We start from the raw sequence: 71,356 nt of genomic DNA, 5'->3' as shown, positions 1-71,356 counted from the left end.
ACGCTGGATCCATAAACACCCGAGAAAAGCCAGAACGGCCACGAATTCACCGACCCGCGACCATGCGAGCTCGGCAGATAGGCCGAGCAGGCACTCCGACTCCGGCGCAGCGTTGCTTCGACGGTACTTGGCCAAGACCGTCTGCCCACGACCGACTGGCGCGCTGAATGGAACATGCCCGCGCGACCCTTGTGGACAGGTAAATCTCTTCCCCTTATTTTCCGAGGCAGTGTTGACGAACACTGTCGTCGAAAAGGGACTGTCGTCGATTCTATCTTCTTGTTTTGTGTGATATAGAGCTCAAATAAACGCCGTATGGATTACCTTCGTCACACGGTATGTACACTTTGTTATTGGTATGCCATTTTTATTCTGACACGACTGCACGTCACTGTCGAGCTATAACAGTTCGTGGGAGCTGCGTGCAATGCCGGTCCAACCTTCCCTTGCCGAGTGTCGCGTCAGTATCGAGTTGCAATCGTAAAAGATCGGTCCCGAAGCGCTTACCAACAGCGCGAATAGAGCACTTCCATCAAACGCGCGTGTCCGCTCCGAGTGTGAACAGCTATTTACGTGGCTCTTGCTGTCACTCTCATAGTTCAAACGTATCTTTTTTAACGTCGGCTCGCTCTTGCATCTCCGAGGCCGCGAAAAACGCCGCGGTCATTTGTCTTTATCTACGTCACTTTGCAAACGACTTACACGGGCCGCCTTTTACCAACAATGACAGCTGGGTTGACTTCTGGAGTCTTCACCGGGAGACTCGCCACACTTCCCAACAGGCATACCGGCGTATGGGACTAGTCCCATGCTGTGGCTGTAGTGCAACATATCTAATCGAATCTCGCTCAGCTGCGATGTGTCCATGGCTATCGTGGCGATGAGAGGCGCCGATTCAGAAAATACATCGGTGACATCAGCGCACTAAAACCTACCGGCACACAGCCAAATCGCCACCGCCAACTGCCGCTAACGCTCCCATTCTCCTACTGCCGAGAGAAGTTCCGGTTCCGAAAAACAGGGCACGTCACGACCGTAAAAATTATGCCGCAGCTTGTTTTGCGGTCAATTGGAGAGAAAGAAAAAGTCGATATTTCATTTTTTTTGTGTGTAGAAGTTAATAAACCGAGACGAAAACGGATGTCTGTTCGGCATTCAGTGAACATTGACGGTTTAATGTAAAAGTTATCTAGCAAAAGTAAAAAAGTCATTTCATGGTCCCTTTATGGTGTATTCACACGAAGGACTTCGTCCGCGGAGAAGTTCCTACAAAAGGCGTGACGTCACCTTTTCCGGGGTATAAAATCGGCCATTCTTCTTGCGAAAACAGCAGGCAAAACCAAGGGACATGTCCACGGACCTGAAAAACGTGTCCTCGGACCTGATATATCTTGCGTATCACGTGGGCGAACGTCACAGAATATGTCCGCGGACCTGCCGGACCATGATTATAGAAGTATTGAAAGCGATCCAATTCTGCCTTTTTTCGAGTCCGCTGTGGTCCTCGGACAAGCCCGGGAACCGATTGCGTGAAAGTGCTCGTGGTACACTTCGTTGCACGAGCGGTTTTCTTTTTTTTTTTTTTTTTTTTTTTATATGCCTCTCACGGTTCTCGTGCACGGATAGGCCTTTGCTCATTTTCCAGTACGATTAGTACGCACGAGCTACAGCTGTGGAAGATGCTCGAGGATTCCTGCGCTTAGTGAAAAGAGGAGCCGAAAAGAAAAAGAAAGAAAACGACGGGAAATTGTTTTCGATTCGAACATGGAGGCCAACAAGGCTTCACGAGTTGTTGTGGCTTGTGCCCTCATGATGGCGGATGAGGAAGTCGCGGAAGCACCTAATACCGACGCAAAAAAACCATGGATTAAGACATGGATGTCCAAGAAGGAACTCGGTATACAGAATCTACTCTATCAAGAACTTCTGGAGAGCGACCCCGTGGAGTACCGCCGCTTGCTGAGCGTTGACTCCAACCAGTTTGCTGACATTCTCTCGTCAATTGCATCGTGCATCCAAAAACTCGACACTGAAATGCGTCCAGCCATTCCAGCCAAAGACAAACTTCAACTGACGTTGCGGTTTCTTGCTTCAGGTGTGTGGTTATTCTTCTGACTTTTGTCCTTGTTTCAGCATATTTGAGAGCTACGCGCGACTTAGCCGTTTTTCTTGTTTTCTTGCGAATTTTCAGGCGAAAGTCAACATTCCTTAAGCAGGCAGTTCCGCATTAGCCACAGCGCCGTCAACGGGTTCCTCGTTGAAACTTGTGACGCCATTTACAAAATGCTGGGACCAAAATATCTGGTGTCCCCGCGGACGAAAGATGAGTGGCTTGCAGTAATGAAGAACTTTTACGAAAGATGGCAGTTTCCGCAATGCATTGGAGCGCTGGACGGAAAACATGTCACAATTATCAAACCTCCGAACTCTGGATCTGTTTATTTTAATTACAAGAAGACCTTCAGTATCGTGCTTTTTGCTCTTGTGGACGCAGACAACAGGTTTTTGTACATTGATGTTGGCGCACCTGGGTCTGATGGAGATGGAGGCATTTGGAGGACGACACCACTGCGGAATGCCATCGAGAACGGAACAGCCGGGCTGCCGATCTCAGGACCTGGACCGGTCGGCGTCCCACCCGTCATCGTGGGAGACGACGCCTTCCCCTTGTCTGTAAACTTAATGAAGCCGTACACTGGTACAAATTTGGATGAAGAAAAGGTTATATTTAACTACAGGTGTGTTGCCTACATCATGCCATTTCTAAACACCGTATTTCTTATCGTTTTATTTATCTTTTTTTTATTTCAGATTAAGCCGAGCCAGACGGGTAGCAGAAAATGCGTTTGGCATTCTGGCAAACCGTTTTAGGTTTTTGCACACGACCATCGATGCCGAACCAGGAAGGGTCACCTCATTCGTCAAGGCGGCGTGTGTGCTGCACAACTATTTGCGAGCTGCACCTGTGCTTTTTAAAGCGTCGAGGGAGGACCACCAGCGAAAAAGGGCAATCTACTTCGGGCTACGAAGTTGCAAAGGGCGCTCCGGGGCAAGAGCTCTAGATGTGCGTGAGCGTCTACTGAGATACTTTAATGACGACGGCGCCGTCGCGTGGCAGAGGGAACAGGCGGGCCTTAATCTGCGGATAAATAACAAAATGTAACCTTATCTGCATGTTCAGACAAGTGCAGTAGCAAATATACCATTTCATGAGCTGTATATTGCTACTTCCTTTACTTAACAACCGTTCATGCATGTGCTGGCACTCTGACCACCAAAAACTTTTTGTGTTATGCTCTAATTGTTCAATTTTATGTAAATAAACTTGAAAGAATCTTTAATGTTTTCTTATTTTTTATTTCGTCATGCTATAATATTGGTTCGCTATCTAACACACCCGCCCCAGTTTAACAAAAACAGCCACCAGGTCCGAATGGAATAAGTACAAACGGCAAAGGATACAAGCATTTGTTTGTTTTCAAGTATTCCCTTTACTTATGAGTGCGGAATGCTAATTTTGGATTAACATTTTTTAGTTTAAATTGGGTTCGTTGAATTACATTTATTATTGCTGTCGGTCTAGGTAACGCTTGACTAGTTCCAATACCTCTATCTGACGCCCAATAAAATTGGTTACGTTTAGGTTTTTCCTGAGGCCCGCCACTACTCTTCCGAAATTATCAGCGCTGTCGCAATTTTTTTCAGTTGCAATACTTTCCGCAGTTTTAGTGAAAGCAACCGTGCGCTCCTTCCACCCAGAGATGGAGCAGTCATCTGTTTCTTTTTTTTTTTTCGTCATCGCACTTTGAGCGCTTCACAGGAGTGCCAGACGCTTCCCCACTGGGACTCGTTGTTCCGCGCAGTGTGTGTGTGGAAGGTGTGCCAAGGACAGGTTCCTTCATCTCGGTCATAACAGACGCCAATTCTGTCTCACTGTCCATCTGGAAAGGTAAAAGAAATACGAATGCATTACTGTAGAGGAACTGTATGTAAAGCCCCCGCTTGCACGGCAGAATATCGCAAGTGCCTGCCATTTACTGTTCATAGCAATGAGGGAGAGATAAAAAGAGAGAGAAATAGAGAGAGAGAAAGAGAGATAGTTTTAGTAGTGAAGGGAGGACGGGCGATGGGTTACGTGACCAAGAGTAGATGTCACAACCGTAGTATTGTGGAAGAAGCGAGAGTTGTTTTTTATAAAAACGCAGCAGGTCGGACCCATCGAAGGCTCACCGGCGGTTGGCAATTTCACTTACAAAATTTAATTAAAAAAAAGTTTACTCAATAAATTTGAATGAAACTGCATTGCGGCCAGGACCCGGCCCGCGGGCCGCCGGTTGTCAAATCCTAAGATAGTGTCTCGCAGCTTCATCCAGAGACTACCAGCACTTCAAGAAACCGTGATCAACACGAGTGAACGAAACAAAATGCTGAAGCCCGAACAAAACAAATTGCTGAAGCGTGTAGAGCAAAGCCAGAACTCGAACGTCAGCCAAGCTAATAGGATTCAGTGACCTCCATCAACGAACGCTCGTCAACGTTTCGCTCGATAGGTATAAAAATCAAGTTAAACAAATGCCGAAAAAATCAAGTTAAACGAACCCGCCAAACGTTACTCACTCCACTGGGATCCTTGTGTTGGTAACATTCGTTGCACTCCCGGGAAAGGACAAGTTTGCTCCAATCCAAGAACAGGAGACTGCGGTAGAACCTCCATCTACCGTTGTACGTGTACTCCGCAGCTTGGCCGCTCTTCGTCTTCGTAATTTTTTCCTTCTCCCGTCTGAAGATGCGTCGCTTATTTTTTAAAAAAAGCCCCTCACTCCCTCTAAAGTATTAGACAACAATAAGCGGTCAAATACAACACGGAATCGACACTAATTAGTCCGCCTTCAATGAACCCACTCTCCGTGTAAGGCCCATACTGGGAGTAGCGCCGTTCCATTTCATTGACAATTTGTTTCTAGAGCCCTGATTTTATACCGTTGTTGCGGTACTGGTCGTTTTAAAGGCACCAAAGCTGTGGAAACTCTTCTACGAGTGTGATTAAGCACAGCGTCGCTTCATCGCTGAGATCCTTCATCGTTGTCGTCTTCAATGCCAGGTTCATCAGACGCTGGCGGGATGGGAATCGACCGTCACGTGCGTTGCGTGGAAGTTTTCTTGTAGCTACCTCACTTGTAGCTACCTACCTCGCATATTTTTGCGGCTCCCGTCCCGTTGAAATCTTTTCGACCGATTCGGTGAAGAAAGATCTTCTTCCGAGGTTTATTTTCCGTTTCAGAGGAAACACTGAAAAGCTTTCCGGCCGATTTTCCTGCAGACACAGCAGCCCGTCAGCTGCGGCCTAGTAACTTCTTGGGAAATTCATGGCGACCGGAAGTCCAAAAACAAAAACCAGATGTCACGTGACGACCATGGGTAATGGTGTGCGCGGCGGCTAGTTCAAAGAATGGCACCACTTTTCCCAGGATAGAGGAGCTTCAGCCCTCAGCAGGGTGCAGGCTCTTCCATAGGGAATGCTCGGGTGGAGTGGTCGTTAGTATAGAGTTGGTCGCGATTTCTGCGCCCCAACTGCGTAGACACGTCGTTGCGACGTAGGGGTATCTCGAGATTCTAGCTGACCGCGTGTGTGAACCCGAACGTCGGGGCGGAGCCTCAAACAAGAATCATTCTAGCTTGAGGCTCCGCTCCAACGTTCTCGTTACGTCACTTTCTTGTTTACGACCGGGATAGCACCCCAGGCAGCCACACCTACAGCAGGGAACGGTTCTTGCATTCACACCTGTAGTTTCGTCGTTCCCTTGATCTGAAACTTGAACGCTCAATTTTCGAAGCGTTCTTCAATAGACCAATCTCACTAAAGGCCGGTTCTCACATGCAGCGAAGCGCTGATGTAGCGCTCCTCACGTGCCGTCAGCTACTTATCGTCTGCCACGAGCAACAGTTTTGGCGGTGCGATACAAAGCTGGTGAACGCTGCCGTCAGCACGCGCTTAGCGCAAGGTCATCGCTATGCTTGGAGCGCTCCGCTGCATGTGTGAACAGGCCTTTGCTGTTCTACGCATGTGTGACGCCGCCATAACTGTAGTTCATAGGAGGCTGGCGCCAGTTCACGACTAAGCTCGTGCCACCTCGTGCTCTGCTCGCGCAGACCCTCAGCGACGTTCTCACGCGCAGAAAGACTACAGCTCCCATGATGCGTGGCGGCAGCGGCAGCGTAGTGAAACTGGCTGTGGAGATCGGTCTATTAACACAGGAACTCCCAGTTTGTGTTCAATAAAATTGTTTAACAGGTTTGCGAAAGGCTCTCTACATAATACACCCTCATTGGTTCAACAACGCTAGGGAATTTTCGTCCGGTGTGTTACTCGGTTCGTACGAAACGCGTACACAGACTTTTTGGTGTGCACCCGCACTTTTACCGTTTCTTTAGTCCATCTGCTCTGAAGTTACACTCAGTGGCTCCGGCATCGCACCTCAGCAGACGCTGTGTTTCACTTCCCGGGTAAAGTAAGTGTTTACGAGCTAGCTGTATTTTGTACTAAATACATTTTTATTTATTTTTTACTATATATATTTGCAGGTGGTTTGTACAGTCCTGTCCCCTTCGTTCAAAATTTTATTGTGTGTGTAAGCGTTCATAGTTTCACAATGACTATAGGTAGAAAGCGCGTGGTGTGTAAGCGAGAATTTGCATTTTATTGGGTCTATATAAAAATTGTCTAAAGGGCCCGCTACAGCATATCTTGTCACGAGACCTGCTCCTGAATCCGTCGCTGTAGCAGCCGTATCTCAATACGAAACGTGTCGAGGCCACTGAAATCGTCGTTTTCACCCGCTTGTCCATCGCCCAAACCTATGAACGGAACACAAAAGTTAGAACGCAAGATTCTCCACACTCATCACTTAAAACGACATCCATTAGACAGTCAACGGTTATGACAGATGTCAAATTTGTTATAAAAGTCATAACAAAGACTTCTAAAGACAAACGTTATTTTCGGTTAAACATAGAATAGGGGGGGGGGGGGGGATACAGGAACACGAAGCAAACCGACCACGCACTATAAGCGCTTGCCCTGTTTTCTTTGTGTCCCTGTCTTTTGTTGCGGTATTTTATATGTTTAACTAAGATGAACCAAGTAGCCCAGCAACGAACCTTACTAGGTTATAGTCAGGGTTGATAATGCTTCGTAAACGGCATAACGGGGAGCCGTCTTTCGAGACACCACAGTGCAGAGCGTCGCTTGAGTGAAGCAAACCAAACGGCGAAGTGAACCAACCTTTGAAAGCAGACCTGAAGAAAAGTTTCAACCGCGGGATCTCAGGCAGTAGGGCTTTCCACAGCCGTCCTCGCAACAGGGGCCAGGGCAGCGGACGTTGGCGCACGTGATGCGTGGTCGGCCACCCCTGCAACCGCCGATGGGTGGAAGCGGTCGGGGGCAAGGACGAGACACACTCGCTCGACGCTCACGGTCTCCGACACCTGCCGAAGGAAAGAGCATCAACATTTTGTGAGATCCCATGTTGCGTCGGAGGCGGAGGAGAGGGCGACAGCATAGTCCGATCGAAGCGAAGGAAGGAAAATTGAATCAAAAGGATGACCAAACGTTTCAGCCCTGCGTATTGAGTGCACAAAGGGGAGATTGATACTTAGAGCGGACCCGAGGAACGTTTTCGAAACAATTACGAGAGTTCCACCTTAAATCTTGGACTTACCTGGAGACAAAAAGTTTCGTCACATATTCGGCGCATCAAAGGGCGCGATTAATTTGGATACTGTTTTAAAAATAAAGAGACGTCCATAAAAATAAGCAAACCCATCTGACCTGCGCAGAGAAGCGCAGATGCTTTCTTTTAAATATTGATCTCGGTGCTAAAGGCCAACGAACATTGACACCGTACACAAGGTAAGAACAGATATGAGGGAACAAACTAGCGATTTCTTTGGCATTTTCCAAAAGTGTAGCATTTAGATCGCCTATGCTCACGTCCACTCGAAACCAAAATTACACATTACGCACCACACCGAACAGATTTTCCGTAAACTGTGCCACGAACTGCGGGTGGGTTGCTGCTTAATGGCAACTTGCTTCCCGTCGCGGTGGGCTCGGCGCTCCCCTTTTGCAATCGCGTCCTTTCCTCATCTCTCTTCACTTTGCCGCGCCTGCAGTTGTTGCCGGTGCTTCGCCTTGCACTCGCATCCAATCCCCCCTCCCCCCTCCCCCCTCCCCCCCCCCCCCCCCCTTTGCGTGTCCCGCATTTCGCTAGCAGGAACGTGGTCACCCTAGGCAGGGGTGGCGATTTCACGCTTTAACCTAGAATCCCTGGGCGGCGTGATATTTTAGCTCCACGCACTCCGAGCTGCGTTGCGCTAACACACTCGGACAGCAATCCGGCACGCACACGCAGCAAAGTCCCCGCTTCAGGAATGGCGGCCGATTGCACCCTCCGCGATAAGTGAGCGACAATGCGCTTCGCGCTGCATGCTCCACGCTGCACGATTTACCGAGGTCAGGCTTCGAGGTCAGGCTACATCCGCGGACACTAGGGTGCCACCATGTGCGCGGACACAAAAGCGCTATACTTCGTCTCACCTTAGCATGAACTATTGCTAGCCGCGCATGCTAAAAGCGCGAGCTAGTTGCTTCGGATGAAGCCTCGGCGGCTACACGACCGCGCATGCAGCAAGTGCTCCAGTCAAGGCAGCCACGGCTAGCCACTTGCGTTTGCACTACCTTCGCATTTAGCGCGTGCCAACGTTACTATACTCCGTTTCACCTTATGATGTACCGCAGGGAAGGCTACAAGCGCGAGCTCCTTGCTCTAGGGCACATCTTGGCGGCACAAGCTCTTGTGTACTAAGGGCTGCTGCCAACGCTGAGCTCGCGCTTTTGGCCATCGCTGCGGTACAACGTAAGGTGAAACGAAGCATAGAACAAATGAGTTGGGGAGACTGCCATAGAGCGTGGTTTGAGAGAGTGGCTTCGTTTTGGTACCGGAGAACCGACTCTAACCGACAGGGTTGCCACTGGGTTTGGAGTCAAAGTAGCCAAATCACGCGCAGAAAGTAGCCAAAAGTAGCCATCTTATTCGAGATTTCGCCAAGAAGTCGCCACACCAAATATGTACAATACAAAGGTACTAAAGACAAGAAAGAAATAGCGAACACTATAGGAGCAGTCTTGAGTTTACTGCACACACGTGCCGGCCGTACTCGGACGTCATTGCATAAATTTTCAGAAGTTCACAAGGGTGAGGGTGAAGTGCTTCAAACGCTTCAAACTAATATCAAACACTGAGGCGAAGTTCTAGTAGATTCTGCTGGCCCCAGAAGAGTTTGCAGTCATTTTCTGGAGCACTTCATCTGGGACCATTTATCAAGATGATGTTTTCTGATGCAGTCGGAGGCCAAACTTTATTCTTGGGGTGGACTCCAGAAGGTCAAGCTTCATCTTATTGCGAAGTTCCGTTTTGGTCAGTGGCGTGGGGGGCATTTGAGACTGGAAGCGTCAGAATCCTAACGGCGCCCGCAATTACTCTGGGAAAGGAAATATAGCGGCAGCATCCCTGGAAACCAGCGCCTAGTACCAAAAGCTTAAGGCAGAGCTCCCCAGCTAAAAATTCTCATTAGATCAAATTGGAATTCTTACTGGTTTTAATTGGACAACTGGTTTTAGTGGGTTTCAATTGGAAGCAGACTGGCAAATGGGTCTCAACAATTGGAAAAACTTTTCCAGTTGGAAACTTAATGGGTTCCCATTGGTTCCCATTGCATTGGTTGTCCGAAAACCTAACTGGTATCAATTGGAAATTCCAGTTGGAATCTAATAAAAATTTTCAACTGGGTCGTCTCGTTCATGGTGAAAACAAACCACAGTAGTCGGATCTCCCCTTCCAGCTCATTCCTAGAAGTGCTCAAAAGGCGAGAAGACAAACTGAAAATTTCCCGGCAAGCATTGGGACCCATTACAACCTCCGGGCTGATTGCTTGAAGCCTGCGGAGTGCAGATGTTGCGTTAGGAATGCGCGTTTGCAGTTGACTAGCCATTTTCTACAAAAACGGAAGCATCGTACTCGAATGCAAAGTTGGTCCCTGCACAAGGTCAGCTTGTGCAGGGTCCAGGTAAATGCTCTCAATGTTTCTTTATTTTTTTCAGTCAGCCTACTCATTTCCAGCATTGAAAGATACATGAACACAGCTTGCAGAACGAGCACGCATTGGCCCGGAAACATGTCTGTGCGATACTACTGAGAGCCGCAAAGGGCCGCAGAAAGTAGCCAAAAATTCGCCAAATCGCCATGCGTAATTTTCGGTAGCCAAGTGCCCCCAAAAGTAGCCAATTTGGCGAAAAGTAGCCACCAGTGGCAACCCTGCTAACCGAACTAAAGGGGACCGGGGTGTCGCAACGCCGCCATTTCTCCCGCAGCGGCGACTCCGGGAACTGCTCGGCTACGAGTATTAATGCAGGTCAAGTAGCGCTAGGGCCGGTGGCGCCACCTCGCAGAACCATTTTGAAGTAGCTATATAAATACACTATTTGTTTTGTTTTGACTCTTCGCTAAAGGGCAGCGCTGTTATTGTCCAGTTTAAAGCCCCTTTATGATTTAAAAGTAGCGCATTGTGCATCGATGCACGAGGCACGTGCAACGTGCAGCCCTTGGGAAGATCAGGTAGGCACAGCGCAGCACTGAGCTAGACTTCAGACGCCATGTTCTTCCCAGAAGTGGCGCGCGGCACGTGTCTCGAGCATTTCCACAACAACGAATGGCGCCACTTTTCCCAGGATAGAGGGGCTTTAATTCAGTTTGGTCTCGGTCGACGCGAGCGGTCCGGTTTGAAGGGCGAGTTTGTCTACTAAGTGTTTTAGTAACGTTGGTCCATACTAAGGAGGAATGAACTGTAAACCAACTCATGTTTACAAACAAACCGGAGCACCCCTACCAGACGCCGCCGGCGCCGCCGGCGCCGCGCATGCGCGATGGAGTGTGGGCAAGAAGCTTGCCGTTGGATGGCGATGTCCGCGCCGGTGTGAGTCCCTGTGCTCTTTTTCGCGTAAGAATTGCTGATTCTATGTCTTCCTAATAATGTCTGACTACTTGAGCGGCTTCAGTAAAATTATCGAGGCTCGTTACAACGCAAGACTTCCCGTGGATAATGTGACATGCGGCGATTCATTCCTCGTGAAGGTCGCAGAATGGTCTGACTCGCACGATGAGATTATATTCGATATTTTCAGTCGCGACGTCGCTCGGGCTGCAAAAGCTTGGACCGAGATGGTCGACGTCGATGCTGAAAATTGCATTTAAAATAAGGCATTGCAAGTCACTGACGGCCACTGGTAACAATGATCAACATCTTGTATCTACTGTTTACACCGAGCCTATACTCACCTTAACCTTCCTTCAAACTTAAAAGTCTTTTGAGGCCTCCACTTACTTCTTATCGCAATTACCGGATCAACGTTCGGTCTACGGGCCGCTGTCATTTGAATGAGCAGACGACAAAATACAGACAAGTTTGAAAGAGGAGACGACAGTTCGAACGTATACGCAATGGAGTGTGGGCAAAAAGCAGTGCGTCCCGCGTCAACAAACCATTGAAATATCACGTTGTCGGCGCCTGTGTGAGTCACCGTACCCCTTTCCGCGTTGGAATTGTCGATTGTACGTCCTCATAGCAATGTCTTAGCACTTAAGTCGCTTGAGCGAAATTATTACCGCAAAACTTTGCGTAAATAATCTGACTTGCGGCGATGCATTCGCGTGAACCCCGCAGAAGGAATGCCAAAGCCATGATGAGATTTTTCTCGCTCTTTTCGGTCGCGACGTCGCTCGTGCTGCAAAAGTGTAGACGGTAGCCGCTACCGTCTACACTTTTGATGATCGACGTCGATATTGAAAAGGGGAAGCGGAACCAGACGAAGTGAATCAGGCGCGAAAAGTCGGTGATTGCCAATGGTACCATCTTGTATTTACTGTTTACACCGAGCCTACTTAAAAGTCTTTTGAGGCCTGCAATTACTTCTTGTCGCAATCACTTGGTCCACGTTTGGTCTACGGGGCGCTTTTGTTTGAATGAGCAGAAGACAAAAAGCAGACAATTTCAAAAGAGCAGACGACGGTTCGAACGATCAGGTGGCCGTTTGAAGTTTAATCCGCGGGTGGTCCGGAACCCGCGGGTGGTCCGAACCCGCGGGTGGTCCGGACAACGTGGCGGTTTTTCATCGTTCATGCTGGAACAAAACAAATAAATCTGACGACTATCCGTGAATTCAACCCGAAGTGTTCCCTGCACAAGAAATCGTAGTTCGACAGCATCTGGTTTGCCCTTTTCAAGGCTACTATCCGCGCTCTCGGATGAACGGAGGAGGAAAAAAACACACATGAAAACTGATCTCCAAACCTTTCCAGACTGTTTTGGTACAGCCCCTATCGCGGCGCATTGACGAGAAGGGAGGTTTTTTGTCTGGTTTCTTCCAAAAGAACACAGGAATGCATATTTCGCGCTGGAATTTCCACCCACAGCCCCAGACCCGAAGTGCGCGCGACGCGCCACCACCGCGGCGTGACGTAACAGAGTTGAGTTCGTGCACAAGTGCTGGTCCTATAAATGCTATGGGGGGATCGGTGGCCGAGTGGGCTAAAGCGCACACCCAGCTCGACGCGCGTGGAGCGAAATCTCGCGCTGCAGAACCCAGGGATCCTGGGTTCGAGCCCCACCCCTGCCCGTTTCGATCTGGATGAGCATCGTACCGGCGTGCGGTCGTGTATCACTACTGCGTGGTGCACGTTAAGAACCCCAGGCTAGCGGTTGTACTGCAGTGGCTAAATTGCTCATCTACAGCGAGGGACTCGTCGCAACTTTAAATGGCAGACTAACTACACGCTGTATAAATATCCCACAACCCCAAATAAATGCTATGCTTTGCAAAATAAACCGCACACAAGGAAAGTCATGTGTGTGCATATAAACTCACCGCAAAGCTGGAAATATTGAAATCAGCCTATACACCAACTCATGTTTACAAACAAACCGGAGCGCCCCTAGAGGACGCCACCGGCGCCGCGCATGCGCGATGGGGGTGTGGGAGAGAAGCTCGCCGTCACGGCGTCCCCTATAAAGAAACCACTGAAATGCGATGTTGTCGGCGTCGGTGTGAGTCCCCCTGCTCTTTTTCGCGTTCGAATTGTTGATTCTATGCCTTCCTGGCGATGTCTGACTACTTGAGGAGCGGCGTCAGCGAAATTACCGAGGCTCGTTACACCGCGAAACTCCGCGTGAATAATGTAACATGTGGCGATTCATTCCGCGTGGACGCCGCAGTATGTACGCTCAAACCTGATTCGAATGATGAGATTTCGCTCGCAATTTTCAGTCGCGACACCGCTCGGGCTGCAAAAGTGTGAACTGTAGCTGAGATGGTCGACGTCAATATTGAAAATCGCAAGCAAAATCGGACCAAGCCAATTAGGCATAGCAAGTCAGTGATGGTCACTGGTAACAATGATCACCATCTCTTGTATCTACTGTTTACATCGAGCCTGCTTACCAACCTTCAAACTTAAGACTTTTGAGACCTGCACTTACTTCCAGACTTGTACACGTTACTGAAAAATAGTAAGGAATTACATTTACAATTACTCAAGGTGAAATTGTAATTTATTACAATTACAATTACCCTCCCATGAAAGTGACTGACCGTTACCCCAAAAAGTAATCCGTTACTTTCGTGGCGTTACTTCGAACATTATTGTCCTCAAGTAAGAAACAAAGGGAAGAGGGTTATTCAAGTTCTTATTCTTGACACCTGTTCCATTTAATGACCTTGAGTATTTTGAGCAACAACTGGCTCTCGAATGTGTCGTCAAACATTTTGCATTATCTCTTACTCAATATGTCGACCGTTACGCTGAACACCATTTGAGCTGAGGCACTGGATGGGGGTGCCATATTGTTCCTCTCGAATGCTTCATGCTCTGCATTGAGCTTTTTCAGCGAAGCAGAGGAAGTACTATTTACCTCGAATGTAGAGCAAAGCTTCGTCGTTGCAGCCGTTGCCTGCTATTCGAGAGGTTTACTATATCCTTCCGATACCTTCGATACCCGCGATAGCGGTACCCGATAACGATATGAAGCATACGCAAAGACGGCGACGAAGTATCGGATACCGTTATCGGAGTCATCAGACCGATCTACTAAACTTCTCCATTCTCTAAATCACGAAGCTGTAAAAGACATCAATAGAAAAACATAGTTGTAACAGTAAGGTGATAATTCAATAATAAATAATGTTTGGCTCGATATTTTTCTTCCTTTGGTTCTGAACAGGTCGAGCCTCACTTGAGACGTTGGTGAATAAAAAAAAAGTTTCCAGTGTATAAATATAAGTAATAAAAGAAAAAGAAGGACACTCATAACAACAATTAATTAGAACGTCAGTTAAAACGGGGAAATGTCAACGCACGTTCGCCGTGTGTACCTTTCTTGGTGCCGTTCAAAAACGCACGGAGCACGAACCGACTGCAGTTTACTCCGGTGTTCTCCAGATAGACGTCCACTGGCAGCAAAGTGTAGAGTGCTAAGTAAGCCGTGCTATGGCCTCACTCACGAATTTCACTCTCTCCTCAAGCCCAGAATATCAAGTCTAAGTCAGCCATCATTATGTTTTATTTGCAAAAATATCTGCTTGAGATAAGATGCGTCCTGCTGGGGCAAAACAGGAAGAGGAAGAAAGGAAGACTATTACCATTTTCTAAATGCTCGCAAAAACCTGACTCACAAAAAGGGTAGGGTAGACCGTAGACGGAGCGTTGTCTCCCGTTGTGTTATTATGAAAATGGTCGTAGTCACTATATCCGAGAAGGAAATTGTTAATTCTTTTCAGTGCACTTACCGCCTCGAGCTTCTCGAAGAGGCGCACAATCACTTGGTGTTCTCCTCTCCCGGTCTTCGATCGCAAAGAAAAAACAAACGGACTAAAAAAAAGCGGAAATAACTTGCCCCCCCCCCCTTTTTTTTTTTTCGTGAATTGTTCATTTGGATCTTTTTGACATTGATGTTAGGGTCTAAAAAAATGATAGATTCAGGGGCTTGGTGTTGGAAAGAAAGGCTTTGCGGAACTGAAGAGTGTCAAGCCTCCCTTTGCGCTGGTCGATTCGCGTGACAGTGTCACTGCGCTCGACTTTACAAAAATGAAAGAAAAAAAAAGAAAAAACCTTTACTTAGAATGGGGAGGGGGGGGAGGGTTCGTTCTGACAAAAAAAAATGTAACGGATTACAAGGATTCCGTTACGACAAAAATGTAAGGGAATTACTTTAAAATTACTCTAGAAAAAAATGTAATTATTCCGTTACAAAATTACTGATAAATGTAAGGGATTACAAGTAATTTCGTTACTTGTAACGGATTACGTACAAGTCTGCTTACTTCTTATAGCAAGTACCGGGCCAACACTTGGTCTACGGGCCGGCGTCGTCTAAGAGAGCAGACGACAAGCAGAAACATTTGAAAGAGCAGAGGACAGTTCGAACGATCAGGCGGCCGTTTGAACTTGGAGACGCACTGAACGTAGTCCGCAGGTGGTCTGCACAACTTGATGGTTTTCTGACGTTCATGTTGGAACAAAACAAATAAATCTGATGACCACAAGTATCCGTGAATTCAACCTAAAGTGCTTCCCGCCCAAACAATCGTTGTCCGACGGCGTCTGCTTTTCCCTTTTCACGGCACATATCCAGATTCTCGGACGAACCGAGCACGTGAAAACGGACCTTCAAACCTTTCTCGGCTCTTTTGGTACGGCCCCAGTCCCGGCGTTTTGACGAGAAGGCCGGTTTTCGTCTGGTTCCTTCCAAAACAACGCAGCAATACACGTCTGGCATGGGGACTTCTGCCCACAGCCCCAGACCGGAAGTGCGACCGACGTGCCACCACCGCGCCGTGACGTCACAGAGTTGAGTTGGTGTATATGTGCAGGGACTTAGCAAAAAAAAAAAAAAAGTGAGTGCAAATAGATATACATTTACGTAAATTAAGAAGGTGAGTGTCGCAAGCACCATAGGTGATACTATACATAGTATTCCGGGCACACACACAAAAATAAAGACAGGTACCCCTTTGCCACCCCACTCTGAGTAACCGTAACTGCCAAGAAACACTCGGAAACAGCAGCAAGAGTAACAGCAGAAAGGCCGCGAATAAGCCTCACCCTTGACACACCAAGTCCCACCGCAGGGCTTGGGGCAGCACTCCAGGCCTTTGGCCGCGCATTCGTCCGCTGAGCAGGAGGACGCAGAGCAGTCGCTGACGATCCCCTCGTTGCTTGGGCACCGTGCCTCCGCTCGAGAGAAGAGGAGCCCCAAGAGCGCCACTCCGGCAAAGAAGAACACGCAGCCCTTCATGGCGATGCAGATCGGCAGACACAGTACGACGTCCCGATGGTCGGCTTTTATTACTCGTATATTCGAAAGGAAGTCGGGAATAATATGGCGACAGGACCGGTTGGACGACGTGTTGGCTTACCGGTCGTTATCAGGAGGAACTCGCGTCATCCGCAGCCAATCGGCAGCTTCCTTTTCCGAGATCGACGTACTCGTTCCGTGTTGGCCTTGAGGGTGCATACGTATACATTTCCTGGAAGTGCGAAATCTGGCAAGAATAACGTGAAGTGGGCGGAGAAAAACATACCGTAATTTCCATGTGCGTTGTGTTACCCGTCGCGTCATTGTTTTTCTTTCTTTTTACGGTGGTTGTTGTTATAGTTCGATATGTGGCAGTGGATCCGGTATGTGTTTATTTTACGTGGGCTTGCTAAATTTAGTGGGGAATCACAGTATCGTGTTTTTGTGACTACTAGTCTAACGTGACTTCATGCCAAGTTTATTTTACTTTATGTCATATCATTTATTTCACCCTCAAACGCCCTGATAGAGGCGTTATATGGCATAACAATTTTTTCGCTGAATATAGCGGAAAACTTTCTGCACCAAACTTAGCAGGAGATTTGTCGGCTAAATATAGCGCAAAATTATTCCTCTCCCGGAAATTTGGTGTCTTGTGACGTCATGGTTGCACGTGACACTGCAGTGTCACCAACGGGACTAGATTACCTCAGTTGAAAAGCTCCTGGCGGAAAAGGGGAAGGGGGGAGGAGTTCTTCACTTCAGTCCCCCTCGTAAATTCCTAGATACGGGCTTCCTACAAGTAGCGACAATCTTTGAAGCGCCGACTACGTGTCAGTGCAGCTTTTTTGAAGCGAACGGCGGCGTACAGCAGAAGAGTGAACTGAGTGACGCCATTCCGTTCCTACAGAATATGCATCGGTATGTGTTTTGTTGTCGTTACTTATAAAAAGAAGCATCGAGGAATTTTAGCCTCTCCTTGTTTGAAGCGCCATTTAGATTTTCGTTCCAAAACTATGTGTTCTATTGAGGGAGAGAGAGAAAACTTTCTTTATTTATACGCCAAGGTCCGGCGCTCAGTTGTATTTAGTCACCTACCAGTCCTCACCCAACACGTTTTTCACGTGCTGAATGAGCGCCGGCAGGAGAATATGGGCATCGGTTGGTGGACTAAGCCAGTCCGTCCATGAGTGAGGTTGGAGACTGTGAGATAGGGAGGAAAGAGAGGATAGGAGGGTAGGTTGAATGTAGGAGCATTGCCACAGGCAGTGTTCTAGAGAGGGGTATTCGCCGCAGTTGGGGCATTTCGGGCGTCCGGCAAGGCCCTGGATATAGTGGCGAAAAAGGGGAGTCACGACCGAATTGGTCTGAAGTCTGCGGAGAATGGCGCTGTCCTCCCGCGAGAGGGATTGGGGGGGAGCGATAATTGTGGCGGTGTTAGCGCGTAGTTCTCTTAAGAGGGATGTACGCTTCTTGTGCAAGAGTTTTCGGTGTTCCTTGGGGTCATAGTCGGACGGCCAGAGGCACGGAGGACCCGGAAAATTCGTAACGCGGGTGAGCTCATGAGCTCGGTTGTGTTCCTCTACGCCTTGATGTCCGGGGATCCACTGCAAGGTAACATGGAGGGAGGGATGCGTGTCAAGGTGATGTTGCAAAAGGCTGTGGATATGTCCGGGTAGCGCACCGTCACGAAAACTGCGGCATGTTTCCTGGCTATCTGTTCGAATGCAAATGTGGTGAGTAGGATGATGAGGTCGAGTGATGGCTTCAAGAACCGCTAAGGTCTCCGCGGCGGATGCGGTCGGGACATTGCTGTGTTCATTAATATGCTCATAGCCAGGCCCAACTACAGCCGTTATGCTTCTGCTGGGACTGTGACTGGCATCTGTGTAGTAATATGTGGTATCCGCTCTTGGTGTCTCGCGGTCTATCCGTTGGACTAGTTGTGTGCGTCGGGCAGCATTTTTGTCCGGATGCATATGCTGAGGTATGGGCATGACTGTGACGCGGGGTAGGGACTCCCACGGTGGGGGTGGGGGTGGTGGAAAAGGAGGCAAGGTGGTTGTGTCGTAGCCTTGATGCTCGAGGAGCTTGCGGCCTTGGGGGGATGTTCGAAGCCTTGCAATATGTGCTTGGCGGCAAATAGTGGTACGTTCTTCAAGTGTGTTAAAAAGACCAGTCGAGGCCACTAGAAAATTTGCGGCAAATCGTGGTACTCCCAGGGCTAGTCTGGTGTATCTTCGGAGCGCTGCTTCCAATTTGGAAAGCTGAGTCTTGGTGATGGATAGATATGGAAGCTGGTACAGTACACGGGAGTACACAAGGGCCTCGATAATCCTGCGAAGCTCCTGTTCCTTGAGTCCTCTTTGCCTGCGCGTTACTCTACTTAGCATGTGGTAAATCTGATTGAGCTGCCGGAGAATCGTGTCCTTCCATACGTGGGCCTTGCCATTGTCCTGTAGGAGGAATCCCAGTATTCGGATGTGAGAGCGGCGAGGAATAGGGGTGTGGTCAATGTGGAGCTTGATGCTGTCGCGTTGCTCTTCTGCTTTACGACCTGTTTGATTGGTAACTACAATGAATTCAGATTTGGTGGGAGAGCATTTGAGGCCAATACTGCTCAGGTGGTTCTGAATGACATTCAGACCTGACGGGATCGTGTATTCCTGTTGTCCAAGGGATCCTTTACAACACCAGATTGTAATGTCATCTGCATAAATGTTGTGTTGCAGGTGTGATATAGAACTGAGCTGGGCAGGTAGGTGAAGTAGGGCAATATTAAAGAGAGTGGGGGAAAGAATGGAACCTTGAGGGACGCCGGTATTTAGTGCTCGAGGTGTCGAAAGCTCTCCATTGATTTGGATTTGTACAGAACGACCAGTTAAGAAAGCTTTTATATAGTTGTAGAGGCGAGCACCCGGTTGTAGTGTCAGAAGGTTGGTAAGGATGGCTGAATGTGGTACGTTATCGAACGCTTTGAGTATGTCTACACCCGCGATTGTTCGGGTTTGGACTAGGCTAAGATTTTGGTACACGTCCTCCGAGATTCGGAGCATGGTGTCCTGAGCGCTGACGTGTGATCGGAAGCCTGTCATTGTGTAGGGCAGAGCGTCACTACTTTCTATGTGCCAATTGAGACGGTTGAGGGCCATGCGTTCCATTAATTTGCCTACACATGATGTGAGGGATATCGGACGAAGGTTGGTAATAGAGTTGGGGGGCTTGCCGGGTTTAGGGATTGGGATTATCACTGCCGCTTTCCATTCTTGTGGAAGGGTGCCAGATTCCCATGCAGTGTTTATGTATTCAAGAAGCTGTTCTAATTGTGGAAGTGGGAGGTTACGGAGGGTAGTGTAAGTAATACCGTCTTTGCCTGGAGCCGTGTTTCGTTTGAGCGAAGATAGGGCCGCATGTAGCTCACCTACCGTAAAGTTGCTGTTGATGCCTGTGTCCATTTGGTCGAGTGATTCGGGTGGATAGCTAGGAAGTTGCTCTGTACTCGGGCCGATGGGATAGAACGTTCGGTAAATTTCTTCTGCTGTCTGTTCTCGCGTCTTGCCAGAGTGCATCATAATTTTGTCCATTGTGTGTCGTGTGTAGCCCTGTCCTAGAAGCGTACGTAAAATTTTCCACACCTTAGGAGTGTGCAGTTGACCATTTAGCTGGTCACACGTTTCAAGCCAGTTTTCAGTACAAAGTTGTGCGTATTCTTCAGCTTCTAGCGTGATTTGTCGGATGGCCTTGCGAAGGCCACGATTTCCTTTTTGTTTCTTCCATTTTTGGACTAGTCTGTGTCGCTTGTTCCAAAGGTTAAGCAGATGAGAGTCTATTTGCGGGTGTTCAGGGGTGCGTGTGATATTTTTAGTGTGCTTAGATTTCGTTTCACATATGGCGTTGACCCAGGACTGTAGATCTGTCGGCCCGTGTACCTGGTCTAGGTCTAATCGAAACCGGTGCCAGTCAGTGAGGTGCGTTTTTGGGCCTGAGTGAGTGGGACGGGGCTTGATGCGAGGATCAGCTAGCTTGATTTCGATGATGTGATGATCACTGCCTAGGTTTTCGTGAAGATTCGTCCACGTGACGTTTCCCACACCGCGGTGCCAGCTGAGGTCTGGGTTAGTATCTCGCTCAACGCTGTTGCCCTGTCGCGTGGGGTCCGTTGTGTCGTTAAGGAGCGTATATCTGTTGTCCTGAGTTTTGCGTTCGAGACGCATCCCGGTTTTGGTGGTGCGCGTATAGCCCCAGGATGTGTTATGCGCATTAAAATCACCAGCTAGGATGATGTCCATGTGCTTGTGTTGCTGTGTATACGCGTCTATCCACCTCACAGATGGCCAATCGAGTCCTGGAGACCAGTACACGTTGGCGATGATAACATCTCGATTGTTGAGGCGACATTGTACTGTAACCTGCTCCTGAGTTGAGTTGTTTATAGAGGCGGTGTCGATTTGAATAGCTGGGATATGCCTAGCTACGTACGTGATGGTAGTAACCGGTATGTGGGTTCCTTGTGGGGTTTGTTTATCTTTTTTGGTGATGCTGCCTTGCATAAAGTGATCGTATCCAGGTAATGTAATAGGACTGTTGGCTTCTTGAACCAGGATGATGTCAGGTTTGTTTGTCTGTTTATGGATAAATTGTTGGAGAAGCCCTTTCTTTCTGCGGAGACCGCGGCAGTTCCACTGCCAAATTGTTAGCGAACTATTAGAGGATGCCATGTTGAGATAACGTAGGAGATAAAGGTTCCTCGATGTTAATAAGTCTGGGTATTTGCGGGCCTGCCATCGTTTGCATATTGGCTACTAATTGTTCAACTACTACGTCGGTGCGTGCGAATTCGTGTTTCACGTAGTGCATCTCGGTTTGTATGGTACGAATGATCGCGACCTCATTCCTTAGCAGCTCGAAGGCGTGTTCAAGACGTCGTATACTTGCGAGTTCCGGTGCGAACCCTGCTGTGCGGGATGCATCGGGGCGCTGAATCGTTAGGGCGTATGATGTATGTAAAGTTGGAACGCGCATGACGGGAGCTGTGTATTGTGAAGGAGAAGAGAACGGTGAAAGTGCAGATGAGGGTTGTGAACGGGCCGGCTCACCCAGCTCCGTGTTGAAGAGGTGGATCGGTATTGTGCCATGAATTACTTGAAAAGAGCAACTAAAAGAGGGAAAAGAAATTCAAATGCCTGTAGCGCAAGTCGAGCAACTGGAGACGAAAACTGGGAAAGGAAATCACGTATGGGCTTCTGCTTTTGCTTGAGTGGTGACATCTCAGCCATTTTTGCGCCCAATCGTTTTTTATGCATTTTGAAGTGCGCGCAATCCAGGTGTCCCTCAGCTCGAGCGCGTAGCTTTAGCTAATGCAATGACGCCATTTTACCACCTAAGTCCCGCACCGAGTGCGCGAGAGCGTCACGCGCTGACACATTCAGGGCAACAATGGATGTCTTCACCCTGAGACAGACAGACATGTAGGCACCCTACCATTGAGGAAGCTGAAACGCCGTCTAGACGGTATGCTTCGAAACATACTTATTGCATAGAACATATGGTGGTCCCAGCAGCGGTGCTTAATGTGACAGACGCATGTTCTCCTGCAAGTCACCCACCAGCTTGACGGTCTGCGGAAGCTCCGGCAGCCGGGAGTTGGGAAGCTGTGACGGCAGCATAAAGCGCGTTCTCTTGCGCTTCCTTTTAGAACTTCTGCGCCCCACGGCCAGGAACGCGACGTCCGACAGCATGGCACTGCGGCTTTTGTGACGTCATTTGTTGCCGCTTATGGACCGCTTTGATGTATGGTCAGGATAGGACGCTAAACAGGCCTGTCGAGACGCGCTCTCTGGACACCGTCTCGGCTTTAGCCACAGTTAATTTGCAGGACATGGTTAGAAATCGGAAATTTTTTTCGTTATACAGTTACCCAAGATAACACTTCCGCTTCTTCAGCCAACTGTGCGATTGCGTTACCGCTTGGAGTGCAAAGTTCCCGACATCACTTGGAACCCGGGAAGACTCGCGGGAGGTTCGAAAATGTACTGCCCTTGAACAACTCTCCCTAGAAGACAGAATACCCAACTGTCATTGCCCTCTTTTCATTTTTTTTTTGTAGAGACGGCGTTGGAGATGTGGTATATAAGGCGTGTATGAAATAAACTTTGCAGCTGAATTCGAGATGTTGCCTCCTCTTTTTCTACCTTCTGTTGTGTTCTCTTTTCTGCCCCAGTCTCAGGTTTACAATCATGTTCAACAGAATATCTGTTCACACATCCGATGGCATCGTGACCTGTTTCAAGGTTAGATAAACGATTCGTTTGTTCTGTGCGGTTCGCATATAGGTCAATAGCAACTACAAACAGCTTAGTTTTTTTTCGTTTTTTTTTTTTTTTTTTTACGTTTCCGATTTTGAATTTACCGCATGTATTTCTTAAGGCCTCTACGTATGAGAGCGTTTGAGTGCGTTTAACTGCTTTGCGTCGAGAAACAAAAGCGAGCCACCGGAACATCTGTCCTTAGTATGAAGCGTCGAATCCAATTCAAGGAATAGCTTGGCACTCGACAAAAGAAACAGGAATGTTCTGAACTCTTGTAGCTACAACGCAGTCAAACGCTTTCAAACTCAACTGTGCGTAGGGGCCTTTGCCTTTCATGACGTGCGTGTGGAAGTGTGTGTCTGCTTTGCAGGTGGGGGACACTACCGATGCATACTGTTTTAACGTCCCGTTGGAAATACATTTAACACGTTCCTTGCGTAACTATTGTAAAGTAATCGAACCGTAAAATCGTGGGCGTCAGTCCGGCGCGGCTCGACACTTAAAGGGGACTCACCCGCTCGTCACTCAATGAACTAATTGCGGTACACAAACCTGAGCTTGAAAAATGCACGAGAGTATTAATGTTTTTGAAGACCAATTATAAAGACATAGTGAAGGTCGTACGGCCCTTGAATGTTTCCTTGAGAGCGCTAGAGATATTCAATAAAATCCAGAAATATGATCGTTGTGACTGTTTTGAGCGTGTTTTGAGGCATTCTTGAAAATAAAATTACTTAGAAAGCGAACATGACAAAACGCTTGGCCGTACGTACTAGGGGTCGCTCAATCTTAATTTTAAGACCATGACGAGGGAACTTAATATTGTTGTACTTGCGTATTTGTGTAAATAAACTCGCCCTGTTAATATTATTTTTAGCGTGTTAAACCAGATGGCGACGCTAGTACCAAATGCCTCATACCGGAGATTTTCTTGTTGTTGTTATTTTTCACTCGAGCTCCAATAGTAGTAGTAGTAAGCGTTTTATTGGAAAGGAAAACCTGAACAGTTGGCCACTCCTAAAAATGGGGGCGAGTCAGTTCAGGATTGAGGAATGGGTTAGAGGAGAGTCAGATTAAAAGAAAAGAGAGAGAGAGAGAGATAAAAACAAAGGGAAGGGGTGGATGACTGTCACTTGTTGGCACTCTGCACTTAAGGTCGGATACTTGTGGTTTATAGGCGATCGAATAATTCTGTGTCTTCTAAAAATGTGAGGAGACGTGCGAATGTTTTAGAAGCGGTCCCGGCCGGACCCGGAGGAAAAAGAATTTCCTCTGTAGTGGCATGTGCGACGCCGGCGCACTGCAGGCCGTCGATGAGGGATCTTCTCTCTTTCGTTAACGCCGCGCAGTCCCAGAGGAGGTGGTCGAAGTCCTCAGGAACATTGCAGGTTGGGCAGAGGGGGTCGACGGCAGAGTTTATGCGGTGGAGGGCTTTCGCCGTGAAGGCACATCCGGTGCGTAGCCTATGCAGCAAGGAGGTGCTGGATCGTTGTAGCTTCGGTGGGACACGTACAGGAGGTTTTCCGCAAGAAACCCGTGGGTCCGGGTGATGAACGATTATATCTTCATGTATAAGTAGTTTAGCTTCGTGTATTTTAGGTATTGTTACCACTGGGACATCAAGGTGATGAGCCGCTGCAGCGAGTTGGTCAGCGGCCTCATTGCCCGAGATGCCAGTGTGCGAAGGCAACCACTGAAAGGTTAATTGCCAGCCCTTTGCTTGTAAGCTTCTCGCTACGTGCGCGACAAATCGAGCGTATTGCGGTGCGTCTTCAAGACGATCTAGCTGTTGCAGCGCCATCCTAGAGTCTGTGAGGATTAACGCTTTGCCACATTGAGGGAGGTTGTTAAGTGAGTCAAGGGCAAGCCAAAGTGCCACAAGTTCGGCAGTTGTCGACGTAGTATAAAAACTTAGCTTCCTGGACTCGGTCATGTTGAGCGCTGGGATACACATGGCAGCAGTAGACGACTTACGGCTATGAAGCACAGAGCCATCGGTGTATACCCGCAGCCAACCAGCGAAGGACGTTTCCATGTGGTCTTCAACAAGGCTCCGGACTACAGGTTGGGCTGTGTTCCGTTTACTTTTGAGAGCGGGAACAGACTCATTGATGTTTAGTGGTGGAGCGTATGGTGGTGGAGTCATGTAGATGATGTCTGGGTCACCAACGAGTGCTCTGAATTGCGCTGCCAGTTGTCCGAGGTACGAGAGTGGACGCTGATGAAAACGCTTTAGGAGTGGACCTGTTGATTGACAAGATGACTGTCTTGCCATGTGCCGAAGTGTCAGCTCCCTGCCGTGATTTTCAACGAGATTGACCCTGGCTTCCACTAACGTTGGGGTATTTGGGGAGTATCTTGGTAGGCCCAAGCATAAACGAATTGCGACTCGTTGAAGAGTCTCTATAGCCGAGGATTGGGTGCTGCTGGTGCGGACCAGCGGCAAGGCGTATTGTAGACGTGAGAGGATGAGCCCTCTATAGAGCTGCATCATCATGGCCTGGGGTGTTCCCCACCGACTGCCCATAATCATTCTGATGGCGTTGAGATGCCGGCGACACCTTATGATGGTTGTCTTCACCGCGGGGCGCCAGGAGACGCGGTCGTCTAACAGGAACCCCAGATAGGTGTATGTTCGGACTCGTGCCACATCAGACCCGTTGATGGTATAGACCCTGTTGATAGATGATCTGGCCGTCGGATGATATTGAAGGACTGCGGTTTTGGAGGCGGAAAGCGTAAGCCCTAGTCTTGATATTTCGTTTGCTACTGCTGTTAAGCCTTGCTGGAGCGTTCTCTGCATAATGCTGTATGTGTTAGTAGGAGCTGTAGCCCAAAGGGCTACATCGTCAGCGTAAATTGCCATGTTGATAATCTGCGAATGGCTGTTTATGCGTCGTAAGACGTCTGGGAGAGCTGCCATGACTATATTGAACAGAAATGGGCTTATGACGCTGCCCTGGGGAACGCCTTGAGCAACGTTACGTTAAGAACTGAGCGTTCCGTTTAGGCGAACGCGCATTGTGCGCCCACTTAGGAATGCACGTATGAATGCCAGCGCCCGGCCAGATACTCGAAACTTAAGAAGTTGAGCAATGATGGTTGTATGAGGAACAGCGTCGAACGCTTTCTTGATGTCAAGAAAGATGGCCCAGGTGGCTTGGCGCATCGCCTTAGCTTGCTCCATATCTGACACGAGGTCGCCAATCGCATCTGTTGTAGATCGATGTCTTCGGAAACCACAGAGCTGGTGAGGTAGGGCACCAGAGGTCTCAAGTTGCCAGTCAAGGCGTCTCAGAATCATTCGCTCCAGAATCTTTCCGAGGCAGCAAGTGAGGGAGATTGGTCTGTATGAGCTCGTTTCACATGTGGGTTTTCCTGACTTGTGTATTGGAACGACCACAGATGTCAGCCAGGCGGGAGGGAGTACCGACGTTCTCCAGATGTTGTTTAGGTACGCAAGGAGTCCTGGGAGGGCCATAGAGTCAAGGTTCCGCAGTGCTTGAAAAGTAATTCCATCAGGACCTGGTGCGCTTCGTTTGCGAGAGGCGCAGCGAAGAGCATTTTTAAGCTCCCGCAGCGTGAAATCCGAGTCGCTGGAGGACGAAGGTGGTGACCGGAGCTGGGGGGAGGTCGTGCTGCCTGTGACAAATCCAGGAGGAGTTATAGGAGCAGAAGTGAATTCATCGGCGAGCAGCTCTGCCGCTTGAGCCAAGGTGATGTTCTTGGCGATGACAATGCCGAGGGCAGGTGAGCAAGGAATGGCATGCCCAGCTAGGACACGAGCCATGCGCCACGCTCGTCGTCCACCACCAGGAGTATGAAGCGTCTCACACCGCTGTCGCCACTGTCTTCGTTGCAAGCGATTGGTGTGTCTACGGAATGCAGCGTCGACCCGCCGGTAGTGTTGAATGTCCTCCTGTCGCGATGTTTTGAGTGCGCGTCGCTGTAGCTGTCGGCGCAAAGCACGGAGCTTGATGTATGTCAGGTCTGGGTTTGGTCGATATATTGGAATGGTTACAGTTCGGGTTGATTTGGAGAAGGCCTGAGCTATTGCTGTCATGTAATCGGCATTGTCAAGAGACATTAGTTGCTCAAAGTACATCCGGTAGTTGTCCCAATTCGTCACCGTGCAAGCCTTGTGTGTGACGGGTGCGCTCGATAGGGAAGTGATCTTTATAGGAATATGATCACTGCCCCAGCTATCGGGTTCCGCTGACCATATTACGCATATCGAGTTGGTAGCAAAACTCAGGTCAAGTGCACTACGCTCTACTCCTGGGCGTACAAACGTAGCGGTTCCGTCGTTCAAGCAGCGGAGACCAATGGCTGTGGTATATTCTTCCAGTAATCTGCCGCGTGCTGACGTTTGTTTGTCTCCCCAGGTCTCGTTATGGGCGTTAAAATCCCCCAGCAGCAGCGTGGCTGGTGCACACCTAGAGAGTATTGTACCTAATATCGTAGGGTCCCAGGAAACGTTAGGCCGTACGTAGGCTGTGACGATGGTTAGGTTTGAGTTACCTTTGTTGATTGTCACAGCCACGTATTCAGCTCTGTGGTCGCAGAGATCAGAAAGATACACTTGTACTTGAGGTAAGTTCCGGTGAATGTACAAGGACGCCTTGGGTGCATCTGCTGATGTTGAAGTTGTTCGGGGCGTGCTGTTGTATATGACGTATGGTGATAGTCGGATCTCTCCCAGCTTAATGTTAGTTTCTTGTAGCGCTAACACTTCGACCTGGTGTCTTTGTAAGTGCTGCCTTAAGTCGTTTATTCGTCTCCGGAGACCGTTAACATTCCACTGGATAATTGATGGGATGAGGTTCGTTTTGGAGGGGCACGGAAGTCTATTTCTTGTTACATGTATTTTTCCGTTGTTTTGGGCTGATTTCTCACCGATGCAGTCTAATGACATCAGGAGGTGATGAGTGGTACAACAATGTCAATTATTGTGATTAATGATTGTGCAAATTGAGAATGTAGGGAAGCCAGGAAGGTGCGCAGCATTGTGGTAAGTGTGCAAAGCGCATTCCCGAGGCTTTGTGGCTTAGGTGCTGCGTCAGATCTTGAATTCTTGTAGGTAGGTTGTACGCTGGACTTCCTAGTTGGGTTTTGCTTATCTTTCAGAGGACCGGTCATAGTAGCTTCCTCAGCGCTTGAAGATGCTGAAGGCTCTACAGTAGTAACTGGTGTCTTTGGCGTCGTTGTGGCTGGCTGTTTCTTCGAAGGTGGGAATTCATTCTCACTGTTTAATGGAATTGTGATCCCTTTGTCTTCATTTGTGCGTTGAGGACGCCTCCGAGGTGTCCAGTACCTTCCTGCGCCGCGGGTTTCTTGGTTGCTGATGATGGCTGACTTTGCTGAAGTGTAGTCCATATTGTTTGAGCTTTTGTAATTTGCAATTTGTTTTTCCACCTTGTAGATTGGACACCTTGGTGACGTGGCGTCATGGCGCTTGCTGCAGTTCGTGCACTTAGGTTGTTCTGCTCCGCACGTGCTGATGTCGTGTTCGCCTCCGCATCGGCTACAGCGCTGCGCTTTAGAGCAGGTACTTGCAATATGCCCGAAGCGGTTACACTTCGGACATTGTCGTGGCTTTTCCAAGTATGGGAAGACTTCATATCGAGTGTGGCCTATATAGACGTGCTCGCATGTCACTCCCGAAGAGAAGGTGAGCTTTACTGCCTCCGAAGTTCCAAGTCTTCTTACTTGAATTACAGGCACTTTTTCTCGTAAAGATGCGCAAAGTTCAGCGTCTGTGATTTCAGTGGATACGCCGCGAATGACTCCAACGTAAGCAGATGGTGGAGGCGGTTCATACGTCACAACTTGAACCGCACCTAGGCTCTTGAGTCGGAGTAGGGCTTTTGTGGATTCCACATTACGTGTGTCGAGGGCCAGCAGATTGAGACGATAGTTCGGTCTGATCTGTATGATGCCCTCAGGAGCGACGTCCTCCAGTTTCTTTTTCAGAACCAAGGGGTTGAGGTTGGTTACGAGTTTTGTTGGGTCAGTAGGCTTGACAATGACGGTGAGATTTGAAAGTGGTTGACTTATAATGGTTGATTGACTCGAATTAGAGCCATGGCGTCTCTTCTTTGTCATTTGAGTCGTCCATTTGTCTCCATCGTCAGGCTCATCCGTCATAGAAGCATCGTCGTCAGTGATGGCGGGCTCACCAGATTCGACGTCGGCGGATGCTGGCTTCGGTGCTTCATGGATGCTCATATCCGTTGAACCCCGAAGGGTGGAGACGGATCTTTGGAGTACCGAAGGAAGATGCTCCGAGGAGTTCCGGCCGGTACGTTGGCTGTTGATTATCTAAAATACTACGATCTCTCGGGAGCGATGAGAACGATCGTCCTTCCGCAAGCGTCGTCGTCCTCGAGCTCCAATTCGACCGCGATGTCTGGTTGCTCGGGGATCGGTAGCACGTGTAGCGAAAGCTCGCGCTGTAAAGCCCACTGATCGTAGATACAATCCCCCGCCGCTGCCCGTTTCAATCTGGATGAGCATCGTACACCGGCGTGCTGTCATGTATCACCATTGCGTGATGTACGTTAGAGACGTCCGTCAAGCAGCGGTATACTGCGCTGGATTTTATCTCCAACAAAGACACCAGACGCCTTCGGGCTGACTAACGTCCCGCTTTCTAAACATACACACAACAATATTACAATTGATGGTGCCGTTGGTCTGCACTTTTTTAACGTTGCAAAATAAAAATAACTAACGTGCCCATTAGTGACCGACCCGAGGTTCTGCAACTTTGTCGCGAAGCTGGCACACACCTGCGATCAACTTAGACCCATCCTTCGTGATGCTTCAATGTGCATTATCGCTGCCGCACATTATATCGCGCCACATTATTATTATCCCCCCTTAGACGGGCCTCACAGGCGTTCATTGTACGGGCTGCACTCCTCTCTGTGGCGCCTGCGCTTACGAGGAAAAAATAAATACTGACCTACCTACAGACTATTATTTTGATATTATGCGTTACATCACAGAGCGGTCGTGTTTCTTGATGACCCGGGGAAAAGTTCGATGCTTGCAAGTGCTGCCGAAACCAGATTTTAACGACCAGTGAGAATAATTGCCATGCATAATAGGTGTTTAAATGACTATACACACAGTTGCGTTTTAGTGCGTTCGACTCGCTGCGCCAAAAAACGGTATCGAGTCACCGGCGCATCTATTGCACTGTATTCCTGGCGGCTATCGGTGACGACATCGCGCCCGTGTTCCATGCCACAGTTTCGTCCCTCCCCTTCACCAAGCCAGCATCATCGTCAACGACAGCAGGATTCTCTGCGAATTTAAGCGCCTGGTCACCGCAGGACGCTTTCAGTGGGCACAGAGGAGCGGCGGCTATGCGGTCGCTTCAAAATCCCTTCTGCTTCATTCTGCAGATTTTGGCCTTCCTTGGGACAGGGCTACCTCCTCCTCGACAGCCAGCCACCATCTCTGCACCGTCATCATGCACTGTATTCCTGGCGGCTATCGGTGACGACATCGCGCCCGTGTTCGATGCCACAGTTTCGTCCCTCCCCTTCACCAAGCCAGCATCATCGTCAACGACAGCAGGATTCTCTGCGAATTTAAGCGCCTGGGTAGCTAAACTCGTCGAGCACAACTTTGTGCCCGAAAGTTGCGGAACGCGCTAATTGGACTCACGCGACGCTGACGTCAAGCCGAGCTAAGTGTCAATCATCCAAGCTCTCTCGGTGCTCAAATTCTAGCGAGAATGTGAAACAAAAAGTCGTAGCGAGCTCCATCGAAGCGCGTGCGAGCAACACCGTGGTGCCAGCCGATTGAACGGCTGCACTGATGACGTCTCGCCCGAGTGTCCCTACATCCCTACGCCGCGTTAGAGTCAATGATGCGTAGATTGTACCTAGGCGGCCGGTAAATACTCTGAACTTTCTCGCAGCAAGATCGTCGTTTGTGGAAGTTATTGGTGACGACGAAGTGACGTTTCACAACTTTGGGAAGGAGTTATTTGAGGCCAAAATCTTCGCTTCGGAAACGAGGCGAAGATTGAACTTTGTGATGTTGTGGAGCCGTGCGCGGTCTACGCGGCCGGCTTTATAGAGCTCATCTTCCGCCACTGTCAACAACGCCACCCGGGTCACCCACAGGCGGTTTTTGTAGAGACGTCGGTAATGTCTGAGAGATGAGGAGAAACAGGGGATAACAAAAAAAAAAAAAAAAGCCGAAGAAAGGGAAATAAAAAAAAATTTAAAGACGTTTACAAATCTTTGTAATGCGAAATTAGAACTCAACTCTTGAGGAGGAATAAGATGGGTACGGAGAGGAGGGTATGCCCCTCTTCCTCTCCTCCCCTCCTCCTCCCATTCAGTTTCTCCGCTAAATTTAGCAGGGAAAAGGACGTCACATGACAATCTAGCGGAGAAGTGAATTGGCGTTGAAGTCACGTAGCTGGGAATTGAATTGGTGTTGAGGTCATGTGACGTCCATTTCGCGCTAAATTTAGCGGGCCGGTTACGCCAACGGCGACGCCCACACCGTTGGCGTAACCGTTGGCGGAACCGCCGTTGGCAAAACCCGGAAACGGGCGCCGAAGAGCTGCGCTCTAAAAAAAGAGTTAAGGTACGACCAACACACACACAAACACACACACACACACACACACACACGCGCGCGCGCGCACACACAAACACACACACACACACATACACACACACACACACACGGACACACACACACGCACACACACACACACACACACAAACAAATAGGGGTCTCAAGAAGGGCCGTATAAATTGTTCGGGAAAGAGAGAGAGAGAGAGAGAGAGGAGGCGATGGTGGTGAAGAAGGGGGATAATCCTTTCCCGTAATATTTTATTATAACTCTCTGAAATGCTATGGTGGTTCGGGGCTGGGGCGATACTCCCCCCCCCCCCCCCCCCCCTTCCACCCTTATGCCCCTTGCCCCCTCTTTCGACGCAACTGGGGGAGGGGGGGCTAAATCCCCCCTTCCCATCCTCCTGTTTCAACGACCCTGCTTAGAGGTGTTCCAATGAGCAATGACGAGGAACAGCACAGCCTGCAATTTTCAAAATAACGGTTCAAGAGATTCTGGAATTAAAACGGCTCGCGTTCCATGAACTCAAGAGTGGCCGTGAGAGACTTTCAAGCGAAAGACTCGTGCCAGGGCACGTATGTAGTGTGCGGGCGCGTTCAGTGACGTAATTTTATAGTTGATACTAGAGCCACTAAATGAGCTGCGCTTAGAGTATCGGCACTCCGTTCCCCGGCATTGTTGTGGGCGCCGCCATTTTGGCTCGTATGCAGAGCAGACACAACTACCGATCGTCATGATTAAAAAGTGCGACTTCCTCAGCTTTGGATTCGGTGTTAGGAAGGTCGCGCAAAGTTGCTTTGCTCTGTCACGAACTGTTTAAACATTTGTGGAGGGCGGAAAGGCGTTTCCCTTGATTTCAGATAAAGCTTCAGATAACTGGCAACCATGATTTTAAGCCACAATATGGCCAAGTGTCGTTACTCTAAAGCGTAGCTTATTTAGTGGCACTAGTTGATACCTTTGACGATGGAGTCAGGATTATCAGTTGTGAACGACAAATTTGATGGTGCGTGTTCAAATCGACGATGTCAAGTTTAGTGTCCTTGCGTTCTTGAAGCATCACCGCCAATATTGACAACCTGACATTACTTTTATTACCTTATTTCCGTTCATAAACATACTTAATCCCAAACTGACTACCATAAAATGATTTTATCCCGCCGATGAAGGGACAATTGCCCGGAGGCGAAATTCGCCCGAAAGTGGACAACGGTAGTCGGCTGGTTGTGATCTAGCCACGTCGGGCTACACTTTGGCCAGATTCGAAAGGCCGAGATAAATCAAAAGAACGGCAGGGACGCTTTTTTGTAAATTCCGCTTTATCGGGGGAAATAAGAACGATACCAGACTATCAACTTCGACGGTGTTGATTTTAAAATGCAATTCCCAAGCATCCATCGTGCTTTTTAGAGACCATCAAACATGACGGTCGCAGCTGATAATCTTTGTTGTGACGTCACACGTATGAGCCACGGTCGTCTCCGCGTGCTCTCTAGTGCTGCTCTTGTTCGGTGCCTAGGGAGGCGTAGGGATGTTTCGTCCCCTCAACGAAAAACGTCACGAAGACAGACTGATCTGCGGGTTTGTGAGAAAAGAAAACTTCGCAGCAATCTTTCGGCTCCTCCCCCCACTATGTCATAACACAAAGAATATTTTTGTTGACGAGTTTAGCGACCCTGGTCACCGCAGGACGCTTTCAGTGGGCACAGAGGAGCGGCGGCTATGCGGTCGCTTCAAAATCCCTTCTGCTTCATTCTGCAGATTTTGGCCTTCCTTGGGACAGGGCTACCTCCTCCTCGACAGCCAGCCACCATCTCTGCACCGTCATCATGCACTGTATTCCTGGCGGCTATCGGTGACGACATCGCGCCCGTGTTCGATGCCACAGTTTCGTCCCTCCCCTTCACCAAGCCAGCATCATCGTCAACGACAGCAGGATTCTCTGCGAATTTAAACGCCTGGTCACCGCAGGACGCTTTCAGTGGGCACAGAGGAGCGGCGGCTATGCGGTCGCTTCAAAATCCCTTCTGCTTCATTCTGCAGATTCGTAAATACCCATCTTTTCACGTTAAACGATCCTGTAATGGCTTTCTGCTGCTCCTCCAGTGCCCGCTGGTTTTTCTTAGAATTGCTTATATGTGTGTTCACGTTTTTAAGTTACTTTTGTTGTCTGGGGACGTTGAATTAAACCCCGGCCCTATCACTAACGCTGATATTCTGGCTGCCATTGCTGAACAGTCTTCTAAAAACGATGCGCGTCATACCGAAATGGTTGACACGCTAAATCAGGTCAAGGATAACCAGCATCAGCTAGAACTAAAAGTGTTAGACATCAATTCAAGACTTGCAGCAGTCGAATCACTTGTAGAATTACTAGATGTGCCAAAGCATCCTACTGAACTGTCTAATGTTGTTAGTGAGGCCGTCCGAGGCGAAACTACCGTTCTGAATTCAAGACTTAATGAGCTTGAAGATAGATCCCGTCGTGACAATTTACTTTTCTACGGTATCGCCGACACCCTTTCCGAAGACTGGTTGCAGTCAGAATCTCATATCCGCGATAATCTTTCCACAATATTAGGACTAGATCTACCTGGCGAGGCAATATCCCGTGCTCATAGATTAGGCTCATACTCAACTAATAAATGCCGGCCAATAATTGTTAAACTCTCTTCCTCTAAATTCAAGGCGAATGTGTTTTCTCAGCGTTTTAAGTTGAAAGGAACAGGAATTTCAGTCAGTGAGGATTTCTGTCCGGCTACGCGGCAGTTACGTAAAAAGTTAATCGATTTCGGTAAAGGCACCGGTCAGAGGTTCTCGCTCAAACTAAACAGGCTGCACGTTAATCAAAAGGTGTATACTTACTGCCCTGTAACAGATTGTGTTTGCGAAGTGACTCCTAGTCACGCTCGTGAAGCTAACAACGCCGCGTCTCTCCCTCCGGGTGCCAATAATACAGTTTCCGCTCCGCAATCGGGCACCGATAACGCAGTTTCCGCACCTGGTCCAAGCAATTATAATTCACACGCGTCATCAACATAACTATGTAAAGGCCCGGCGACTAACGCTATCTCAATATTGTATTCTAACGTGCGAAGCGTGTGCAACAAACGCGACGCTTTGTCATCTCTTATCGACACGTGTACAGCTGATATTGTTATCCTGACCGAAACGTGGCTTTCTAGTAAAATTGCTGACAGTGAAATTTTTGAGTGTGAAGGTATGTACAAATTTTATCGTTTCAATCGTGACTCGCGCTCAGGTGGCGGTGTTCTTATCGCTGTTCGTGATTCTATAATATCGAGCGTTATACCACTTAACCTATCATTAGAGTTCGTGTGTGCCCGTGTACATGTCAGAAACAAGGATTTTATTTTTTGCGCCTGCTATCGACCCCCCGCTTCGTCTAGTACATTTTGCTCTGAGCTTTACGATGTCTTAAATAGATTGGTAGTACGTTTTCCTTCTTCGTCTTTGCTTCTTCTGGGGGATTTTAATTTTCCCACAATTAACTGGAAAAGTGACACCCCCACAGTAAGTGATCACTCATTACAGGCTCTTTCGTTTCTAAGCCTTTGTCTTGATTTTAATTTAAAGCAACTTGTACAAGAGCCTACACGATGTTCATCTCATTCTTCCAATGTATTAGACCTCATTCTCACTACAACCCCTGAGCTTGTGTCTCCCTTAACATACTTACCAGGTTTAAGTGACCATTGTGTTATTCAGTTCGACCTGCAGGCATCTGCTTCCTCATATAAAGCATTTAAGATTATTCGTGACTACAAAAATGCCAATTTTGTTTCAATTAATAATGAATTAGACACGTTTCTAACTGATTACATCTCACGTTTTCATACGCGAACGGTTGAAGAAAATTGGTCTCTCTTCAAGCAAAAAGTGAGTGACCTAACTGACCAGTACATCCCTCTGAAGCGCATCCGCTCTAATTCACAGGCACCTTGGTTTAACGCACGCCTTAAGCGTCTGCGAAATAAAAAGAAACGGGTATTTCGGCGCGCAAAATTAACAAAAAGTGCTGAGCGCTGGGACGCTTACGAAGCTGCTGATACGGAATATAAACAAGCTGTCGCACAATCAAAGCAGGTGTTTTATCAGTGTACACTTTTTTTCTTTTTTAAAAGATAACCCACGGAAGTTTTGGAGCGTGGTCAGCGGTAGTAGATCCAGTGCGGTTGAGCTTTGTGATGCGAATAATGTTCCTGTAGATCTAAACGATTGTTGCAATGTCCTGAATGATGTGTTTGCTTCTTATTTTTCCCACACGACTCCTACCTGTTACCCCATTGTTTTCAGCCCTAATTATAGTCCTATGTTTCCTGTTAGTATTGATTCATTTGGTGTCGACTGTTTAATCCAGAAGCTTAAAATTTCTGCGTGTGCTGGGATTGACGGAATCAACTCAAAATTCCTGAAGAGCACCGCCACCTATTCATCTTTGATTCTTTCCGAAATTTTTTCACAGTCTTTGCAGTGTTGCACGTTACCCAACGATTGGAAGGTAGGGAAGGTGGTTCCTTTGCATAAATCAGGTACTGCTCACTCCCCACTTAACTACAGGCCCATATCATTGACTAGTGTGCCGTGTAAATTGCTTGAACATATCATTTACTCTCACCTTGTTGCCTTTCTCGAGTCCAATTCTTTTTTTACTAATTGTCAACACGGGTTCCGAAAATTTTTTTATTGTGAAACACAGCTCGTATCGTTTACTAATGATCTGATGGTTGCCATTGATGCCGGGCTAATAGTTGACTGCATTTTCTTAGATTTTGCTAAGGCTTTCGATTCTGTCTCGCACAACCTACTTCTCTTGAAACTGAGTAAACTTAATATCGATCCTAACATCTTGGGCTGGATTAAATGTTTTTTATCTAACCGCTCACAATAGGTTTCTGTCAATGGGCATAATTCTTCTACTACTCCTGTAACGTCCGGGGTGCCACAGGGATCTGTCCTAGGGCCTCTCTTGTTTTTAGTCTACATTAACGACCTCCCATTGCAAATTGTCTCCTCTATTAAATTGTTCGCGGATGACTGTGTACTTTATCGCGTAATTACTAATGCCCAAGAGTGTGCTATACTACAGTCAGACCTTGACGTAGTTTCTTCTTGGTGCGCTGAATCCCTAATGAAGCTTAACGTTACTAAATGTAAAAGCATGCGTGTTTCGCGACTCTCTAAAAACACTGACCCTGCCATATACATCCTTAATGACATACCATTAGATGCTGTTGCTTCATACAAGTATCTTGGTATTCACATAACTCATAACCTTTCCTGCAACATGCACGTTGACTATGTCTCTAATAATGCTAATCGTATGCTTGGGTTTTTGCGGCGCCATTTTCGTTCCGCTAATCTTCCCGTCAAACTGCAATTATATAAAGCCTTAGTCAGGCCAAAACTCGAATACGCCTGTTCCGTTTGGGATCCGGGTCATGTAACATTATCACACATTCTCGAATCAGTCCAGAACCGAGCAGCCCGTTTTATCCTTTCTAATTATTCTCGTACTGCTAGTGTTTCATCAATGAAGACAACTTTGGACTTACCTAACCTTGCTTTACGCCGTAAATACTTTCGTCTTTGTCTTTTCCATAAAGTCTATTATTCTAATCCAATTCTAAAAGATCAACTACTTTTTCATCCGTCATATGTGTCACCTCGTCACGATCACCAGTGTAAGGTTGGCACGCCGACATGTCATACGAACATCTATTTTGACTCTTTTATTCCAAGAACATCTAGCGAATGGAACCACCTCCCTGCCTCCATCGTGTCCATCCAGGACGTCACATACTTCAAGAAGCTTGCCAACGATTTCATCTGTACCACCCACTCCTCTCTGTAGAGCCTCCGGGCATTGAGAGTATGAAAATAAATAAATAAATATTGTTTGTATGAAGCGTACAATTCAATTCAAGGGGTACCTTGGCACGCGACATATGAAGCAGGAATTTCTTGGTTTTTCCAAACCGAAACGCTGTCAAACAAACCCAAATGCGCTCAAACGCAACTGTGTTTATGGGTCTTTGGAAGGGCGTTACCGCTGCAGCTACCGCGGCCACGGCGTATACTGCTCGTGGTGCGCGTTGCAAAGCATGCTTCGAAGCACGACGGCTTCGAGGTATAACTGCGCGAGCTCCCGGTTGGGCTGCCACTCCGGACGGTTGCGGGCCTTCCACGATTGGGCAAATGCTAACTATGACGTCAGGAAAGGATTTCTCATTGACGTAAATAAGAGGAACGTGAGAACTTCAATTTTAACCGTGTTGACAGTGTTGGAGGCATGGTGAAGGCTATGATTTCAAGCTTTCACCATGCTAATTACAAACATCATCGAACTTGTTGTTCGCTAGGTAATGACGTCACGAGAGGAAAGCATACGAGGGCGCCACTAAAAGATCTCACCGCTAATAGAAACAGCCAACACCTGTAAGCCTCAAGCAAATGAAGCACGAGCGCGAATGCAACTGGCAGGCTTGCGATTGCTTGTGCTTACTCGGAAAGCACCGACGGACGACAAGCCTGTCAAAGATAGGTTTGCGTGCGTGCTTCATTTGTGTTTGTGTGTAGGTTTATGCCGCGTGAAGTTAGTCTGCGTCAACTGGTTACTTTTGTTCTGTCATTCTAGTGCTTGTGTCTCGTTTTTCGCTGACTTGTGCTGTGTCTTGTCTTTTGCTGTGTTGCGCTGTGACTTGTCATTTGCTGACTTGTGCTGTGACTTGTCCTGTGTACTTCTCGTTCTTGTGTCTCGTCCTTTGCTCTTCAGTATTTATAATGGTGACTTATGTCTCTCACCTGTAGATGAGCAATTTAGCCAATGGTGTACAACCGCTAGCCTGAGGTTTTTAACGTGCCCCACGCAGTAGGGATACACGACCGCACGCCGGTACGATGCTCATTCAAATCGAAACGGGAGGAGCGGGGATTTATTGCTTCATTCGCTTGAGGCTTATCGGCGTCCATTGTTTCTTTTTGTCGCTCTAGGGAACTATAGTTCCCTAGAGCGACAAAAAGAAACAATGTACACCGATAAGCCTCGGCACATTAAACAACAACCATTTGTGTCCCTTCTCCCTCTTCCACTGGGAGGAATCTTTGTGCTTCTCCTCACTTGATCATGTCATCTTATTTGGTAGCGCAAGTGGACGTCCGGAGGAAATATTGCCACGCGCGTCGGCGAGCCACCGCATGCGTGGCAGAGTGGATTCTGTTTCTGGCTGCCGATAGGAGCGGACGCAGAATGGGCTCCGTGCGAGCAGCGATAGCGGCCGTTCAAGGCCGCGGTGACTCGGCAATTACCGTACCGAAGGAATATAGGATTGTTCTGCCTCCGCTGGCAACCGGTGAGGCGATGAAGCGTGCAGTTATACTACACTGCGACATCGCCGGACGACCATACAGGATTGAAGATTTCCGGAAGCCGTTGAAAGACGTCGGTGTGATCAGGGAGGTCGCCGGAATCGGGGCATATCAGATGTCTCATGTCTGGCTCCTAGATATGCGCTCGGACGAGGCGAAAAAGAAGCTGCTCGACGCTGGGCAGCTCCTTGTCAAGGAAAAGACCTGCCTTGTCGTGGACCCTACAAGGCAAGAAGTTCGTCTGAAATTGCACTGGGTTGCATATGACGTGTCCAACGACACAATACGACGAGTCTTCGGAGAGTACGGCGAGGTAAAGGAGGTGGCGCGGGAAAAGTGGAGGGTGCCCGACTTCCAAGGCGTCGAGTCTACCACTCGGCTCGTCGGCTTGGTGCTTCGTGAAGATGTCACACTCGACCGGCTCCCGCACCAGCTGCGCCTCGGCAGTGGCACGGTGTTGGTGGTGGTCCCTGGAAGGGCTCCGTTTTGTCTACGGTGCCGTACCAAGGGGCATATAGGCGTGACTGCCATGTACCCAGGTGTGCCGAGTGCCGCGCATACGGACACGTGCAGGCAGACTGCACCCGCTCGTACGCGGGCGCAGTCGGGCGTGGTACGGACGGGGACCAGAACGAGCTCCTTATGGACGAGGATGAGGCGGAACGCGCGGCGGCGCCTGATGTGACTCAACCCGAGTCGGCCGCCGAGACGAGTGGTGGGAAGCCAGAGGAGGGAACGTCGACTCCAAACACTGGGACTCGACAACCGGCGTCGCCGGAGACAGTCCCCAAGGACGTGGACGCCGCTGGAGATTGCGCTTCAGCTCACGGAGACAACAGCAGCTCCTCTGGGATGGAAGTCGAGGAGGCGACGTCAAAGCGCCGCTGTGACGATCTTCTCGCGGCTTCGCAGGAGCGACGGCTAAGTCAGCTGGAAAAGCAGTGGAAAGTCAGCGGTTCTTCTGACAAGAAGATGCGAGCCGCCAGCTTGCCACGGCCGTCGTCGCTTCCACGCGGCGATAAGCAGGCTCCTTGAGCACCAGCGAGATGGGAACACACCGGGCCGGCCGTGGAACTAGAGTGGTAAGCGCCGTGCGCTCCGTCTGTGCCTATACAGTAGACTATGGTTTCTTTAGAAAGGTCCCTCCAAATTGCTACCCTTAATGTTCGAGGGCTCGCAGCCAGAAGGCGACAAAGCCAGCTGTATCGCCTTGTAACAGAGCAGGACCTAGACATAGTCGCTGTTCAGGAGACAAAAGTCGAGAGTGAGGACGGTACGGAGCGTATGGTGCGCCCTTTTACAACACGTTATGACGTTTGCGTTAGTCACGCGATTGGGACGTCAGCGGGGTGTGTTCTTTTCGTTCGCCAGTGTTTAGGAGCAGTTATTCAAACTGTAACGACGTGTGAGTTGGGAAGGCTTGTGGTTTGTGATTTTTCTTTATCAGGTTTGGAATGGCGCGTTATTTCCATATACGCACCTACCAGAGTTGACGAGAGGCGTGCATTTTTTGAGAATATTCGGCAGTATTGTGACACCCAGCGACTCGTTATTTTGGTTGGCGATTTTAATTCTGTGTGCTCAGCACACGATAAAACCAGCTCCTCTTCTCATAATGACGCGAGCACAGAGGGTTTGAGGGCCATAATAAATGATTTTGACCTAGAAGACGTTGGGGAATGTGTTAGTAACGGTCGGGGTGTTCAGTTCACCCACTTTCAAGGCACTAGCCACGCCTGCTTAGACAGAGTGTACGTCTCACTGGAATTAATTCAGTTATGTCGCGATTATTTTGTGACTCCTGTCTCCTTCAGTGACCATTGTTTGGTTAAGTTTTGTATCGGTGGTAAAACTGAAAATAGGAAAACCTTTAAATTGGAATTATGGAAATTCAACAGTAAGCTATTGGAGGATGTCGCTTTCATGGAGTTTGTCAAGCAAGCTGTAGAAAAGTTAAGTACAGGAAACAAATTTGAATGTGGAGCTAACTGGGAAATTTTTAAACCGCAATTAAAAATGAGGGCGTTAGAAAGAGCTGGTATAATTAAATACGAAGAAAGAAAGAACGAAACGTTATTGCGCTCGAACTTGCAGGCGTTGGTCAAAGAGGAATGCAGAAATTCCGGAGCATTTAAAGATGACATTCATTCTTTGAAAGAAAAAATAGAGCTTCTAGATAAAAACCGTTATCGCGGGGCACTAGTGAGAGCGCGAGCCGAACGGTTGACTTTGGGGGAGGCTCCCACAAAACGAGCGCTGAGCATTGAGAGAAGCTACGCCCGGCGAAATGTGATAACCGAGATTGAACGTGACGGGGCAATTACAAGCGAGAAAGCGGAAATCGAGCGTGCGTTTTTCGATTACTATAGTAAATTATTCGCACCTAGTGCGGTTGATCTCAATGGTTTCAAAAATGATTTCTTACGTTTCATGCCGCGATTAGATAATGAGACAAAGGAGTTTCTAGAAGCCCGGATCACAGTCGAGGATGTGGTGACCGCTATTGAAGCTCTGAACCCAGGAAAATCTCCTGGACCTGACGGACTCGGCGCCGCATTATATAAAGCCTTGAAGCATAAATTTTCTGTAGTGTTAGCTGATGTTTTCAATGAGGCTTTTGACCTTGGTGTTCTCCCTCCCTCCTTTTTGTCGTCTCACACTATTTTGATCCCGAAAACAGAGGTCACCGTAAAACTTCGGCGTGTTACATCTTATCGTCCCATAAGTTTAACAAATGTAGATTACAAAATACTGTTGAAAATATTGGCCAAAAGGCTACAGACAGTAATAACAGATATAGTTGGCCCTCACCAAGCATGTGGGATAAAGGGGAGAACGATATTTCCAAATATTCATACCGCGCGGAGTGTGTTGGAGTGTTGTGACGCCATGCACAGTGGCGTAGCAATGCTACAACTAGACCTAGAGAAGGCGTTCGATCGTGTACCACATGACGTTTTGCTATCAGTTTTAGACCATGTTAATGTTGGCTCAGTTATACGGGAAGGGGTACGTATGGCCTATAGCGGATGTACGACGAGCCTTATAGTAAATCATTCCGTTGGAAGGCGTATCCATGTGCAACGTTCCGTTCGCCAGGGGTGCCCTTTGTCACCGCTGCTTTTTTGCATCTACATTGAATCACTATGTTTAAGTATCATCAGAAGCTACAGTGTTTGAGGGTTTAATTTTTTTTCAACTGAGATACGTGTCTTAGCTTATGCTGACGATATTGCTGTGTTCTGTACGGATCACCAGAGCATAGTCCAAGTCGTAAACATAGTCAAACGGTTTTGTCGCGTTTGCGGAAGTGCTGTGAACTGGGATAAGTGGCTGGGTTTTTGGCATGGTGACTGGGATTTGACTCCAAGAGTGTTTGCTAACATTAAATGGGAAACTACACCAAAAAAGTATTTGGGCGTTTCCCTTGAGCATTATCGGGATAGCGAGCATTATTGGCGTAATCAAGCGGTGGAGGTTAGAGATAAAGCAGAAAAATGGAGGGGTAGCGGTTTTTCAATTTTCACACGTACCACCGTTTGCAATTTGTTTCTTGTGAGCAAGTTGTGGTACCTGCTTAAAGTATTGCACTGTTCTCGAGCAAATGTGCAGAAGCTACATCGAGTATTAGCAGTGTTTATTTGGGGCTCTTCTTGGGAGCGTACGAGCAGAATGAACCTTTTTCGGCGAGTCCGCGAAGGGCGACTAGGTCTGTCACATCTGTTTTTGCGTCAAGCAGTCAACCGTTTGTTGTTTTTTCGCGATGTTAGCGATCCCTTTCTGCGCACTGTGTGCCAAGTGAGATTGGGTCGGGTTATGCCCGAGTTGGTAGTTTCTTCAACTTATATGTCAGGTGGTATTCATGGCTACCTCAAGGAAGTGGTTGCATCATGCCGGTTTTTGTTAACTCGTTTTTCAATTGAATATTTGAGTACAGTAACCCGCAAGAGATTGTATAAGGATGTTTGTGATGCTGTTTTTCCTGTTCCTTTGTATAGAGCTCTGTACTGTGAAGGCCCAGGACAGGACGTCTTAAAACGCGTGAAGAGAATGTTTGTATCGCCCGATGTGAAGACCTTTTTCTTTAAACTACACACCGGTACCCTACCGGTCAAAACATGGATGGAGGAGAAGGGACTGTTTGTTCCCTGGGGTGTACACTGTTTCCTTTGTCAGAAACCGGAGACAATCGAACATGTCTTCCTGGAGTGCTGGGATGGCGTCTTTCTGTGGGATGTCCTCCAGCGCACCTTGAAGAAAGACTTCCCGCTAGACAAGCATGAGATCAGGTTCCTGCCCGTAGAGACCGATGGAGACGTCCCGGTAGATTGCATTATGCTACTGGGCCTGCACAGCACCTGGAGGTGTCGGATGGCTATGCGACATGCTGAACAGGATGCGCGTGAGGCTCGGGATTATTTCCGGGAAAGCATTATATCATTCGTTGAAACCTATAAGGCCCAGCAGAGCGTGCCTGAGTGGCTTCCGTGTATTGAAGGGTTGATTACAATGAGCAAATTTTAACTCCATCGTGCTGGCCAAAAGCAGGCTTGCATTTTAGCATTGTCTCACCTCGTTTGTGTGTTTGGATTTGTTTTTGCGTTTTTAACCTGTTAAAACACGGCAATAAAGAAAAAAAAAAAGCGTGCGTGGCAGAGTGGTTACCGCGTTTGACTGTCGCGCGGAAAGTCTAGGTTCGATTCCAGACGGTGGGATGTTATTTTATTTATTCATTCAACATATAACGTTCTCGTGAGTTCGAGAACACTCTCCACTCTTCGAGTTCCGAATGTTCTAGTCGCCGAACGTCCTAGGCCGATTGTTCAAGAAGCCAACGCGCGTACATAAAGGGCTCCGCGTGGCAATCTGCAGTCAGTCTCGCCCCAGTGTTCGACCCTGCTGTAACGCCGAGTTCGACGCCCGCGACGCCCTTCTGTTATCTTCTGTTTCCTTTTTTTTTTATTTTTGGGCGTAAGTTCGCCCATTAAACGTTTAGTTTCTACGGTTATCATCGCCTCATCCTTTGTCATTCGTGACATTTGGTGGAGGTGTGGGGTAACGCATGTCCTTGTAGCGTTCCCCTCCGAGAGCCCGCAGTGCAAGTTCGATTCCAAGCCCGGTGAGAAGACCACTCAACGTGGAACCTGAAACTCGGACCAGCCGCCGCACCAAGAAAGAGGATAACAACAAATTAGTCGTTAGTTGTTTATACAGCAGGAGTTTAGTCTGCCAGAACATGGCGACATTGTTACCCACTGTAGATAAGCAATTTTACCAGTTCAGTACGACTGCTAGCCTGGGGTCTTTAACGTGCACCACGCAGTAGTGATACACGACCGCACGCCGGTACGATGCTTATCCAGATCGAAACGGGTAGGGGTGGGGATTGAGCCCAGGATCTCTGGGTTCTGCAGCGCGAGCTTTCGCCCCCCCTGCTCCGAGCTGGTATGGGCTAGACCACTCGGCCACAGATCTCCGAAGGGAGAGGATCTTGAGTACGGTTTGCTGCTGGACAAGCCCAAGCCGAAGACGACGACGATGGCCAACCAGTCGCAAGTCGTCATCAACCTGCCCGTCGCACGGCGGACGGCTGCCCCTTTCCACGGTGAACTCTACGAAGACGTCAAGGATTGGATTGACCAGGATAGCTAGGTTCGACATTTTACATGTTCCTTTTTTTAGTACACGGAAGTGACGTCATCACGTCTGATTGGTTGGAAGCAAAAGTGACGTAATTTCCCTAGAAAAATGTGGGCGGAGTCGGCAAAACTGGGCGGAGTCGGCTACCGGACGTGACAACAAAATGACGTTTCGTTTTGTACCGAGTACGTTTCAAAACGTACTTGCTCGGAACTAGGTGTCATTGGCAGCATGTTTTCAGCGGCGAGGCGTCGCCGTCTCGTCACTTCGACTTTTTTTTTTAATAGAGCTTTTTTTTTCGCCAGAAAGGCTGTATCGGGAACACCGCGATGCATTCGAGCTCCCGGAGGAGATCTTTCGGAAGCAATACCGCCTGCCCAAGATCGTGGTGCGGTGGTTGTGCGACGAACTTCGCGAGGAACCGGAGGTGAGGAGAGTGCGTACCACGTCATGACTGTGGAGCTTCAAGTGTTGTGTGCACTGCGCTTCTACGGCACGGGGAGCTTCCAAGGCATGGTGGCGAGCGACGAACACGTAGCGCGGGACCAAAAGACAGTTAGCGTTGCGGTCCGCGCCGTGTTCGTCGCTATCGTGCGTCGTCTCGGGGTCCAGCGTGGCTGGATCCACTTCCCCGAGACGCCGAGCGAGAGATTCGACGCGGAGAAGGGCTTCAGGCTGCTCGGCAGGATACCCGGCGTCATCGGTTGCGTGGACGGGACCATGGTCTCCATCGTCGACCCGTCCAAGAACGACCCCACCGTCACGAAGGCGGCGTACTGGTGCCGCAAGTACTTCTACGCCCTCAACGTGATGGTGGTAAGTACACTCATGTTACGTTGTCAAAACGCGCCCCAAATCTGTAGAAAAAAAAACGTATTGCCGATACGGTTTAAGTATGCCGTTTTATGACTGCGGGCTGTGGGGTCTCACGACTGCGCGAGCGTGTGCTCTACGTAGCATGTGAGCCGTGAGACGCTTCTCCCAAAAATAATATTTGTCTGTTAAAACGTGCAAGCTTCAGTAAAAAAAAAAAACAAAAAAAAAACATTATTTTTGTTTCAAGGTAGTTAGTTGTACCTTGCATCCAGGAAGGTGTGTTGACATGCATGTGTCAGACAAAATAACTTAAAAGGTTCTGAAATTGTGACTGCTTTGTGAACCATAAGTACAATCTACTACTTGTGGATTCAGGTAATTACATGTCAATATCTCTCTCACTTTCAGGTGTGTGACGCCGACTGCCGGATAATGTGCATCGACCCACGGTATCCCGGGTCGGTGCACGACTCCTTCGTGTGGCAATTTTCCTGGCTCCGAAACCAACTCGAGCAATGGCAGCTGCCACGCGACGGCCGGTTCCTGCTTGGTGAGCATACTAAATTCATTCCTTACGCACACGGTGGCTCCCACTGCTTGAAAGCCACAGTACCACACGTACTGTGCTTGTTGTGAGGCACACAGACACAGTTGCTGGAACTCCTTGAAGTGAGACAACACCCAAAGTTTGGCCATTAATCTCTGTTTATGTCCACATAACTCTCACACTCTGCAGGCTACAAAAGCTACACTACACCAATCTCACGACAGTGATAGACTACGCAAGGCATGCGACCGCAGTGCGAGTCGCTGTCCGGTTCGGCCCACTCACTGTTACTGTCTGCCTGTACACTCTTGCTGGTTGGTTTTTGCATGAAGTTGGAGCTCTTTCACTGATACCTGGGGGCTCGCCTGGTCGCTTTGACGGTCGTCAGTTTGTACGGAATGGGATCAATTCCTCCTTGGCCACTTGGGGCTCGCCAAATCTGTCCTCGGGTCGTCTCTGTCCCACACACTGGATTTTTTTCCGTGACCCTTCTTTTGCGGTCTGCCTATATAGCTCCTCCTATTAGACCCTCCGTGTCCCAACAGGACCTGACTCCTTTCCAATCTAACCACCCGCTCTATTTTCCCCATCTCCAACTCCACCGAGGATTAGGAAAGAGGTTCGTCGAACTGGCGCCTTATCCCCTTGCTTGCCAAAGACAAGGCCAGCGTGTTCTGCTCTGCCCGTGCCTAAGGTCACGGCCACACTCCCAAAAGCAACAGAGCTTTTATCTGTCGGATGCAAGGGCCTAATAATGCACTTGCATACAACACAGCACCCCTAAGGAATCGTGCACACATCCCATACAACCCACCAGGAAAGCACATAGTTACATGAAATAACAGGGAGTTTGCAGGCAAGCTGGTGCTAATTAATCATAATGTAAACTGATACTGTAGTGCAGAAATATTAACACACTTTTAAGTCACACTTAAGTTACATTATAATTGACATAGTTGCACACAGCTGTTTTCTTGCCTTTTATTTTAAAAAGTAAAGAATGTAATATGTTCCATCCTCTACATGTGCAGGTGACAGCGGCTACCCCTTGGAGCCTTGGCTCATCACCCCTGTCCCCGGGAACCACGCGACCTCCACCGCTTGCGGCCGGTTTAATAAGGCGCATTCCTCGATCAGGTCTGTTGTGGAGCGCTGCATCGGGCTGTTGAAAAACAGATTCCGGTGTCTGCAAAGGCACCGGGCTCTGTATTACCACCCTTCAACAGCCACCGCCATTATTTCGGCATGTGCAGTGCTCCACAACATCTGCCTTGCATCGAGCGAGCCAGAACCGAAGTCAGACTCCGACCCTGAAGAGTCAGAGTTGGAGTCTGAGCCGAGCTCGGACGGTTCTGAGCCGAGCTCGGAGAGGTCAGCGTCGGCTCCCGAGAGGCTGGCTCCTGCCGGCCCTCCGGTCGGCCTTCCGGTCGGCCTCTCGGACAGGGGGAAGGCTCTGAGGCAGCGCCTTGTCGCCCGGTTCGGAACCCACCGCAGACGTGCCCGTGCGGAGCGCCACACGCAAGGGGTCCGCCGCCACGACGGTAGTCCCGACCACCAGGGACACCGTCGGGAAGCCCCTCAGCGCCCTCGCTGCGGTGGTGCCCAGCACGGACGCCGCCAGCGACAGGGAACCTCTCGCCACCACGACTGAGGTCCTGACCACCAAGGACCCCGTCACATCCTTGCCCTCAGTGAAGCCCTCCCCGTGGAAGCCGTAAAGTGCACACTTCGCTTCCTGCTCCACAGTCATGGCCGTCCACAAGCTACATACTCTCTTCAGCTCCTACACCTTGTGAAGTTCGTCGCACAGCCAGCGTGCTGCCTCCGGATACGTGTCCAGTGCATCGCGGTGAAATCGATACAGCCTTTTTTTTATTTTTATGAGCAGAAGGCACGATACGCAGTCGACAGTGACAGAAAAGGTTCGGAGGTTTAGTTGCCAGACCAACAGGTCATCTGGATTGCCCCTGCAAAGAACTCAGAAGTAATTTAGACTACCTCTAGAAAGAAATGCTTGCTTTTGCAGAGATTGCTTTCTTAGTTGCTGATTGAACCAGGGATATTGTTGTCATGGACATGGTTTCATTTTAAAAATGCTTCAAAGCGTCTTGCCTTCTGCTCCATTTTATTATCTCTTTTATGGTACTTCATCAAAGTTAGGTGATTGTGTTATCTCAAGACAGTGCACATCTAGTTTGTTTTGAAAATTGCTTTCTTTCTTAAAGAAAAACCTTTGACTTCATGAATAAAAGTGTGATAACATGGAATGTAATATTTCATTCTTGGAAGTAAAACTGAGCATCGACTGGAACCATGTAAGCAATTGGGCAATCTTAAGTATATATCACAGATATCTTGTTGAACACTCTGGTCTTATTTGAGCACAATAGTTAAATTTCGAAAGGAAAAAAAAATATATATGTTCTCTGACTAGCATACCACCATATAAACACTGGACCACTTTGAAAGAATTATCACAGATGTTGCGCCAAACATTCTTATTTGAGCACAGCAATAGCAAGTTCTCGAAAGATAAAAAAATTGTTTCTGACTAAAGCAGCCGTCACTCGCGCGCTCCCCGTTGGTTCCGCCGACCCCTCCGCTGCCCCCGGCACACCCGTATCCTCGTGGTTCGACATTTTGGTTTGACGAAGGCGCGTAGCGCACATCCCGCATAATATTGGAACAACTTTCTCTCCAATTAATTCTTAAATGTATTGCAAAAGGGTACAAAAAAGCGGTTTGTTTTAACAACGCCCAAAAGGTTTTGATTGTTTTTCAAAACTTTTACCTGTACTAGAACAGATGCGACGCCCAGCGACGCACAGGATTGGTTGCTGTTCCTTCGCTAAACGCAGGAACTGCTCCCCGCGTCGTAGTAAATCCTACCCCGTATCCCGCGCGTAGGGACGCCTCAGGGAATGCGTAGCTACTTCCGCTCGTCGGTGGTTGGCTCCGGACGTCGCTGAAACGGGTGACGGGTGTCAAGTTTGCGATGACGTACGGCGTCAAAGTGGGCAGAGCCTCCACGTGAGTGTTGCTAGGATACGCTCCTCCTTTGCATTACGTCACTTCCATGTACCTTTTGTCAAATGTCCAACCTAGCGATCACGTGAGTGTTGCTAGGATACGCTCCTCCTTTGCATTACGTCACTTCCATGTACCTTTTCTCAAATGTCCAACCTAGCGATCCTGCAATCGCTAGGTTGGACATTTGAGAAAAGGTACATGGAAGTGACGTAATGCAAAGGAGGAGCGTATCCTAGCAACACTCACGTGGCGGCTCTGCCCACTTTGACGCCGCTACGTCATCGCAAACTTGACACCCGTCACCCGTTTCAGCGACGTCCGAAGCCAACCACCGACGAGCGGAAGTAGCTACGCATTCCCTGAGGCGTCCCTACGCGCGGGATACGGGGTAGGATTTACTACGACGCGGGGAGCAGTTCCTGCGTTTAGCGAAGGAACGGCAACCAATCCTGTGCGTCGTTGGCCGTCGCATCTGTTCTAGTACAGATAAAAGTATTGAAAAACAATCAAAACCTTTTGGGCGTTGTTAAAACAAACCGTTTTTTGTACCCTTTTGCAATACATTTAAGAATTAATTGGAGAGAAAGTTGTTCCAATATTATGCGGGATGTGCGCTACGCGCCTTCTTCAAACCAAAATGTCGAACCACGAGGAGCCGGGTGTGCCGGGGGCAGCGGAGGGGTCGGCGGAACCATCGGGGAGCGCGCGAGTGACGGCTGCTTTAATCAGAAACAATTTGTTTATCTTTCGAGAACTTGCTATTGCTGTGCTCAAATAAGAATGTTTGGCGCAACATCTGTGATAATTCTTTCAAAGTGGTCCAGTGTTTATATGGTGGTATGCTAGTCAGAGAATATAGATATATATTTTTTTCCTGTCGAAATTTAACTATTGTGCTCAAATAAGACCAGAGTGTTCAACAAGATATCTGTGATATATACTTAAGATTGCCCAATGGCTTACATGGTTCCAGTCGATGCTCAGTTTTACTTCCAAGAATGAAATATTACATTCCATGTTATCACACTTTTATTCATGAAGTCACAGGTTTTTCTTTAAGAAATAAAGCAATTTTCAAAACAAACTACATGTGCACTGTCTTGAGATAACACAATCACCTAACTTTGATGAAGTACCATAAAAGAGATAATAAAATGGAGCAGAAGGCAAGACGCTTTGAAGCATTTGTAAAATGAAGCAATGTCCATGTCAACAATATCCCTGGTTCAATCGGCAACTAAGAAAGCAATCTCTGCAAAAGCAAGCATTTCTTTCTAGAGGTAGTCTAAATTACTTCTGAGTTCTTTGCAGGGGCAATCCAGATGACCTGTTGGTCTGGCAACTAAACCTCCGAACCTTTTCTGTCACTGTCGACTGCGTCTCGTGCCTTCTGCTCATAAAAATAAAAAAAGGCTGTATCGATTTCACCGCGATGCACTCGACACGTATCCGGAGGCAGCACGCTGGCTGTGCGACGAACTTCACAAGGTGTAGGAGCCGAAGAGAGTATGTAGCTTGTGGACGGCCATGACTGTGGAGCAGGAAGCGAAGTGTGCACTTTACGGCTTCCACGGGGAGGGCTTCACTGAGGGCAAGAATGTGACGGGGTCCTTGGTGGTCAGGACCTCAGTCGTGGTGGCGAGAGGTTCCCTGTCGCTGGCGGCGTCCGTGCTGGGCACCACCGCAGCGAGGGCGCTGAGGGGCTTCCCGACGGAGTCCCTGGTGGTCGGGACTACCGTCGTGGCGGCGGACCCCTTGCGTGTGGCGCTCCGCACGGGCACGTCTGCGGCGGGTTCCGAACCGGGCGACAAGGCGCTGCCTCAGAGCCTTCCCCCTGTCCGAGAGGCCGACCGGAAGGCCGACCGGAGGGCCGGCAGGAGCCAGCCTCTCGGGAGCCGACGCTGACCTCTCCGAGCTCGGCTCAGAACCGTCCGAGCTCGGCTCAGACTCCAACTCTGACTCTTCAGGGTCGGAGTCTGACTCCGGTTCTGGCTCGCTCGATGCAAGGCAGATGTAGTGGAGCACTGCACATGCCGAAATAATGGCGGTGGCTGTTGAAGGGTGGTAATACAGAGCCCGGTGCCTTTGCAGACACCGGAATCTGTTTTTCAACAGCCCGATGCAGCGCTCCACAACAGACCTGATCGAGGAATGCGCCTTATTAAACCGGCCGCAAGCGGTGGAGGTCGCGTGGTTCCCGGGGACAGGGGTGATGAGCCAAGGCTCCAAGGGGTAGCCGCTGTCCCCTGCACATGTAGAAAATGGAACATATTACATTCTTTACTTTTAAAATAAAAGGCAAGAAAACAGCTGTCTGCAACTATGTCAATTATAATGTAACTTAAGTGTGACTTAAAAGTGTGTTAATATTTCTGCACTACAGTATCAGTTTACATCATGATTAATTAGCACCAGCTTGCCTGCAAACTCCCTGTTATTTCATGTAACGATGTGTTTTCCTGGTGGGTTGTATGGGATGTGTGCACGATTCCTTAGGGGTGCTGTGTTGTATGCAAGTGCATTATTAGGCCCTTGCATCCGACAGATAAAAGCTCTGTTGCTTTTGGGAGTGTGGCCGTGACCTTAGGCACGGGCAGAGCAGAACACGCTGGCCTTGTCTTTGGCAAGCAAGGGGATAAGGCGCCAGTTCGACGAACCTCTTTCCTGATCCTCGGTGGAGTTGGAGATGGGGAAAAGGGAGGGGGTGGTTAGATTGGAAAGGAGTCAGGTCCTGTTGGGACACGGAGGGTCTAATAGGAGGAGCTATATAGGCAGACCGAAGAAGAAGGGTCAGGGAAAAGAATCCAGTGTGTGGGACAGAGACGACCCGAGGACAGATTTGGCGAGCCCCAAGTGGCCAAGGAGGAATTGATCCCATTCCGTACAAACTGACGACCGTCAAAGCGACCAGGCGAGCCCCCAGGTATCAGTGAAAGAGCTCCAACTTCATGCAAAAACCAACCAGCAAGAGGGTACAGGCAGACAGTAACAGTGAGTGGGCCGAACCGGACAGCGACTCGCACTGCGGTCGCATGCCTTGCATAGTCTATCACTGTCGTGAGATTGGTGTAGTGTGGCTTTCGTAGCCTGCAGAGTGTGAGAGTTATGTGGACATAAACAGAGATTAATGGCCAAACTTTGGGTGTTGTCTCACTTCAAGGAGTTCTAGCAACTGTGTCTGTGTGCCTCACAACAAGCACAGTACGTGTAGTACTGTGGCTTTCAAGCAGTGGGAGCCACCGTGTGCGTAAGGAATGAATTTAGTATGCTCACCAAGCAGGAACCGGCCGTCGCGTGGCACCTGCCCTTGCTCGAGTTGGCTTCGGAGCCAGGAAAATTGCTACACGAAGGAGTCGTGCACCGACCCGGCATACCGTGGGTCGATGCACATTATCCGGCAGTCTGCGTCACACACCTGAAAGTGAGAGAGATATTGACATGTAATTACCTGAATCCACAAGTAGTAGGTTGTACTTATGGTTCACAAAGCAGTCGCAATTTCAGAACCTTTTAAGTTATTTTGTCTGACACATGCATGTCAACACACCTTCCTGGATGCAAGGTACAACTAACTACCTTGAAACAAAAATAATGTTTTTTTTTGTTTTTTTGTTTACGGAAGCTTGCACGTTTTAACAGACAAGTATTATTTTTGGGAGAAGCGTCTCACGGCTCACATGCTACGTAGAGCGCACGCTCGCGCAGTCGTGAGACCCCACAGCCCGCAGTCATAAAACGGCATACTTAAACCGTATCGGCAATACGTTTTTTTTTCTATAGATTTGGGGCGCGTTTTGACAACGTAACATGAGTGTACTTACCACCATCACGTTGAGGGCGTAGTAGTACTTGCGGCACCAGTACGCCGCCTTCGTGACGGTGGGGTCGTTCTTGGACGGGCTGACGATGGAGACCATGGTCCCGTCCACGCAACTGATGACGCTGGGTATCCTGCCGAACAGCCTGAAGCCCTTCTCCGCGTCGAGCCTCTCGCTCGGCGTCTCGGGGAAGTGGATCCAGCCACGCTGGACCCCAAGACGACGCACGATAGCGACGGACACGGCGCGGACCGCAACGCTGACTGTCTTTTGGTCCCGCGCTACGTGTTCGTCGCTCGCCACCATGCCTTGGAAGGTCCCCGTGCCGTAGAAGCGCAGTGCACACAACACTTGAAGCTCCACAGTTATGACCGTCCACGAGGTACGCACTTTCCCACCTCCGGTTCCTCGCGAAGTTCGTCGCACAACCACCGCACCACGATCTTGGGCAGGCGGTATTGCTTCCAAAAGATCTCCTCCGGGAGCTCGAATGCATCGCGGTGTTCTCGATACAGCCTTTCTGGAGAAAAAAAAAAGCTCTATTAAAGAAAAAGACGAATTGACGAGACGGCGACGCCTCGCCGCCAACACATGCTGCCAATGACACCTAGTTCCGAGCAAGTACCTTTTGAAACGTACTCGGTACAAAATGAAACGTCATTTTTTTGTCACGTCCGGTAGCCGACTCCGCCCAGTTTTGCCGACTCCGCCCACATTTTTCTAGGGAAATTACGTCACTTTTGTTTCCAACCAATCAGATGTGATGACGTCACTTCCGTGTACTAAAAAAAGGTACATGTACAATGTCGAACCTAGCTATCCTGTACGAGTGTCTCGCCTGCCACAATGGCTGGACCGACGAGCAGCACCTGCAAAACGTGTATTTCTCGCCCGAAGGGTCTGCCAGGTACTGGTACGTAAATCACGAGCCTTCTTTGACATCGCGGGATGTGTTCAAGAGCCAGCTGAAGGCAACATTTCTCAACCAACACCGCCGAGAGAGAGCCGAACACCTTCTTTAAACCCGAACCCAGGGCCCCAACGAGAGCGTCACCGGCTTCCTGGAGGACGTTTTGCGCATGAGCGCCGCGCCGACCCTCAGGCTACGGGAGAAAAAAAGGTTAGAATCCTCATGCGGGGCGTGAAAGACAACATCTTCGGCGGCCTTGTTCGTAGCCTTCCGACAACAGTCGAAGATTTTGTCGCTGAGGCGACGAACATCGAGCGTACCCTGCAAGCCCGAGCCAGCCACTACCATCGACTACCCAGCCTCGCTGCCGTCGCGCCGTCTAGCTGCGACATTGGCTCCAGTGTCCCGGGCATTTGCGAGGTTATACGAGACGTTGTCCGGGAGGAGCTCCGGAAGCTGCTGCCTGCTGCCAACCAGCCGGCTTCGCTGTCGATAGCCGAAGTGGTGCGCGAAGAACTTCAGCGGGCAATTCAACCGGAGGCTCCTGCCAGCGTAGCAGCACCCGAGGAGCCCACCCTGACCTGCTCCGCAGTGGCCCGACGGCCACCGCCTCCTCCTCGAGCCTATGTCGCGCCGCCCCGACGTCGGTCTCCTCTGCCGCAGCACGACCACCGCAGCGACGACCAGGTACAGTACGCCACCGAAAAGCCCCGCACACCTCTGAAGACCGACGTGGGGCGAACGCCCGACCGACGCCCTCTGTGTTTCCACTGCGGGGAAGCAAACCCCACCTACCGTCAATGCCCATACCGACAACTCGGGCTGCGGGGGTTCCACCCGAATGACCCACGCCCCCGTTATGGTGAAGGCCCTCGGGAGACCGACAAGTACCTGCGACGACCTCGATCCTCCAAGCCTGCGTCCCACCGAGAGTTCCGATCGCCATCGCCACGACGTCCAGCTTCGCCGCTGCACCGACCCCGACGTGAAAGCCTGTCACCCCTCGCTCCTCGCCGGGGAAACTAGGCACGACAACTCCTGGAGGTGGAGTTGCCGAAGACGACCGACGCCAAGATCCTCCATGAACGTCGGAGTGCCCCCACTCGAACGCTACCAGAGACCGAAACGACGCACTTGCAACGGTGTCCAACAACCTAAACGTCGTCATCGACGGCTACAACAGATCGGCACTCGTGGACGCCGGAACAGACTACTCAGTCATGAGTAAGAGGCTCTCCAGCCGCCTTCGAAAAGTCATGACGCCGTGGGATGGACCTCAAATACGAACCGCATGAGGACACCTCATTACACCAGTCGGAAGATGCACTCCTCGCGTCGAGGTCCACGGTGAGACGTGCCCCGTGAAATTCTTCGTTCTACAAGACTGCTCGGGGGACGTTATCCTCGGAATGGACTTTCTCTGTGAGTATTGTGCCGTCATCGACCTCGGGGCAAACCAGTTGACGCTGCGAAAGCCTGTTTTGCCGCCGGTGGAGACAAACACGACGTCAACGTCGATCCGAGTTATCGTCCACCATGTGAACCTGCCGCCGCGGTGGAGTGTTTTCGTCACCATCATAACCGACGCAGCCATGAACGGTGAAGCTCTTCTGGAAGGCAACATCCAACTGCTCCTTGAAAAAGAAATTGGGGTCGGACGAGGCGTAACCGATCTCCAAGAAGGACGTACAATTGTTCTCGTGACAAACTTTCAAGAGGCGGCGCGACACCTAACGACGGGTATCGCCGTAGGCTACTTTGAAGAGCCTCAGACGCCAGCCGTGGTCACCGCAATCTCTGAGGGTACCTCGTCGTCACAGCAGAAGAGCACGTCGCCGCTGCAGTTCGACATTGACCCCGAACTCCCAGGTCCTAAATGCCGGCAACTGGTTGGTCTTCTCGCTGAATACAGTGACTGTTTCGCCACATCGTCGAAAGTTCGCCAAACCCCAATGGCCAAACATCGCATTGTTACGAACGACGACGCGCTCCCTGTCCACCACTCGCCGTATCGAGTCTCCTTAAAGGAAAGAAAGATAATTCAAGATCAAGTCCACGAAATGCTCGACGACGACATAATCAACCCTCAAGAAGTCCTTGGGCGTCCCCAGTCGTCCTTGTAAAGAAGAAGGATGGAACTCTGCGGTTCTGCGTGGATTATCCTCAACTGAACGCTGCGACTAAGGATGTCTATCCGCTCCCCCGCATCGACAACACGTTGGACCGACTGCGCCACTCCCGATATTTTTCGTCGATGAACCTGAAGAGTGGTTACTGGCAGATTGAAGTCGACGAACGCGACCGGGAGAAAACTGCCTTCGTCACTCCCGACGGACTGTACGTATTCAAAGTGATGCCGTTCGAACTTTGTACAGCACCAGTCACCTTCCAGCGTGTCATGGACACTGTGCTTGCAGGTCTAAAATGGCAGAGCTGCCTCGTCTACTTGGACGATGTCGTTTTATTTGCACGGGATTTCGACGAAGCCTTGAACCCACTTCGAGCCGTGCTTCAAGCTATCAAGACCGCCGGCCTGACACTCAAGCCAACAAAGTGTCGGTTCGCCTATGGTGAACTAAAGTTCCTTGGCCACGTCATGAACAACAAAGGTGTTCTCCCTGACCCCGAGAAGACCGGTGCCGTAGCTGCATTTACGCCACCATCTGACAAGAAGGCAGTGAGAAGATTTCTCGAACTCTGTGGCTACTACAGACGGTTTGTTCGGGATTTCGCCAAGCTGTCCGCACCGCTGACGCACCTTACGAAGGACGCCGTAAAGTTTCAATCCAGCGGTCATTCGATGAACTCAAACGAAGACTTCAGACACCCTCAATTATCGGCCATTTCGACCAGTTCGCTGATACAGAGATCCACGCGGACGCCAGTAACACCGGACTTGGCGCAGTACTAGTTCAAAAACAGGATGGGGTGGAGCGAATCATCGCATACGCGAGTCGGACGCTGTCTAAGCCGGAGAGGAACTACTCAACAAACTGAAAAGGAGTACCTTGCTGTCGTCTGGGCAATAACAAAGTTTCGCCCATATTTGTATGGAAGTCCTTTTCGCGTGGTCACGGATTACCACTCGCTCTGCTGGCTCGCGAGTCTGAAAGACCCCTCCGGGCGCCTCGCCCGGTGGAGCCTACGACTGTAGGAGTTCGACATGAGCATTGTGTACAAGTCCGGCCGAAAGCACAATGACGCCGACTGCCCGTCAAAAGCCCCTTGGGGAGGCCGGTCTCGCCTGTATCGAAGACGACGACGATGAGTGTTTTCTCGGCGCTTTGGACGTCAGCGACACTCTAACGAGACGACCTTGAACTGCGAGCGCTCATCGAGCACCTAGAGAGACAAGCAAGTGCCTCCAAATAAGCTATTCAATGCTGGCCGCCATGTTCCGACACCAAGAAAGGTGCAAATATTGAACTCCATATTATGGTGACGACGAAAGAGAAGTTGTTTTCCTCCACTCCAAGATTTTTAACTGACATTTTTGTTTAAGGTTCCAGCTTTCCAACCTCGCTGGTTCTGTTTTGTTCGCCATCGTGTATAAACTTGAGGTTTTTAGTTTTAACGTTACTCTACTCGGGTACACAACTTACGGAGAGTGTCATGTGCAAGCCGCTGTGACTGGTCATAGTAAGGCAAAAAACATCCAGTCATCGTGGCTCAAATCTGGGGCTGAGGAAAAGGGTCTAATAAACCCCCTTTCCATGAAGTGCTCTATCAGACGCGTTGCACATGTGCGAAACCCTCACTAGGTCGTCTTTCTTCGGATTAATTTTTATTTCACTTATTCAAATAAAAACAATTCCAGACGATCAACTTTCATGGTGTAGGTTTAATAATGCAACGACTCCATACTTCCACTTTGCGCTTTACACCAACCATGACTCTTGTCCTTTGCACCTCTGCTTTGCACCTAATTATAAGCAGCCAGGGCCCGTTTGCTCGAAGCTGGTTAACTAACCGCGGTTAACCGGATTTCCCTACGAGGGGGAATTTTGGGTCACGTGACCGAAAGAGTAAGGACGGCGGGGAAAGGTGGCGGTGCCCCGGTGAGTGAGCGCCGCTCGCTTTGGAACTAATGCGTCGTAGTAGCTGCAGTAGCGGGCGCGTTAGTTAGCAATGAATGGTGCAGAAGTTTTCGCGATGCCTTACCTCACTTGAAACGCAAAACATCAGCAATGAACTCGCCGCATTTTTTAGATAGACTTTCGACTCTGGCCGTTCCTAAGCCTAAATGAACGCGATAGTTGTTGGCATGGCAACGTCTTTGGAAAGTGGATTGCCTTGACTCAATCGGCCGGGTATTGATAGCACAGAAAAGCAGACAGCGTCCCTATACACCTTTTGCTAAACTTCAAAAGCACCGAGGTGCATGCTGCGAGTGCAGTTACACGCGCTGCACCTGCTGGCGTCTGCAGTAATAACTGTTCTGAAGCAAAAAGCCTAAAACAAATTTTGCCAAGCACGCGCGTTCGTCAAAGATTTATTATGATTATTTACTTCAAATCTTTTATAAGTGGAAGACCAGCGCGCGCGGATCGTAGAATTACACTTCCAGCGTTCTTCTCGATGTTCGGGTAATTTACTAATAGGTAAATTTTCAGCGGAGCCGAGTTACAGGTTTTTCAATTTATGACGGTGTTATATACAGTTCGTACATGCTGGCCAACCATGCTGCCGGTCCCACCTTTCACTGCTCACTTCTTTCTCATCGTTTCTAGGACTCAACTTCGTCGTCCTCTTTCGAACTCGGAAGGAAATTTCAACGGGGCTTTTCTTCACTTCATACAGCCAAATATTTAGAAGATTTCCAAACAAGGGTTAATTTAGTTTTACCTTACCGATTATCTGTACCACCAGTAATAAAAATTGTTTCTTAAGCTCAAATGTATGCCGCGCTGCTTTGCGAAAACCGGGCAGCGCGCATTTTTTGGGTCCCCCATTTCGGGAACCTTTCCACGGAAGCCACTTATATTCGTTACAGCCAGTAGGTGACACCAGCTACCACCCCATAATAAAACACGGAGCTATCGCTCATCCAGCCCTCGTCAAACTTGGCTAGGTACTTGTAGGTACCTAGTAGGGAAGGGCGGTTAGCTTTTAACCGCGGTTAAAGTTAACCAGCTTCGAGCAAACGGGCCTAGGTCCGACTTGCTAGAAACAGCGACTCAGCTGAGACTGTGGGAAAGAAAGCAATGCCAAAGTCAGCGCTCGAGCTGAGTGGCACTCAAGCCGCGTCTCACAGTCGCGCGCCCAACCCTTTGCAGTGCTTTCTTTCACTCAGTCTCAACTGGGACGCTGTTCTAGCAAGCCGGACCAGAATCACAACTCGCAAAGTTTCCTCGCGCTTCTCTTTCGTTCTTCGGAGTCCCCGCAATGAGTGTTGCGAAATAAAATCAAGCGAGATGCTCAGTGCTGCCCTGACATATTCTTCGATAACCGGGCTAGAGAGCGGTTTCCTTGTGACCTTCACTCTCGCCGAGGAGCAATGGGACTTCTTTAGCCGCGTATAGGGATGCGACCACACAACCATGCCCAACGCCGCCTGAGCCATCCTGAACAACTGTTCCCCGACCACTGCGATAGAATATGTGTGAAATTATACTTGCTTGCAATAACTAAATAACTGTAGTGAGCCGACTGAAATAAGTTTCGGCTTACAATAATTAAATGTTTGTCTATACAAACTTGTCTTTAAGGAGACGAAGAGAAACACGTGCTCCGGATTAGTCCCTGAAGGCAGCCGGCCTCACGACCTGTAGGTCTAATCACTCTAGAAACTTGTTCAACTCATCCCCAGAGCAAAGAGGACAACACGGTGAGGAGTGCGAGCGTCAAAGAGGGTATTAAGGCGATGTAGGAGCGGTAGGGCTACACGGACCCCTACAAGCTGCCGCCGCAGGGAGCAACTACTCCCGGTGCAAAGGCCGTGCTCACACTAGCCCGCCCACTGCTCTGCAAACTGCTGAACGAGGCAATGTCCACTCACACAGGGGCGTTTGCTTATGTTTTTCTACGTTGCGCTATAACTAGGTATGGGCACTTGATCTAATAACCTACCGATGAATCAATTAATTATTTAAGCGCAATTAAATTTTTAAACGGTCAATCCGATAAATTGTGACAAACGAAAAAGTAAAAATTTAACGCTTTCACCACGCAGACGTGTACGAGTACACCTCTTTGAAGGCAAACTTCAGGTGAAAATGTGACCTGAATTAAACTGTAGGGGCGAAATGTGTGTCTTGAAAAAAATGGAGAAGGTTATATGCGCCCCCATCAAGGAGAACGCAGCGAATAGCGAACAGCGAATAGTATTCCACGCACCGCACGTGCTCGCGCCTGCAGCAGTAACTGTCCTAAAAAAAAGCCTAAAACAAATGGCATTTCGCACGCCCGTTCATTAGCGCTTTATTTTGGTTATTTACTTCGAATCTTTTATACGGGGAAGGCGTGTGCGTGCGGCGCGTGGAACACCCATTCCCTGCATTCTCCTTAAGGCTGCGGTCCCACGGCAGCCATCTTGAACAAGGCGTTAGTTCAACCAATAGATGGCGACACGCACCCGTGGGGTGGCCGAAACATTGGTTCACGGTGGGATGGCTCGAGCACCATCACGTTCCCCTCGTGGCCTCGCTCGCGCCGCTGCCAGCTGTGCTCAGCTGGCTCAATAGCGTGGCCCAGCAAACGGGTGTATGCGAGAATGTCAGGCTGGGTATAAATTGTTCTCTGATATAGGGACATGCGGTTCGGCGGTTGTAACGGGCTTTCGCAATAAATGTTACCAAGAAGGAATCAAATGTTGATTGACGTGTCAATATTCAATCAATGAAAATTTCCCCTGCAGGAATGCACGCTCAGTAGACTCAATCTTTCAAGACACCAGTGGAAGCGGACGTCAAGTAAACTGCTTCGCGATTTACGCTATTTACCTCACCATTTTAATGACGACTAAAAAAAGGTCACGAAATATTATGTTTCACGGGGTCCGGAAGATGTTGTAAAGGTTACATTATAGTTCCCAGAAAACGAACGCCGTTGCAATATTTTCGGAAGTACCGACGCACATAAAAGAGAGTTTTAGTAGATCGTTCCCATGACTCCGATAACGATACCCGATTCTCCGCCACCCCCTCCCTTGTGCATGCATAGTATCGTTATCGGGGCTATCGGAGGTATCGGAACGATCTGCTAAAACCCTCTAATGTTGTAAATACAGCTTGGGAGGAATATGATGAAACCCATCTGAAGAAATAGGAAGACGTTTATTTGCAATGAAGACGCTATGGATGAACGGCGTTTAGCGACGGCAAGTTATGAGCGTTCGGGAATTCATAAGTTGACGTGATTGCTAACTATGAATATGCGGACAATGAAGACCAGTTTTGTCGGGAGATGGTGTTGCGGTGGCGACCTGATATCGGACGACTCATGGCAGACGAACAAGCAAGTTTCTTCTCAGCGAATGGTAAGTGTCCAGTGTCAAGCACAACACGTGGCTACCGACGTTGTCGACGTTTTGAACACTTACCTTTTTCGACAAAAGTCCTGGCACCTGGGCTAACTTTGTGGAAAGACTCGAAGTCTTCCTTGAGTCCAACGCCATCATGAACAGTAACTGAAGACAATCTACAATTCAGTTGGTGGGTGGCGAAACGTATCCACATCTGCGGAGTCATGGGCGATGCGTACTCTAAGTGGCTAGAAGTTTACACGATGCCTGCCAAGACGTCCAAACACGTCATTGACGTTCTGCGGTCTCTTTCACCTACTTTTGCCCTACCGAAAATACTTTTCTCTGATAAAGCGCCAAATCTTGCTTCAAATAAAATAAACAAGTTTTTTAAGAAAAAAGAAAACCGGCATCAGGCATCACACTAGTGCACCATACCATCCTGCAACTAACGGGCAAGCAGAACAGATGGTGTGCGAAACGAAAAAAAAAGAAAGCCCTTTTGAAACTTACGGAAGAAGCAGTTCAGTGAAGAATCGCCAGGTTCTTGTTCCGGCAGCACGCGACGGTCTCATTTTACACGAAAAAAAAAAAAAAAACCGCCGAAGCAATATTCGGCGGACGAAGAGCCACACCCCTCGATCTCATGATACTATGGCCTACGAACAAAGATCGAGATATTCCCAGATCGGGAGTAATGGCAGTTAATTCGGTCGGACAACTCGTCTACGTGAGGAATTTCAGCGGAAGTCGGGCCTTCCATGTAAAACTTGTGTAGAAAAGGCTCTATGTTGGTTGACCAGGAGGTGTCATCTCTCTGAATAGGTTGGATATCACTGCCCTTAGTGTAAATATAACTAAACCACAAAACTCTCTTAGTGTATTGTGTAACTGCCCTAGTATTTGATAGTAGAAGCTATGGTGGTGATTTGGACCTTTCACACCAGGCTTCTTTTTCGTATTTTTTGCCTCATACTCCTTTGCGGTTTAAGTATGCTTCAAGAATCTTTTGGAACGGGGACACTTTACGTCAACGAGGCCATTTGTTCCAAGTAGTCAATCAGGGAATGCTGCTAGAAATCCGTCCCTAATATTAACGAATAAGCCGCACTTCTGCACACTGCAGTCTTCCTGTTCTGCGTACAGTTATAAAGCAGGATCCTCATTGATTCTACCATATACTGTTGCGGGTGAAGAAAGTCTTTGGGTACACAATACTTGAAACAAGTCTGGCACTGTACGTTGTGGTCCGACACCCACTAATGTCGTCGTCCTTATAGAGCCTCATCATTTAATCATTACCTCGTCACCTCATATTGCTCTTTATCAACAGTAAGCACAATAGGCTACCGCCATATTACAAATCAAGAATTGAAAAATTTGGTCGTTCAGTCCTTCAACAAGTTTATTATTTATATAATGTTATTACGTTACATTACCTCGAGACGATCGACGTCTATCGTCGATCTTCAAATACTTATACCTGTCTATAAATTAGACGCGCAAGGGTGGGGGGGGGGGGGGGGGGGGGTTGATGGCCGAGCGCATGGTCTAGCGCACGCCGGCTCGGAGCACTTGGAGCGAAAGCTCGCGCTGCAGAACCTACCCCGCCCCTGCCCGTTTCGATCTGGAAGAGCATCGTACCGGCGTGCGGTCGTGTGTCACTACTGCGTGATGCACGTTAAAAAACCCAGGTTTGCGGTTGTACTGCACTGGCTAAATTGCTCATCTACAGCTGAGACACCAGACGCCCACTAAGGCAGACTAACTTCCGGCTGTATAAACATACACACAACAATTTGCAATTAGACGCATAATAACAAAGAAGACAGCGTGCCACCTCTTTTCTTTGGATGCCTTTTTTCTTTTTTTAAACCAGCGCAAGCTCGTGCGTTCTCTCTTTTGAGACGGTTAGAACGGTCGCACATAAAACCGGCGTTTCTCCTACCCCCCCCCCCCCCACTTCCTCCTCTCATTATGTGTATTTGGTTATAACTAAATAAGCTATAATAATGGTGTATTATTCATATTTACTTTCAGTTTCAGTCAGGGAAAAGGAGTTTTGAGGGAACTAGAGCCAATAAATGAGCTGCGCATAGAGTATCGGCTGGATTGGATGGATGGATATGGATATGGTGGCTTAACCCTTTGTATCGGGCGATCACAGTTTTAACAAAACTGGATCTAGCCAAAAAGAAAAAAAAAAAAAAACCTAAATTTGATTGCCATTGCCCCCCACCCTCCTCACAGTTTTCCCCCACCAGTCCTCCAGTCTTCGCTTTGCGATTTCACCCACCCCGAGGCCGCCGACATCCCCCCGCTGACTGCGCTGGCCACCATGGTCTCGACTTCCCACTTCATTGATGCACGTCGTCTGCGTCGTCTGCCCCTGCCCTGTCGATGGTGTCGGTCCCAAGTCCAACCTTTTCAGACCCAGTGCAACCGCATAATCCACCAGATCTGGTGGCATCAGCGGTCTCAGCTCTCGGCACTCCATTATGATATGTTCAGCTGTCTCCTCCTGCTGGCCACATAGCTGGCATGTACCGTCCATCCCCGGTGTGTACTTGGACCTCAGGTGGCGTGTCCTCAACACTCCACTTCGTGCCTCGCACAGCAGCCCACTGCCCCTCGAGTTGTCGACGAAATCCACGCCCACAATGCTCTTCTTTTCCGCACCGTAGACGGCGAGGGACGGCCGCGCGCCTACCGCGGCGACCCTCTCTTCCAAAACAGTGTTGCAAACGCCGCCATTTTGGCGCTTGTGCAGAGCAGGCGCAACTGCCGATCGTCATGATTCGAAAGTGCGACATCCTCAGCATTAGATTCGGTGTTAGGAAGCTCATGTAATGTTGCTTTGCTTTGTCGCACACTGTTTAAAGTGGAGGACAGAAAAGCGTTTCTTGTGATTTCAGATAAAGCTTCAATTAACTGGCAACCATGATTTTAAGCCACAATAAGGCCAAGTGTCGCTACTCTGAAGCGTAGCTTATTTAATGACACTATTCATGCTCTTGTTCAAGAGGCTTGTAATACCTGGAGGGGCCATGTCGTAAGCCCCATGGATTCCACAAGCCACTACCTTTTGACACCTGCCTCTTCTGCATTGTTCCCGCTTGTGCCAGTAAATTAGCTACGGTTCAGAGTAACGACACTTGGCCATATTGTGGCTTATAATCATGGTTGCCAGTTATATGAAGCTTTATCTAAAATCACAGGAAACGCTTTTCCGTCCCTCACAAATGTTTAAACAACCCACGACAGAGCATTGCAATATTGCATCAGCTTCCTAGCACCGCATCTAATGCTGAGGAAGTCGTACTTTTGGATCATGATGATTGGCAGTTGCGTTTGCTCTGAGCAAGACCCAAAATGGCGGCGCCCAAAACAATTTTGGGGAAGGGAGTGCCGATACTTTAAAGCTCATTTAGTGACTCTAGGCATAAAGTGAACTCGGGTGTATTCTTTTCCTTTTCGTCTTCATTACAACGGTTAAACCAGCTGAACTACGAAATTAGGGAGAAAGGAGTAAAGACAGGTGATCGCTGGACTACCAACTATTTAATAAAGATTCTTCGTTTTCCTCTCATTGTCTACTGGCGTTGTGGCTACCTTCTCTTCTTCCTACTTGATTTTTCTGTTCCATCTCGGATACTGGTTTTCCGGAGGAATCTTTTTTCGCTTTCCTGTAGCGCAATAGATGGTGTACTAACGCAATTTTCTTCTTTATCTTCTATGGCCAAGGCCTCAAGTATTTCACGGGCGAGCTGGTCTTTGTGGTGAGCTAATATGGTACCCAGGTCGAGCTTGGCCTCGCACGTGCATGCTCGACAATGAGCGGCTAAATGCCCCGGCCCTGTTAGGGCTCTTATGTTTGCTGCATGCTCACGTGCGCGATCGTTCACGCACCTTCCCGTTTGTCCAATATACACACGCCCACATGACAGTGGTATGTTATACACTACTCGCTTTTCGCATTGGACGTACTTATTCTTATGTTTGGTGTTGCAAGTGCCGGTGTTGTTGGCCTCCCCTAGATTAACCTTCCGGCACATGGCATATCCCTTGTTTGGTGCCGAGCACACTACTTTGACGCCCTGCCTTGTGGCGATCTTTTTCAACCTATGTGTGACTCCATGAATATACGGAACCACCGCGAAAGGTGATCTAGGAACATTTTTCCGTGTGTTAGAGTCATTCTTTTGGCTGGATCTCTTGATGTTTTGGCAGAGTTTTTCACATATGGAGGCTAAGAAGGGTCTCGGATACCCGGCCTCATGGAGTCTGGAGATTTGGGTCTTGAAGCTTCGTCCCATCTGATGTGAACATGTTTTTCTGAGGCTACACTCTAAAAATGGTCACGCAGAGCAAGCGTGACGCAAAGCGATTTTTTGCACGCTTGTTATAAGCGTGTTGTTTTTCAACGCTTGGAGTTCACGCTCCCTAAGCGTGAACTGCGCACAGTTTTAACGCTTGCAGGCGTGACACAAAGCGATTTTTTACACGCTTGTTCTAAGCGTGGTATTTTCAACGCTTAGATTTCACGCTTCCTAAGCGTGAACTGCGCATAGGTTTAACGCTTGCAGGCGTGACGCAAAGCGATTTTTTACACGCTTGCTCTAAGCGTGCTGTTTTTCAACGCTTCGAATTCACGCTTCCTAAGCGTGAACTGTGCTATGGTTTAACGCTTGGCAGGCGTGAGGGGGCCCTTGTGTCTACACGCTTATTACGGAGTGCGTTTTCTCCACGCTTAGATAATGGCGCCTCCTAGGCGTGTGTGAAATGCGCGTCGCGGTGGAGACCTCTGGCCGTGGGCACTGGACTTGCCGCATTTAGTATATCGTCCCAATAACTAAGATTATTGCGACGATATACTAAATGCGAGAAAGCGCAATTTCAATGGCCAGAGGTTTCAACCACGACGCACATTCCACGCGTCTAGAAGGCGCCATTATTTCAGAGTGGAGAAAACGCGCGCCGTAATAAGCGTATGAACACACGGGCCCCCATGCACCATATTGTTATCGGATATCGTTATAGGGGCTCAAAAACGATCTACTAAATCTCTCTAAGTACTCCTTTAGGCGAATTGAGTAGTGCAAGAAAGATCGACGTGCTGCTTTATGTATAATTACGCACATATACGAATGGCAGTTGTGAATCATGTTACGCCTGGTACACTCCGCTAGGTAGTTCCAAGCTGTTCACAGCTGTGCAACTTGTATAAAGATTTTAGGAAATTTATCTTTGACGTCTAAAAACCCAAAGAGAAAGAGAGAGATCTCGTTAGGCTCCAGTTACAAAAAGGAACAGTCCAAAAGGAACTAAATATAAAGAGGCAAACAGATTTCAGCTTCGGGGATAAACTCTTTATTAGAAAATCTATTTTTGTTTGTACAAATAAGCCGTTAAAAAGTATAAAGCCCACTAACTGCTAAGAATTGCAACTACTATGAGTATCATGAACCAACTATGAACGAATGTCAATATTTTGACTTTTTAGCGGGTTTGAATCAGGATATATTTTTTCAGTAAATGTTAGTAACAATAGCAATATACAATTCGTTACATATGGTTTGCAGGTACGCGGTGATAATTGTGTCGTGTCATACTTCTTTACGGTTCATTTTCTACAATAATTGGTATATTAGAAATATTGTGCTTGGTGGCAAGTCTGTGATTTTGTAAAAGAAATTAACCACAGAATATGAAGGAGGTCTTTCCTTCTAAGATTGGTTCGTAACGAAACACAACCAGTTTAAACAACGTCAAAACTTTGCTAACAAAGGTCAAACTGGCATAAATATCAAATGAGTTCAAATGAGCAAAGTGTTAACTTTGTCAGGAAAGTCAACACTTGCTAACAAAAATTGAATTGGCGTACTGACTAGATTTAGTTTTGGAGCATTCGACCACGTGGCATTGCCATTTTTTTCTAAATACCTTAGATTTTTCATTATTAAGCGCACTTTTGTTCAATTGACTAGAGCTATTATATTTTGATGTACATAACTCCCCTTCAACCATTCCTCAAAAACAAGTATGAAAAAAAAAAAAAAAAAGGCCTTGTGCGAGAAAGTGCAATTTTGAGAGATCACGCAACCCTCTCTGGGCCCACGCTACCTCAGAACTGCTTGCTGGTTTCACTACTCTCTGTACAAAACCAAGCAGCTGCCCAAATGCTGCTGGGTATCTTACGTTCTTTAAGTAGTAAACACAGAGGCATAGCACCAGCGCTTTCTCGAGAGACGTGTCTGGTTGCAGGTTGATTTCGTTTCGTGGTTCGTTGCCGCAGATTAGCCGTCTCGTTTCGCCCCACACAATGCAGGGTCCAAGAATATCCGTCGGTGCAACCTGTTATAAATAAGATTAAGATATTATGGAGTAAATACGCTTAGTATGACAAAAATGAGAATAAACACTTTAACTTTAACATTGTCCACGTTGCACTAACTGAAGCGCTCATAACAGGCTGTTCTTAGTTCGTGAAGATGTGTAACGTAAAGTGCGCTTTGAGCGTGCTTGAAGTATTTACTTTATTGCGAAAGTGCTCTACTCGCCGCTGAAATCAGTGCGTTTTTTTGCGAGCGTCACGAAAAAGCGTTACGCCGACGGCGACGCCGCTCAAGCTAACTCGATATTTCTGCACAGCTTTATCTCAGAGAAACGATTGGGTTGAGGCCGATCAAAACCAAAATATAACAGGCCTGCAAGCACCGGAACATGCAAAGATTCACGCGGCTGCCTCTGATGCTACTGTGATTTTTTGCGTCTCCTTCACCGCTGCGACCCTTTTCCTCCTACAATGCAACCTTGTGTACCCTTTCCCTTCTTTCCTGTTGCCACCCTTTTTCCCTTGCCACATTGTCACGTACCCATTCTCTCTTTCACCTATACACTCCGTGCGACGCGACTGGCGCGCCGCCGCGCGGCCGGTACCGGAGGTAGGCAGTGAGAACCCCAGAGAAAACGAAACCGAAACCACGCCGCGTACGTTGGTACGCATTGAAGTCGGAGTGGTGCGGTTGCGCTGGGTTCACAGCATGAAGCACTGCCTGTGCTGCATCATTAAGTGCTCCAATAGTTATGCGTCGCATCTCGTGCAGACAAAGTTTCAGTTTTTCACCTCGCCGATGTTTTGTGGACAGCGACAACGATGGAGCCGTGCCGTACGACGCGAGAAATTTGGTGTCCCGATCATGTCTGCCACTGTGTCAGCAAGGCTGACATATTCTACACTGCCGCTTTGCGCTCTGCGTTTGTTTTCGTACCACTAACGCCTACATGTGTCATCGCCGTTGGGACGAACTGAAATGCCATCCCACACTCGCGGGTATGCAGTGCCAATTTCGTTGGAGGAATGCCCTCCAAAGAAGTTTCGTCCCCATCGCACGTGTCGATCATATTTCCGGACAAGTATGGCACGCGATCTGTACTTCATGAAGAAAGATTCGAACGGTAAAAAAAGTGACAAATATAAATCTAAAGAAAACCACAATGAAACTCGGAATCACTGGAGAATCGACGTTTGAGTATGGAAGTTTATGTGGTGTGCTTTCTTTCTTGATCAGCCTCCTTTTGGATTTGGAAACGCTGAAACCCCGAGTTTCGTAGACAACATTTTTTTTTCTCGGCTTTAGAGCCACCTATCGCAAAGTGGTTCGAACTGGAAGTACCGTCCACTGGTCCCTTCCTACCTGTATAGTGTGCACCTCCCACGATGAGTGGTATTATCTGACAGCCTTTGACGGTCAAAACCAGTTCCCACTTAGTTACGCCGCCCAAACTAAATTTCCACCTGGTTTCGCTATGCCAACTCTTTTTTGTTTTAATAAGTGTCGTGCCAAGTGACGGTCATCTCAAAGTACCAGTGCGCCGAAATTCAGCACCTCGCACAGCAGGTTATTAGACAACAGCTGACCGCAAAAGCCCTTGGCGGCCAAACCGTGTGTTGGCCAACAACTTTGTTTTCTCGGCTTTAGAACCACCTTTCGTAAAGTTGTTTCAATTGGAAGTACTGTGCACTAGTCCCTTCCTACCTCTAAAGTCTCCACCTCCCCCGACCAGTGGTATTCTCTTCACAGCCTTTTCATGGTCAAAACCGGTTCCATTGAGTTACGCCGCCCAAACCAAATTTTCACCTGGTTTCCCTATGCCACTTTTTTTTTTTTTTTTTTTGTATAGTAAGTGCTGTGTCATGTTACTGTCAAGTCCGAGCACCTGTGAGCCCAAATCTGCACTTCGCACAGCCCGGTTATAACACAACATTTTCGGTCCAATATTGGATATCCCGTACAGCTTTATTTCTTTATTCGTTAGAAACATAACTTTCACACCTGCTGTCTTAAAGAAACTTGGCACTCTTCCTGCACAAACTTAGTGAACATCTCACTCGCCTCCAAATATCATCGTTCCAGCAGTCCTAGGTTTACAGCGACGAGTGAAATAAATTTCCCACTCAGAGCAATTATGGTGGCGGCCGTCTTGTTTTTCGGAAAATTGCTCCAACTCCTTTTTCGGCCGCAACTAAAGAAATTACCCCTAATAACGACTCAAACTCAATATATAAGAATTGGAGAACTGGGATTGGATTGGATTGGGGAATTGGAGATTCCCCAATCCAATCCAATCCAATCCAATTCCCCAATATAGGATTGGGGAATTGGAGAAGTCATCAACATACCGAAAAATAACTGCAACTCGTGGGTCTTTCAAACCTTGTTGTATAGCAACCCCACAGGCGCCTAAAAAGACGTCGCACAAATATGGTGCCACTTTTGACCCGATGCACACTCCACTCTTCTGGGCAAAGTGCTGATCTTGGTAAGTCACTACGGTAGTGACTTACCAAGATCAGCACTTTGCCCAGAAGAGTGGAGTGTGCATCGGGTCAAAAGTGGCACCATATTTGTGCGACGTCTTTTTAGGCGCCTGTGGGGTTGCTATACAACAAGGTTTGAAAGACCCACGAGTTGCAGTTATTTTTCGGTATGTTGATGACTTTGTTATTTTATGTACCACCCCAGTTGATGAAACATCAGACGGATGCCTTAACACCACTCTTAGGGATTTTCAAACAAATTGCATGGGCCTCACCTTTACATACGAGCTTCCCGCTGATAAGTCTATCAGGTTTCTGGATTTGGCCTTAGACTTCCAAAAGGAACACGTTTGTTGGAGGTACGAAACGCGATCGGGGAAAGGGTTCCTTCCCTTTGACTCAGAACATTCGAAAAATGTAAAGCAAGGGGTCGCCACCACAGCTCTCACAGCTAGCCTCAGAAAAACATGTTCACATCAGATGGGACGAAGCTTCAAGACCCAAATCTCCAGACTCCATGAGGCCGGGTATCCGAGACCCTTCTTAGCCTCCATATGTGAAAAACTCTGCCAAAACATCAAGAGATCCAGCCAAAAGAATGACTCTAACACACGGAAAAAGGTTCCTAGATCACCTTTCGCGGTGGTTCCGTATATTCATGGAGTCACACATAGGTTGAAAAAGATCGCCACAAGGCAGGGCGTCAAAGTAGTGTGCTCGGCACCAAACAAGGGATATGCCATGTGCCGGAAGGTTAATCTAGGGGAGGCCAACAACACCGGCACTTGCAACACCAAACATAAGAATAAGTACGTCCAATGCGAAAAGCGAGTAGTGTATAACATACCACTGTCATGTGGGCGTGTGTATATTGGACAAACGGGAAGGTGCGTGAACGATCGCGCACGTGAGCATGCAGCAAACATAAGAGCCCTAACAGGGCCGGGGCATTTAGCCGCTCATTGTCGAGCATGCACGTGCGAGGCCAAGCTCGACCTGGGTACCATATTAGCTCACCACAAAGACCAGCTCGCCCGTGAAATACTTGAGGCCTTGGCCATAGAAGATAAAGAAGAAAATTGCGTTAGTACACCATCTATTGCGCTACAGGAAAGCGAAAAAAGATTCCTCCGGAAAACCAGTATCCGAGATGGAACAGAAAAATCAAGTAGGAAGAAGAGAAGGTAGCCACAACGCCAGTAGACAATGAGAGGAAAACGAAGAATCTTTATTAAATAGTTGGTAGTCCAGCGATCACCTGTCTTTACTCCTTTCTCCCTAATTTCGTAGTTCAGCTGGTTTAACCGTTGTAATATGTACCACCAACTAGCTCAGCTTCTACCCCCTCTTAGTCGTCTTCATTGTTTATTGATTTCAATCATATCGAATAATGAACACATTATATCACGCTACGCTTGTGTAATTATTTGTCTTAGGTTTATTAGCCTGACCCAGTACTTAAACCACTAAGTTATCGATAGTAAATCTTCCAATATATTTTTTAAATGTGAGGGTAAAAAGACACGGAGATTGATGATGATACAGACGCCAACGCCACCCTCGGAAATTTTTCGAACATTAGAAATCAGCAGTTTGCCTGCCA

At 48.6% G+C, this 71,356-nt stretch overlaps 3 protein-coding genes across 3 annotated transcripts; 2 read left to right on the top strand and 1 right to left on the bottom strand.

Moving 5' to 3' along the window:
* The first annotated feature begins 2,177 nt into the window (after nt 1–2,177).
* Nucleotides 2,178–3,321, top strand: LOC120846149 (protein ALP1-like). Its single transcript, XM_040217835.3, has 2 exons — nt 2,178–2,738; nt 2,812–3,321. Exons 1-2 carry the CDS (start codon nt 2,284–2,286, stop codon nt 3,161–3,163), a joined length of 807 nt encoding a protein of 268 aa, XP_040073769.3. The 5' UTR covers nt 2,178–2,283; the 3' UTR covers nt 3,164–3,321.
* Nucleotides 3,322–17,498: 14,177 nt separating this feature from the next.
* Nucleotides 17,499–28,940, bottom strand: LOC115331672. Its single transcript, XM_042292649.1, has 3 exons — nt 28,422–28,940; nt 19,830–21,086; nt 17,499–19,256 (listed from the first exon to the last, which is right to left on the bottom strand). Exons 1-3 carry the CDS (start codon nt 28,938–28,940, stop codon nt 17,499–17,501), a joined length of 3,534 nt encoding a protein of 1,177 aa, XP_042148583.1.
* A 4,287-nt stretch (nt 28,941–33,227) lies between these two features.
* On the top strand, nt 33,228–34,362 carry LOC121047916. The gene has a single exon (XM_040503633.1). The coding sequence runs from the start codon at nt 33,325–33,327 to the stop codon at nt 34,360–34,362; it is 1,038 nt and encodes a 345-aa protein (XP_040359567.1). The 5' UTR covers nt 33,228–33,324.
* Nucleotides 34,363–71,356: the final 36,994 nt, after the last annotated feature.

The sequence above is a fragment of the Ixodes scapularis genome, unplaced genomic scaffold, assembly GCF_016920785.2.
Source record: "Ixodes scapularis isolate PalLabHiFi unplaced genomic scaffold, ASM1692078v2 PGA_scaffold0__279_contigs__length_252992795, whole genome shotgun sequence".
NCBI classification, from domain to species: Eukaryota; Metazoa; Arthropoda; class Arachnida; order Ixodida; family Ixodidae; genus Ixodes; species Ixodes scapularis.
The sequence above is the reverse complement of the archived record's forward strand: the minus strand, read 5'-3'. Positions and strand labels throughout refer to the sequence as shown.

What these genes read in the sequence shown, in the direction of transcription:
- LOC120846149 (XM_040217835.3), top strand. Translation starts at nt 2,284, where the DNA reads ATGCTGGGACCAAAATATCTGGTGTCCCCGCGGACGAAAGATGAGTGG. An exon ending in AAGGTTATATTTAACTACAG is followed by an intron (nt 2,739 to 2,811) that starts GTGTGTTGCCTA and finishes TTTTTATTTCAG; the next exon opens with ATTAAGCCGAGCCAGACGGG.
- LOC121047916 (XM_040503633.1), top strand. Translation starts at nt 33,325, where the DNA reads ATGCGGTCGCTTCAAAATCCCTTCTGCTTCATTCTGCAGATTCGTAAA.
- LOC115331672 (XM_042292649.1), bottom strand. Translation starts at nt 28,940, where the DNA reads ATGAGCATCCATGAAGCACCGAAGCCAGCATCCGCCGACGTCGAATCT. An exon ending in AAAAAGTGCCTGTAATTCAA is followed by an intron (nt 21,087 to 28,421) that starts GTAAGAAGACTT and finishes ACAATTTGGCAG; the next exon opens with TGGAACTGCCGCGGTCTCCG. An exon ending in GCATCAACAGCAACTTTACG is followed by an intron (nt 19,257 to 19,829) that starts GTAGGTGAGCTA and finishes ATCCAAATCAAT; the next exon opens with GGAGAGCTTTCGACACCTCG.